Genomic DNA, 70,860 nt, shown 5'->3' on the forward strand with positions numbered 1-70,860 from the left:
TCAAATCATCTTTGAGTGACAGTCATACCATCCATTTCTAAAACATGTTAATTACTCCTCAAATTCAGCTTTAATCCCAACTGATTATTCATTTGAGCCTGTCATTTCCTCTCTACATGCACTCTAGGGCATTCAGAAGGATTCATCCCACACCATAGTCCTTGTAGTCCTTATTAGTGCCCTAAGACCCAGTGAAACAGCCACTCTGTCAAATAGCCCTTTCAATAGGCACTTCATCACAATCAACCACAGGTGAAAATTTGATCCATCATGAAGTCACTGCATACCATGGATTCCTAGTATTTCCCATCGTCAAGGAGGTCAGCACTGAGTTCAACTCCAAGAACACAACCAAAGCATTGTCAAAAAATTCCTCTTCTGGTACCAATTTCTCAATCAACTAGGGTCCGATGGGGAGGCAGAACCCCACCAGTTATTTGAACAGAGAGAACTGATTATAAATCATTGCAAACTAGGTTTAGAGTTGTAAATGAGGTAAGTAAAAGAGCAATAAAAAATACACCAATTTATCATAGACATAGCAATTGGAGGAAGCAGCTACCACCCCCAGGGCTGAAGGAACTAAGAGAAGAAGTGTGAATAATCAAAACGCTTGAGCATAGAGGAGGGGCACTGCAGAGCTGAAACTCAGACCCCTAAGGATGAGTCACTGCTTAGATGATGTTGGTGTCTCTGAACCTGGAAGAGGGTTCCACGGGGCTGAGACCCAGACATCTCGGGGACAGGGCACTGGCCAGCTCATGCTGATATCTCAGAGAAGAGCACCATGGAGCTGCCTCTGCAAGTGATGGACATTGTGACTGGATGCAGCTGCTGCTACAGGAAGGAACTGCTGTTACCAGGGGTTAGAAGCATCCCTGGGGTGATACTCAGAAAGTGTAAGCCATCAGAGAGCCCATAGGAAACCAAAAAGCAAGTTTCTTCTGCTACCACTGTCCTTGCATGTTCTCTCTCCCTGTGTATTAATCATGCCTTTTAATTTCCTGTTATTTGATGCTTGGGCATTCTGGGGCCTTACTGACCTTGGAGGGATTGCTTCTTCTAAGGCTAGCTAACATCCCCTTTAGAGATGACAAACAACTTGCCTTAGAGTGTTCTTTTCACATGCAAACCAACTGATCCAGAGCCCATGATCCCAACCATCTCCTCTGTTGAATTCTCACACTCTGGGCCACTATCCATCCACCCTAATCACTCCAAGGCCGGGTACCAGACAACTAAGGACAGTCCCTATACCTCAGAGACCACTGAAATTATTCAAACTAGCCAACCCTAAGCCTGCTTACCCTGCCTTGCCTGTTCCTTCCAGTGAAAACCACAATAAAAACTCTTGCCCATGTTTTTTCCTCACCCCTTTTGCCCCCTGACCCACCCTGGTGCTTCGCCATGTGACCCTGAGTGGTGTGCCATGCCTCCTGTTTCTAGGGAACTGAGCAAACTTCTTCCTTCATGATGGTCAATTCCATATCTGTGTGTCACACAGATTAATCAAATCCCAGGTACCCTTACAACACCCTGTAGCATCCCCTCATGACAGAGCCTAACAGAAAACCAGTTCACAAAGGAGAAATGTGGGTGTCAGAGTCCCAGCTCCAGCCTCACAAGGGAGAGTACAGAAAGGAGAGTTTGAAGCAGAGAGATAACAGCGGACACTCTGGCTAGTGTACAAGTTAAATAAGGTCTGTTTACGAAGGAGCTTCTAGTCTATGACAAAATTGTTTTTGACTGGACTGTAACAGTAGAAAATTGCACCTTTGAGACATACCTCACCTGAGATCACCACATAGGGAAGGCCAGCAGAGAAGGCCTGCGAGAGCTAGGGCCAGAGGAGGGCTTGTAACCTAAGATGGGGCTATCAAAGAAGGCTTCCAGAAGTGACATTGAGCAAAATCCAAAGGAAGGGAGGGAATGAGCTATGGGGTTGTCTAGGAGCCATGTGGATATCTGGGAGCAGATCATTTGGGTAGTGAAAATAGTAAGGGCAAAGGCCCTGAGAAAGGATGACCCTGTCTTCAAGAAATGACAAAGGGGCCATGTGATGTTCTTTTTTTTTTTTTTTTTTTTTTTTAATTTATTTGGTTGCACTGGGTCTTAGTTGCAGCAGGCAGGCTCCTTAGTTGTGGACTCTTAGTTGCAGCATGCATGTGGGATCTAGTTCCCTGACCAGGGATCGAACCCAGGCCTCCTGCATTGGGAGCACGGAGTCTTAACCACTGTGCCACCAGGAAAGTCCCGTGATGTTCATTTTATGTGTTGACTTGGCTAGGTCATGGTGCCCAGTTCTTTGATCAAACACCAGTCTAGCTGTTGCTATGAAGACATTTTTGGGGATGTGATGAACACTTAAATCAGTCAACTTTGAGTAGAGCACATGACCCTCTATAATGTGGGGGGACCTCATTCAACCAGCTGAAGCCCTTAAGAGCAAAAGTTGAGTTGCCCCTGAGAAAGAGGGAATTCTGCCCCCAGACTACACAGAGATTCTGCTTGAATTTTCAGCCCTCAGACTCAAGATTACAACATCAGCTCTTGCCTGAATTTCCAGCCTGCTGGCCTGCCCTGTAGATTATAGACTTGGCCAGCCCCTACAACAGTGTGAGCCAATTACTTAAAATCCATCTCTCTCACCATAGCTATAATATGCATCCTCTTGGTTCTGTTTCTCTGAAGTACTCTGACGAATACAGACCAGGGTAGCAGAAGAGAGTGAACAGTGGGGTGAGTCCTATGAAATGGGGCCAGAGGTGAGGAGTGGGAGGGAGGAGTCCATGGTGTAGGGGCTCGTAGCCAACAGGAGGGCTTTGGCCTTTACGTGGCCTGGGAAGTCACTGGAGGGTTCTGAGCAAAAGGGTGACATCATCTGACTTGTTTGTTCAAAGCTTCTCCTGGCTGCTGTGAGGAGAATAGACTGCGGTGCAAGGCCAGAGGCAGGGAGGTCACTGCAGGGATGGACAGTGGTGAGGACGTGGAGGAGTCAGGGGAGAAAGGGAGGTGGCAGTGCAGGTGGTGAGAAGTGGAGAGATGCCTCTGAGACATTTGGCTGTTGGGTTTCCGGATCTGGACTTCAGAGGTCTGGGCTGGAGATGTAACTCTGGCAGCTTTGAGCCGGCCCTACCCATGACCACACAGGGAGGCCGCGGAGCTCTGCCCAGGACCAGGGCCTGAGTTCTCCACTCTGCACCTCAAGCATGGCCTGTGTCCTAGGGAGGCTGCTGCAGCGCCCCCAGCTCCCCACACGGGGGCTCCCAACAGAAGCACCGACCTCCATGCCCGAGGCGGGGTGGGTAACACCCAGGCCTCCTCCCCGCTGTTCACAGGTCAGTGCACTGCAGGCCACGGTTACTCACAGAAAATAGGAACAAGGCTGGAAAACCCCAAACCCAGTTTTCTATTAACCCAGTCCTGAGTGAGGACCAAGCAGACAGGCCTGGTTTTCTCAGCAGAGCTGGTTTCTGTTAGTCCAGGGAAGGCAAACAGGTTTCATCTCATGTGTCAATCTTGATTAGTTAAGCTTGGCTCTAGATAGACCTGTCTTAAGCAGAGGGAAGGGGTGTGGTCATCCATCAGGGGGTGGGTTGGGGGCAGGAGAAAGGAAGAGCTGCTCTTCAAATACCTGTGACACAAGTGTGACATTTAGCTCTGTCTTTCCCTCAAAGCAGCCTAGGTGGGGTATCTGAGGATTGGACTGGGGGTGGTAGAGACAGCTGAAGCAGTGGTGCAAGTAGGGAGACGCTTGTGTGCAGCCCATTTATTTATTCAGCAAATAATTTTTACCTGCCTACACGTAGCTGTTACTATGCTAAGTGTAGGGGATGAAAAAGTAGAAACAAGCCTACTCTGTAAGCCTGCTGTTTTAGTCAGCTCAGGCTGCCATGACAAAATAGCACAGACTGGGTGGCGTAAGCAGCAGACATTTATTTATCACAGTTCTGGAGGGTGGAAGTCCAGTTCAGTTCCTGGGGAAGCCTCCCTTCCTGGCTTTTGGACAGCCACCTTCTCTGTGTTCTCTTCTTCTGTGTTCTTGCGTGGACTTTCTTCTGTGTGTACATTTTGTGGCGGAGGGGGGAGATAGAGAGAGATCCCTCTGTTCCTTTTCTTTTCTTTTCTTTTCCTTGGCCATGCAACTTGCAGGATCTTAGTTCCCCGACCAGGGATTGAACCTGGGCCCTCAGCAGTGAAAGTGCGGAATCCTAACCGCTGGGTCGCCAGGGAATTCCCTCTCTCTTCCTTTTCTTAGGTCACCAGACCTATCAAAGGATTAGAGTCCCACCCTTATGACTTTATTTAATCTTAATTACTTTCTAAAGACCCTGTCTCCAAATACAGTCATATTGGGCGTTAGGATTTCAGCTTATCAATTTTGTGAGGATAAAATTCAGTCCACGGCACCTGCCCTCATGGAGATTACGGTCTCATGAAGATTGACAACTTAACAATATAAACAAGTAAACAAAAATATAATTACAAGTCCTATTAAAAAGTAAACAGGGTGCTATGATAGAGAATAGTAGAGAGGGAGAACCTAATTTCTACAGGGAGATAAGTGCTCTCTGAGGATGTGACATTTAGATCTGGACCTGAAGGTTTAGAAATAGCCAGCCGTTCAACAAGCAGGTGAAGCATGTTCCAGGAAGAGACACCCACAAGTGCAAAGGCCCTGAGGCAGGCAAGAACTTGGTATGTTAAGGGAAGTGAAAGCACAATTTTGGCTTTTAAAAGATCACTCTCATTTCTGTGTGGAGAATAGACAATATAGGAACAAGAGTATAGGAAAGCAAACCAATTCCAAGGCTATTGCCATCATCCATGTAAAAGATGATGCTTGTTGGAACTAGAGTAGTAAAAGCAGAGATGGAGAGAAATCGATTGATTCTAATATATATCAGTTGAAGGTAGACTTGATAGGATTTGTTGATTGATTAGAGTTTGGAGGTATTAGAGGGAAGTGAAAAGAATGATTCCTAGGTGGCTGGCCTGAGCCACCAGATAAATAGTGGTGCCACGTATTTATATGGGGATGTCTGTGGGAGGCATGGACGTGGCAGGATTAATCAAGAGTTCTAATATGGATGTGTGTGATTTGAGATTCCTATTAGATACCTAACTGAAGAGTCCGCAAACAGGGCCAAGTTGAGGCCAGTGAGTTACAGGAAAGGTGTGTTACAGAAGGCGATGAGGAAAGTTTTTCAAGAAGGAGTTTGTTCGACTACATTGAAGGTTGTTGAAGGGATTAAGAGGGACAAGAATATAAAATTGCTATTGGATTTGGTAGAGTGGAGGGCTTTTGTACCCTGGACTGCCTTTAGATAGGAGATGAACACTTTTCATTTTCATGGGGGCAGAAGAGATGGATCCAGACATGAATGGTTTGTAAACTTGGTGATAGAAAGACAATGGAATTCCTCTTTTTTCCTAACAAAATGCCAATATAATGACCTCATGAGCTGTGACCATTAGTCAAAAAAGGCATATGTGATCACTAAAATGCCATCAAACACATTTTAAGTAATACAAGCTACAAGACCAACCTGTGACTATAAACAGGGCTTACGTAACAGTTGTGATGGTGAGAAAAACCACCATGGATGTTCCCAACACCAGATCTCACCAGCTGAACATCTCCAGTCATTCAGAACTTCAATAAATGATCGGAGATGGGGGCCTCCCTGGTGGCGCAGTGGTTGAGAGTCCGCCTGCCGATGCAGGGGATACGGGTTCGTGCCCCGGTCTGGGAGGATCCCATATGCCGCGGAGCGGCTGGGCCCGTGAGCCATGGCCGCTGGGCCTGCGCGTCCGGAGCCTGTGCTCCGCAACGGGAGAGGCCACAGCAGTGAGAGGCCCACATACCGCAAAAAGAAAAAAATAAAATAAAATAAAATGATCGGAGATGGTTATTAGTTAGGGTGAGTAACCTTAGCTGCTGGAACAAACATCTCCAGATGTAAATGGCTGAACTTAATAGAAAGATATTTCTCATTCATGTCACCATCCGATGTAAGATGGTGAGGTCTTTGCTCTATACAGTCATTCAGAGACCCAGACTTCTCCCATCTTAGGGTTCTGCCTTCTTCTAGGTCCTTGAAATCCTCTCCATTCATCTGATAGATGGAGAGGAGAAAGAGTCATGCCTGGGAGGTCTGTATGAGGAAGCAAGGCATATCACTTCCAGTTCTCAGTCGCATGTCCACCCCCAGCAGCCCCGGCTGAGATCCCCATCAACACCGGCATCAAGTACCCAACGTGAGTGTGAAGATGTCTGCAGATCACTTTAGCCCTCGGCTGTCAAAATTTCCCAACTGAGGCCCCAGACACTGAGGAACAGAGATACACTTTCCCCCACTCTGCCCTGAACAAATCCCAACAATTGAATAAATTCTAATTCCTTAATAAATTCCTTTTCCTATATTAGTCATCGTGTTTCCATTTGTATGATCCAACCACGATCAATATCAACACTGGATTTGAACTGAACATAATTGCCATTTTTGAATGGTACAAGTGCCACACTAGTTGGTTCTGGATCTTTTTTTTTTTTTGCGGTACGAGGGCCTCTCACTGTTGTGGCCTCTCCCGTTGCAGAGCACAGGCTCCAGACGTGCAGGCTCAGCGGCCATGGCTCACGGGCCCAGCCGCTCCGCGGCATGTGGGATCCTCCCAGACCAGGGCACGAACCCGTGTCCCCTGCATCGGCAGGCGGACTCCCAACCACTGCGCCACCAGGGAAGCCCGGTTCTGGATCTTTTAAGAAAACAAAACCCTGCTGACTTATTACTTATACCAGTGTTAGAACACACCCACAATAAAACCAAAGTAAAGGGTAAACTATTTAGAATCACTAACAAGTGAGTAATTTGAGGATAAAGATAAACTGATAATTCCTCTAAAGCACAGAGCAGAGTTCTTCCTAAAGAATGAGCAATGTGGTGTGTGCTGTGGACAGGGACGTGAGTGAAGCAGCAGAATGCCATCAGTGTTTCTCAGAAGTGGCTATTTAAGAGGCCCATTTATCAATGGTCATGATGGTATCCAATGAATGGATGAGCTTATATTATAACATATTTATAAATAATTAATTGTACTATTTATTGCAGTTGCTGTATACCATTTGCTAACTGGTATCTTAGTATTTCAATATTTCATCCACTGTCACAGGCTTCACAGTGCATACCTGTCCCGTAGCCCCATTAGTGCTCGCCATCGTGGGGGGCGGATGGCAGGGCGAACTGGTGATTTAGTTGGAGGTCTTCCCACCTGCAAATTCTCCTTTCAAAATTCAAATTGTAGAAGCATTTCATTTGTTCTTTTTAAATGGGAAAAACACTTCCTGGATGCAGGCAAACCCTGTGTCCTCACCCCATGCACAGCTGGTTTATTCTGGGGCCCTTTCTTTCCCATCCAATGCTCCTCACCCAAGGACACCAACTACCCTGCTTTTATTTCTCCTCCTTTGGCCTCCAGTTTCCCTGAACTGAAAATAAATAAGATGGACAAGTCAGCAATTCTCAAATTTTATGATACACAAATGCAGATTCCTAGGAGTCACCCCTGAGTTTCCAATTTTGAGACAGTAAGACATTCTCCAGGTCACTCCGAGCCCTGCCCTTCTCTGGCCCTAGGCTACCGCTCTGCCTTCCAGATCTGGTGATTCTTTACCCCCATTTGGGAGGGTTGGATGGCCCAAAGTATCCAGGCTCTGTCTGCAAATAAGAGAGGGTGACTGAGGCTGCAGACCCATCCCAGATCACACAGCCCCAGATTGATCATCCCCTAGTCTCAACCAGAAACTAGAACTTTCTTTAGGCACTGGGAAGCAACCTCCACCTGTGGAGCCCCTGCTATGTACCTGATACCATGCTGTATTTTTTCATGTATCACCTCACTTAATCCTGACAACAAATCTTATGAGTCTGGGATTATTTAAAATTTTATTTTATTGAACTATAGTTGATTTACAATGTTGTGTTAATTTCTACTGTGCAGCAAAGTGATTCAGTTATATATATATATATACATTCTTTTTCATATTCTTTTCCATTGTGGTTTATCACAGGATATTGAATATAGTTCCCTGTGCTATACAGTAGGATCTTGTTGTTTATCCATCCTGTATATAACAGTTTGCATCCACTAATCCCAAACTCCCAGTCCTTCCCTCCTCTCCCCTTGGCAACCACAAGTCTGTTCTCTATGATTGTGAGTCTAGTTCTGCTTCATACATAAGTTCATCTGTGTCATATTTTAGATTCCCCATATAGGTGATCTCATATGGTATTTGTCTTTCTCTTTCTGATTTACTTCACTTAGTATGATAATCTCTACATCCATCCATGTTGCTGCAAATGGTATTATTTCATTCTTTTTTATGGCTGAGTATTATTCCATTGTGTGTGTGTGTGCCACATCTTCTTTATCCATTCATCTGCTGATGGACATTTAGGTTGTTTCCATGTCTTGACTATTGCAAACAGTGCTTCTATGAACGTAGGGGTGCATAGATCTTTTCAAATTATAGTTTTGTCTGGGTATATGCCCAGGAGTGGGATTGCAGGACCATATGGAAACGTTATTTTTAGTTTTTTTTTTTTTTTTTTTTGCAGTACGCGGGCCTCTCACTGTTGTGGCCTCTCCCATTGTGGAGCACAGGCTCCGGACGCACAGGCTCAGCAGCCATGGCTCATGGGCCCAGCCGCTCTGCAGCATGTGAGATCCTCCCGGACCGGGGCACAAGCCCATGTCCCCTGCATTGGCAGGCGGACTTTCAACCACTGCACCACCAGGGAATCTCTATTTTTAGTTTTTTGAGGAACCTCCATAGCGTTTTCCATAGTGGCTACACCAATTTACATTTCAACCAACAGTGTAGGAGGGTCTTGGGACAATGATTAATCCTGCTTCTGAGAGGAGGACACCAGGCATCAGTGAAACCCCGGTAGAGAGTATAGAGCAGAGTTGGGATTCCATTCAGACCTGTCCTGAAGCCTCCTGAAGCCTGCTCTTTCCCTTCCTACATGCTCACCCAAAGAGCAGGAGCTGGAACTCAGATCCAGAAGTGACCTTGAAACACAGTCTAGCTACCTGTTGTCTACCAGGAAGAGAGGAATGAGCTTAGCACTTCACTCTCCATGGATTGGCTCCCCTCAGGCTTCACCATTCACCCCCAGAGCCCTAACGCACAGGCACCTTCCCTGCACCCAGCACCCAGAAGCCCCCAATATCTGGAATGATGGGCCAGGCTCCCGATCACCTCCCATGTTCTAGGTGTGGGAGGTCGTGAGAGTGGGTCTGCAGACTCTTCTCCCGGCAGCTCTTATCTGCTTACCCATCTCCATCGGGTGCCAGCACTTCCGGTCCAGACTTCCATCCCCTCAGCCACTCCAGCCCTCAGGCCCCCAACCCACTCGACACCTAGAAGCCCAAGTAATCCTTAAAAGTGTGACTCAGGCTGTTCATGTTACTCACCCCCAGCCACAAAACAGTCTGACGGCACTTGGGATAAAATCCAAACTCCTGACCATGGTCTTCTCTCAGCAAAGACACTTCTCTCCAGCCATAAATGTCTCCCCTGAGCTCATGTGAGAAGTCACTCTTCCTCACCTCAAGGTCTCTGCCCATGCAGTCCCTCTGCCTGGCACACTCTTCCTCTTCTCTCATGCAGCTGGCCACTTCCAGTCCTTTAGATGCCATCTTAGTGGAGGTGCTTCCCCACACCTCCAGTCTGGCACTGAATTCCGCTCCGCCTTACTCGGTCAAGCATCCTGTCATTTCTCTCATGGCATATTGTGACAACAATGTGTAATTACATGATTATTGGTTACTTTATGTCTGTTTGGCTGTAAACTCCATGAGAGGGGTTGCCATGTTGGTCTTCATGATGGTAAATTTCATGTGTCAACTTTACAGGGCCATAGGGTGTGTCTGCAAAGGTGTTTCTGGATGAGGTTAGCATTTGACGTAATGGACTCAGTAAAGCAGATTGCCGTCCCCATAGTGGTGGGCCTCAGCCAATCCACTAAGGTTTGAATAGAAAAAAAAGCTGAGGGAGAATTTGCTCTCTCCTGACTAACTCTGAGCTGGGACATTGGTCTGCTTCTGCCTTCAGACTCAGACTAGGACTGGGACTTACACCATAGGCTCTTTTGGGTCCCCAGCTTGCTGGCTGCAGATCTTGGGATTTCTCAGCCTGCATAAAGGTAGGAGCCATTCCTTCTCCCTTTCTCTCTCTCTCTCTCTCTCTCTCTCTCTCTCTGTAGGTAGGTAGGTAGATAGATAGGTAGATAGATAAATGCTTTTATTTCTGTCTCTCTCAAGAACCCTGGCTAATACAGTCTGGTTCACATTTGTATACCCAGAGCTTAGTACTTAGTATTACTACATTTAATCCAAAAATATGTATTAAATGAATGAATAAATGATGCAAGTTAAGAGAAGAATGACCTAGGACTCACATGAAAAAGGAGGCCCAGGCTTGTGAATGTGGAGGAGCTGAACCTTCCTCATCCAGCCCCTCATTGAGCAGATGGGCTGCTTCACAAAGACTGGAGGCCTGTGTGAGGGGAGGAAGTCTCTTGACTTACACACCTACCTGCAATTTTTCCAGTGTTTGTCCTAATTGCCCTTCCCATCACCTCAAAGGAGAAGGTGTCCCCATTTCCCTTTTCCAGATTGTTCCACCAAACTTTGACCTCAGAATCTTCCACCTCTTCCCATCCTCCTCCTCTGCACCAAGCCTCCTGCCCCCATAACATCTCTGTTATACATAGGAAAGTGCTAAATTCCTTAACTTGGGATATCTGGTTCTCTTTAATTAACAATAATCTTTTTTTTCTTTTTTACTTAATATATCCTGGTTATCTTTGTTTAATGTTTTTTTATTGTGGTAAAAGTCACATAATATAAAACATACTATTTTAACCATATTTAACTGTACAGTTCAGTGGCACTAAGTACATTCACACTGTTGTGTAACTCTCACCACCATCCATCTCCCGAATTTTTCACCTTCCTAAATTGAAACACTGTCCCCATTAAACACTAACTCCCCTTTCCCACTCCCCACCCCCCCACACCCCCCAGCATTTCCCAATGTACTTTCTGACTCTATGAATTTGACTATTCTAGGTAACTCATATAAGTGGAATCAAACAGTATTTGTCTGCTCCCAATGTATATTGAAATGCATTTTTAAGGTTAACTCAATATATGTCCTGAAAACAGATTGTATCTTCTTTTTTTTTTCCCCTGTGCTATACAGTAGGCCCTCACCAGCCATCTACTTCATACATAGTAGTGTACATACGTCAATGTCAATCTCCCAATCCATCCCACCCATCCCCTCCCCCTTGGTGTCCATACATTTGTTGTCTACGTCTGTGTCTCTATGTCTGTTTTGCAAATAGCTTCATCTGTACCATTTTTCTAAATTCCACATATGTGTTAATATATGATATTTGTTTTACTATTTATGACTTACTTCACTCTGTATGACAGTCTCTAGGTCCATTCACGTCGCTGCAAATGGCACAGTTTTGTTGCTTTTTATGGCTGAGTAGTATTCCATTGTATATATGTACCACATCTTCTTTATCCATTCCTCTGTTGATGGACATTTAGGTTGCTTCCATGTCCTGGCTAAATACATGTCCTGGTAAATAGTGCTGCAATGAACATTGGGGTGAATGTATCTTTTGGAATTATGGTTTTCTCTGGGTATATGCCCAGGAGTGGGATTGCTGGGTCATATGGTAGTACTATTTTTAGTTTTTTAAGGAACCTCCATACTGTTCTCCATAGTGGTTATATCAATTTACATACCCACCAATAGTGTAAGAGGGTTCCCTTTTCTCCACACCCTCTCCAGCATTTATTGTTTGTAGACTTTTTGATGAAGGCCGTTCTGACCTGTGTGAGGTGGTACCTCATTTTAGTTTTGGTTTGCATTTCTCTAATAATTAGTGATGTTGAGCATCTTTTCATGTGCCTCTTGGATATCTGTATGTCTTCTTTAGAGAAAAGTCTATTTGGGTCTTCCATCTGTTTTTTGATTGGGGCGTTTGTTTTTTGATATTGAGCTGCATGAGCTGCTTGTATATTTTGGAGATTAATCCTTTGTCAGTTGCTTCGTTTGCAAATATTTTCTCCCATTTTGAGGGTTGTCTTTTCGTCTTGTTTATGGTTTCCTTTCCTGTGCAAAAGCTTTTAAGTTTCATTAGGTCCCATTTGTTTATTTTTGTTCTTATTTCCATTTCTCCAGGAGGTGGGTCAAAAAGTATCTTGCTGGGCTTCCCTCGTGGCGCAGTGGTTGAGAGTCCACCTGCCGATGCAGGGGACGCGGGTTTGTGCCCCAGTCTGGGAAGATCCCACATGCCGCGGAGTGGCTGGGCCCGTGAGCCATGGCCGCTGGGCCTGCGCGTCCGGAGCCTATGCTCCACAGCAGGAGAGACCACAACAGCGAGAGGCCCGCGTACCGCTAAAAAAAAAAAAAAAGACTTTGAGAAGGATGGGTGTTAGCTCTTCTATAAATGTTTGATAGAATTCACCTGTGAAGCCATCTAGTCCTGGACTTTTGTTTGTTGGAAGATTTTTTATTACAGTTTCAATTTCATTACTTGTGATTGGTCTGTTCAGATTTTCTGTTTCTTCCTGGTTCAGTCTTGGAAGGTTGTACCTTTCTAAGAATTTGTCCATTTCTTCCAGGTTATCCATTTCATTGGCATGTAGCTGCTTGTAGTAGTCTCTTATAATCCTTTGTATTTCTGTGGTGTCAGTTGTAATTTCTCCTTTTTCACTTCTAATTTTATTTGTTTGAGTTCTGTCCCTCTTTTTCTTGATCAGTCTGGCTAAAGGTTTATCAATTTCTTTTATCTTCTCAAAGCACCAGATTTTAGTTTCATTGATCTTTGCTGTTGTTTTCTTTGTTTCTATTTCATTTATTTCTGCTCTGATTTTTTTTTTTTTTGCGGTACGCGGGCCTCTCACTGTTGTGGCCTCTCCCGTTGCGGAGCACAGGCTCCGGAAGCGCAGGCTCAGTGGCCATGGCTCACGGGCCCAGCTGCTCCACGGCATGTGGGATCTTCCCGGCCTGGGGCACGAACCTGTGTCCCCTGCATCGGCAGGCGGACTCCCAACCACTGCGTCACCAGGGAAGCCCTCTGCTCTGATTTTTATGATTTCTTTCCTTCTACTAACTTTGGGTTTTGTTTGTTCTTCTTTCTCTAGTTGTTTTAGGTGTAAGGTTAGGTTGTTTATTTGAGATTTTTCTTGTTTCTTGAGGTTCTTGCTATAAACTTCCCTCTTAGAGCCGCTTTTGCTGCATCCCATAGGTTTTGGGTTGTCGTGTTTTTGTTGTCATTTGTTTCTAGGTATTTTTTGATTTCCACTTTGATTTCTTCAGTGACTTCTTGGTTATTTAGTAGTATACTGTTTAGCCTCCATGTGTTTGTGTCTTTTACGGTTTGTTTCCCTGTAATTGATTTCTAATCTCATAGCATTGTGGTTGGAAAAGATGCTTGATCTGATTTCAATTTTCTTAAATTTGCCGAGGCTTGATTTGTGACCCAAGATATGATCTGTCCTGGAGAATGTTCCATGTGCACTTTAGAAGAAAGTGTTTTCTGCTGTTTTTGGATGGAATGTCCTATAAATATCAATTAAGCCTATCCGGTCTAATGTGTCATTTAAAGCTTGTGTTATTTTATTTTATTAATTTTATGTCTGGATGGTCTGTCCATTGGTGTAAGTGGAGTGTTAAAGTCCCCCACTATTATTGTGTTACTGTCGATTTCCCCTTTTATGGCTGTTAGCATTTGCCTTATGTATTGAGGTGCTCCTATGTTGTGTGCATATATATTTATAATTGTTATATCTTCTTCTTGGATTGATCCCTTGATGATTATGTAGTGTCCTTCCTTATATGTTGTAAGAGTCTTTATTTAAAGTCTATTTTGTCTGATATGAGTATTGCTACTCCAGCTTTCTTTTGATTTCCATTTGATGGAATATCTTTTTCCACCCCCTCACTTTCAGTCTGTATGTGTCCCTAGGTCTGAAGTGGATCTCTTGTAGACAGCATATATACAGGTCTTGTTTTTGTATCCATTCGGCCCGTCTGTGTCTTTTGGTTGGAGCATTTAATCCATTTACATTTAAGGTAATTATCGATATGAATGTTCCTATTACCATTTTCTTAATGGTTCTGGGTTTGTTTTTGTAGGTCTTTTTCTTCTCTTGTGTTTCCCACCTAAAGAAGTTCCTTTAGCATTTGTTGTAAAGGTGGTTTGGTGGTGCTGAATTCTCTTAGCTTTTGCTTGTCTGTAAAGCTTTAGATTTCTCCATCGAATCTGAATGATATCCTTGCTGGGTAGAGTAATCTTGGTTGTAGGTTTTTCCCTTTCATCACTTTAAATATATCCTGCTGCTCTCTTCTGACCTGCTGAGTTTCTGCTGAAAAATCAGCTGATAACCTTATGGGGATTCCCTTGTATGTTATTTGTTGCTTTCTCTTGCTGCTTTTAATATTTTTCTTTGAATTTAATTTTTGTTAGTTTGATTAATATGTGTCTTGTCATGTTTCTCCTTGGGTTTTTCCTGTATGGGACTCTCTGTGCTTCCTGGACTTGGGTGGCTATTTCCTTTCCCATGTTAGGGAAGTTTTCGACTATAATCTCTTCAAATATTTTCTCAGACCCTTTATATTTCTCTTCTTCTTCTGGGACCCCTATAATTTGAATGTTGATGTGTTTAATGTTGTCCCAGAGGTCTCTGAGACTGTCCTCATTTCTTTTCATTCTTTTTTTCTTTATTCTGCTCTTCAGCAGTTATTTCCACCATTCTATCTTCCAGCTCACTTATTTGTTCTTCTGCCTCAGTAATTCTGGTATTGAGTCCTTCTAGTGTATTTTTCATTGCAGTTATTGTGTTGTTCATCACTGTTTGTTTGTTCTTTAGTTCTTCTAGGTCCTTGTTAAACATTTATTGTATTTTCTCCATCTGTGCCTCCATTCTATTTCTGAGGTCTTGGATCATCTTTCCTATCATTACTCTGAGTTCTTTTTCAGGTAGATTGCCTATTTCCTCTTCCTTTATTTGGTCCTGTAGGTTTTTACCTTTCTCCTTCGTCTGTAACATATTTCTCTGTCATCTCTTTTTTCTTGATGGATGGAGCTGTGTTCTTGTCTTGCTGGTTGTTTGGTCTGAGGTGTCCAGCCCTGGAGTTTGCAGGCAGCTGGGTGGAGCCAGGTCTTGGTGCCAAGATGAGGACCTCTGGGAGAGCTCACACCTATTAATATTCCCTGGGGCCTGAAGTATTCTGTTATTACAGCAGCTTGGACTCAGCACTCCCACCACAGGGGCTCAGGCCCAACCCCTGGCCTGGGAACCAAGACCCCGCAAGCCATGCAGCGGGGAAAAAAAAAACCCAAAAAACAGAACAGACAACAACAAAAAAGAGCATAACAATAACAAAGCATAAAAAATAAAATAAAATTAGAAAAATAAAATTGAAACAACAAAACACAACAGCAAAAAAAAATTGGAAAAAAATTAAAATAAATTAAAAATTAAAATTCCCTGGTGCCTTTGCTATTAGTGTACTTGCCCCCGTGGTGAGCTACATCCAACCCCTGCCTCCCCAGGACGGCCTCCAAGACCTCTAGGTAGGTCTCTGAACCTGCTGTGTCAGCACCACCTCTGTGTGTGTTCCTTTCACCAGTGTCTGTCCCTGAAGCTGGCCTGGAGCACGTGTGCCCACACAGGCTGGCTGGGGCGTTGGCTTCCATGGGTGTGTCTGCAGGGGCCGGCACAGCTGGAGGAGGCTTTGGAGGTGGGTGGTGCTCGGTCTGCCTGGACCCGTGTGGCCCATGGAGGCTATGGGGGGGTGGCAGTGCTCAGGTCCACTGGGACCCACATGGCCAGAGGAGGCCTTGGCAGTGGTGGGGTTCGGGCCTGGGACCTGTGCAGACAGAGGAGGCTTTGGCGGGGGTGGGTAAAAATAATCTTTTGATGTTCCCTACTCCTGCCCTTTGTTGCAAAACTCCAATATATCCCAGCTCCCCCCTCACCTCCTCGGAGCAGTTCTATCATGGCTACTTGAGATGCTGCCTCCTGGGTTTAAAGTCCTAAAAATTCCCACTGAATTCTTAGCACAAGTTCATGTGCCCGATGCACAGTGAAGCCAAACAAACTGAAACATCGGAGTTTGGAGCAGAGAAAGGTTTATTGCAGGGCCATGCAAGGAGACAGGTGTCTCATTCCCTAAAAAGCCCCGAGCTCCCGGAAGGGTTTTGGCAAAGCATTTTTAAAAACAGGTGAAGGGGGCTTCCCTGGTGGCTCAGTGGTTAAGAATCCGCCTGCCAATGCAGGGGACGTGGGTTTGATCCCTGGTCTGGGAAGATCCCACATGCCGCAGAACAACTAAACCCCTGTGCTACAACTATCAAGCCTGCATTCTAGAGCCCAAGAGCCACACCTACTGAAGCCTGCGTGCTTAGAGCCTGTGCTCCACCACAAGAGAAGCCACCTCAATGAGAAGTCCGCGCACAACAACAAAGAGTAGCCCCCACTCGCCGCAACTAGAGAAAAGCCTGTGCGCAGCAACAAAGACCCAACGCAGCCAAAAAATAATAATAATAAAAGCCAGGTGAGGGAGGTGGGTCAAAGGGTAAGTGATCAGCTCATGCACAATTCTCTGATTGACTGATGGTGAGGTAATAGGGTGGTGTCACAGGGGTTAACATTATCAGTCCTTAGGCTCCAGGAGGCCTGGGCCCATGTGCTCATGGTCATCAAGTAGTTAACATCTTCCGTTTGGTGGGGGGTTTTCACATCTGTAAAACAACTCAGGAAATGTGCATCAAATACTGTTATCTAGCTACTTCAGAGAGGAGTTAAAGCAGAGGATATGGGGGAAGGCCTGTCCCAGGAAGGCCCCATAGGGTCCTGCTCGGTTACAGAACAAAAGGTAACTCTCAACTTTTAGAAACTCTCAACTTTTAGACTGTGAATAATTTTTTAGTCGACAGCGTGTTCTGGTTGAATTTCAACCTCGCCACCACTAATCCAATTCATGGTCTGTAGACTCAAGAGCCAGCAGTGAGCTCCCTACAGGCTCTGCTGGAGAGAGATTTGATCCTAAACCATTCTCTTAGATAGGGGTGGGCTCTTGAAACATAGTCACATTTGTCTGCTGACTCTCAGCTGGCAGCACGTGGGGTTCCTCTGCAATGGTCCCAGCAAGCCTGCAGCTCCCAATCTTATGTAGTCTCTTTATCTCCAACTTCAAGTTCGGCAGCTGGTACTGTCCGATCTAATAAGCACAACCTATATGTGATTATTTAAATTAAAATTGATTAAAGTTAAATAAAAATTTTAAATTCTGTTTCTTCATTCACAACAGCCACATTTCAAGTGCTAGTCACGAGTGGCTAATAGCTACCATATCGGATAAGCGATAAGCATGGAGGTAGAACTTTCCCATTGTCGCAAAAAGTTCAGTGGATCAGTGCTGGACTGTGAGATCTGTCTTCCGTAACTCTCAGGAACTGACCACTCCAGGGCACGATCTTTTCTCTCTCCAATTGGCACTGTCACTACATCATCTCTCCCCGATACCTTTTCCTACATCATCCTACCCTTGCCGTTGCAGCACTGAGGCAGATGATATTATGCGTCAGCTGAGAGAGAACTGACAAATGAGTCAATTCCCCTTCCTGAGTGTGATATTGTGAATTATAACAAGAAATACATATTTGGTCTTCATTGACAGCACAGTTTCTAAAACCCTTGGAATTTCCTAAATGGATAGAGAATGGTGTCTTTTGTCATGTTAATGAGGTGACTTCAGGCATGCCCTCGGGTCACCTAAGGATGGGGCTGGTTGCCAGGGGAACCAACCCTTTGGTTGTAGGGTTGGAACTTTCTTTCCCATCCCTTGACATCCTGGAAGGGGAGAGGGGCTGTGAGGCAGGAGGAGATGGGCCCCCCAAGGAAAGCAATTGGAGATTCGTTCCCTGTGGACAGACACTCCAAGAGGAGAATGGCAGGACATTTGAGAGAGGAGGCTGGGCCCTGCCCAGATAAAAGATAAGAGACCACATATTTCTCATTCCCGAAAATCAAGAACTGACTACACATGCGCAGAAAGGCTCCCTGGAGGTCAAAAAGGGAGGGGGTGCCACCCCATAGTAAGTGATGTCAACTACCCATAGTCCTCTTGGGTGGAATCCATCTTGGCTGAGAGATGCACACACACACATTGGAGGATCCTGAGATATACCAAATACAGACTCTGAACCAGGCAAATCAAAATGATTGGCCAAAGGAAACCTGCAAGAAATGTCCCATATAAATGATTTAAACTACCACGAGGGCACGACTTTCTCTCTCTCTGAGTCCACCTGTGTGTCTATCCACATACTGTACTCTTTTTTTTTTTTTTTCTTTTTGCGGTATGCGGGCCTCTCACTGTTGTGGCCTCTCCCGTTGCGGAGCACAGGCTCCGGACGCGCAGGCCCAGCGGCCATGGCTCACGGGCCCAGCCGCTCCGCGGCATATGGGATCCTCCCAGACCGGGGCACGAACCCGTATCCCCTGCATCGTCAGGCGGACTCTCAACCACTGCGCCACCAGGGAGGCCCATACTGTACTCTTTTTCCTCCTAATAAATACTTCACTTGTTTCACTACTTTCCATCTTTGTGGGAATTCTTTTCTGCAAAGCTGAAGGGCCAGGGCCTTGTCACTGACCACTGGTCAGTGCTAGGATCTGGTGCTCTGACTGACGAGACCCGACCTCAGTCTCTGGCCAGGAACTGAAACCCTGCTTCAAGTCGCTGCAGGGCGAGGCCACCACGATCAGCTGGAGGTTGAATTGATCACCAATTACATAGTCAATCATGCCTATGTAAGGAAGCCTCCATAAAAACCCCAAAATGAGAGGGTTTGGAGAGCTTCCAGGTTGGTGAACACCTGGAGGTGCTGGGAGAGTGATGCTTCTGGAAAGGACACGGAAGTTCTGCGCCCTTCCCACATACCTTGCCCCATGCACCTCTTCATCTGGCTGTTCATCTGTATCCTTTATCATATCCTTTAATAAAGTGGTAAACGTAAGTATTTCCCTGAGTTCTGCATGTGGCTCTAGCAAATTAATCAACCCCAAGGAGGGGGTCATGGAAACCCATGATTTGTAGCCAAGTGGGAGAGAAATTTTGGGTGACGTGGGGACCTACTACTTGTGATTGGCATCTGAATGGGAGATTCATATGGGAACAGTTTGTAAGACTGAGCCCTTAACCGTGGGATCTTACAGGTTCTATCTCCAGGTAGATAGCATCAGAATTGAGTTAAATTTTAAGACACCCAGCTTGTGTCCCAGAGAATTGTTTTGGTGTGGGGACCAGAAGGGTCAAAAGTGAAGTGTTCTGTGTGAGTGTGGTAGTGGTGTGAGAGTCAAGGAGACACACAGGAAAGAAAGACGCAGGAAGCAGAAAACAGGTTTTTCCTTTATATTGAGGATACCCCAAAACTTCATGAGCTAATTTCTGGGATCCCCCTCCAAGAGCTATCAGGAAGGGAACCAGATGAATACACTCACAAGGAATGAGGGGCGAGGACAGTCTGTCTCCCTTTACAATCATAATCTCCTCCAGTTTCCGTCCTCTTTGTAGAAATCTATTGGGAGGGTAGAGAGATTCTTGGGCTAGTTTTGAAGTTGAGCATCTCTCAGTAAACACTGCAGGAAGGTGGCTGAAACTACAGTCCTCAGTACTCTGAATTTATAATACCAGCCACTTATCTGCTTGCTCTAACTCTGTTCTCGTCCTACACTGCCCTCCTCTGTGTAGCCTGGAGCTGGAAGCCTGTAATCTACATTTCTTAGACTCCTTTTTCAGCTGCCTTCCCCTTAGGTTTTGCCAGTCAGAGGCACTGGTGGGAGTTTGGAAGACAGAAGGGAGAAGCTTTTTTTTTCTTTCTCCAGCAGTTTTAAGTGCAGCAAAAACAATGAGTGGCTGCAGGCTCCTGGGTTCCTGCTCAAGCAGCACTCTTCCAGACGTGGTAGGTGGCTGGCACTCCAGCAGCCTCAGCAGCATGGTGCTCTTGAACTCTAAGTCTGGCAGTGTCAACAGCAGCAGCAAGTGACTTCAGCAAGGGTGTGAGCTCCTGGCTTCCTGCAGGGCAGCAGTGGTGGTGGTTCTAGTAGTGACAGCAGCAGGTGCACCAGCTGCCTTCGCAATGCAATGAACATGGGCTCCGGAGAGCATCGTCTTCCTTTTTACCCCTCCAGCCCACTGGTGGTAATGGCGTCCCCTAATTAGACATCTCTGGGTAACCTCACTGTCTGTGTTTTGTTCCTAGAGCCCTTCTAACATTTTTGTGTCCAATCTCTTGTATTAAATGCACTCTTGGAAATACTAGAATCATTTTTGTTTTCCCTGGTACATGAAAGGAAGCGATATGAGCCATTTCCAGCTTCCTCCATTCTCTTTCCCTTTTCACTGGCTGGAGACCTTAGGAAATGGTAGAATCACAATGTAAAAGGAGCCTCAGTCCCAAATTCCTATAAGAAGGAGAGCTATTCACCAACCTGACACTGACCCTAGACTGTACATAAACAAGAAAAAATTTCTATTGCGTTTGAGTTATGGTATGGTTGGATCTATTTGTTACAGCAGCTTAGCCTCTGCCCCAGCAAATATAGCACCTTAACTGTGGCTTATATATTTATGTGAACATAGTGCTTACTTGTGCCAGGCACTCTGCTAAGCAATTTATCCTCCTTGGATGCCTCATATAACAAGTCATTCTTCTTATTATGCCCAATCCCACACGAGGAAAAAGAATTGCAGAGAAGTTAAGTAACTTGTCCAAGGGCTGCCTAACTTGAAAGTCAATGCACTTAAAAGTCTATATATAGAGAGCTACTTAGTATACATATATATGTGTGTGTATCCATACCTATATCATCTATTTATTTCCCCCATTAGGTTTGTTCTCTGCTTGCCTCCACTTTCTACCCTCTCTGTGCTGCCCCAGGAGACTGACTTGTGAACTTGTATCAACTGGGCTACTTTGCCCTCTGGCTTCTTGTTGTGTTTGGCCAATGGAAGACATGAGTATGAGAATGGCACATGGGAATAGAAGGGGGTCAGTGTATTTATTCCACCGACCCTCAGTCTCTCTGTACCAGGCCAGGTGTTGGCAGTGACTCTGTTCCTTTACCAAAGGTCATGGATCCCACTGGAAGACTCTCCTAAAGTAACAGCTCTGTTCCCTTTCTCACCACGTGAGGCCTAGAAATAGTCATGACTCTCCACTGGCGCTAGCCCCAGGATGCTTGACAATACCTTGCTGATTTCTTAACCCTGCCCATATCTGTGTAAATAGTTCTCCCATTGACCTATCTTAGTTATCTCTTTGAGTACCATCTGTTTCCTGTCAGTACTCTGATAGTATAACTTGTATGTGTTTTTATAATTTAGGAACTTCTGTTGTCCTTGGTAGGAACACCCTCTTTCCCTACTCTGGATACACATCTTTTGGGAGGAGTTGACCTTACCTCCCAGTTCTAGGGGTAGACAAGTGACTCAGCCCTAGCCAATGAAAGCACTGCATCCCCCTGTTTTCAGCAATTGATTCTGAACTTAGCCTGTCCCAAATCAGGCCAATGAGAACCAGCCCAGGATGTTGACTAGCTGCCCTGGGGAAGAGAAACTCTTCTTTTCTGTGGGACTCCACCTGAAAGGATGTTGGCTAGAGATGATGGCAGATATCTTGCCTTTATATGGATCCCAAGAACAAAATTGACATTGACACAAGTGAGTAAAGCCAAGCCCTAGGAAGAGGTCAGATATTAATCACATTGTTTAAGCCCCTGAATCAAGCCACCCCTGAAGTCCAATCTACTCTTGGGGTTTTCCCTTACTGGAGCCACTACATCCTTTTTTTGCTTAGCCCATTGTGGGCTGGATTTCCTGTCATTTGCAACCAAGAGTCATTACCGATAGAGAAATATGACAAACTCATATGAACTTTCTGCAAGCAAACAGAAGTCACCTCTAGATAGCTTAAGTTTAAAAAAAAGAAAGAAAATAAATTTGGGGGGAGAGATGTGAAATGGCTCACAGAGACAAAGGAAAAGCAGGTCTTGGAAGAGATGTGTACCAAAGTGATCCCTGGGGATTCAGATAGCAGGAATGAACATACAGTGTCATCAGGGCACTGCTCTGGAATAAACCAGAGCTAATTATCTACCACCTTTGAGTCACCTTACTCAAGATTCAGATTAGCTTGGGAGAGAGAGAGAGAGAGAGACTATTTAGCCTTACCTGAGTCTCATGCCCAACACTTGCCCATGGGAAGGCAGGACACCGGATTGATAGTCCCACCAAGACTGTATACAATGGGGGCTAATTCCCCAAAGCAAAATCGGTTCTAAGCGCTTTGCATATATTAACTCATTTTAATCCTTAGAGTAGCACTTTGAAATAGGTACTGGTCTTACTATCCCTATTTTACAGATGAGGAAATTGAGACATAGAGAGATAAAGTAAACTGCCTGTGGTCATACCGCTGGAAAGTGATAGAGCTGGGATGCAAACCCAGGCAGCCTGGCCCCAGGGTCTATACATTTAACCCACTACACTATAGGGCTTCTCCAGCAGAAAGTGAGTGAGGGCAGGGCCAGCCAAAGCACAAGGTCCCCTGCAGGTAATTCTCAAGGGAGAGAGCATGGGGAACTTCCAACCTCTCTATTATTTTCTTAGCCACTATGCATTAACAGGAAAAAAAAAATAGATTTCTATTTTGGAAGTTAAAAAAAAAAAATCCTGCTGAGCCAATAGAGAAAGGGAAAGAGCCCAAAGCTGGTGATCTTACTCTCTCCCAGCCACTAAGAAGACTATGAAATATCTAGAACCAAGGTGAATTCCAGCTGTCACCAGGCTGCACTAGCCAAGGCTGAGGAAAGCCAGGGAGTCAGGAAGGCATTATCCATCATAAAGGCACAGTTTGGGACCAACAAGGGGAGGAATGCTAGCATTCTGGTGAAGCAAATTGAAGTGGCCACAGCCTGCAAACTTCTGCCCTCACTGAAACCCTATGGGCTCAGTGCCTTCTGTGCCTCCTTTTTGGGGTCTCCCACACAGACACACCGTTCCTTATTCCTTGCAGCCTGCTCCACCCTCCTTATTCTGCAGAGCCCACTCCCTCAACATACGTAGTAGGTATTGCCAAGCCTGAGAACAGAGAGGCCACAACAAAGTTTTAGAACTTAAACCTCATTCCTCTGGCTCAGCCTTTAGCCGCCGAACAGTGGAAACAACTCTTGTTCTGGACACTCTCCTTTCCCAGGAACACAGGTCAGTTAGTGGTTAAGACTGTGCTCTGGAGTCAGACTTAGGTTGGAATCCCAGTTCTGTCACTAGTGGGCTGTGTTACAGTGGGCAAGTTGTCTAACATCTCTGAGCTGCCATCCACTGCCATGAAATAAAGTAATGATACCAGCACTGAAATTCAGTCCCTACATACTGGTACAGCTGGTTGTTAAAACATCAAAATATCTGCAAATTGATTGGTAGATAGCCATAGCCTTGGGTCCCTACCTCCCTAGCTTCTCTGCTGCCTGCTCCCCTTGATCCAGTAACTAAAGTGTTCACTCTTGGCAGAACAGAGTCCTTGATCTAGCACTAAGGCCAGCATCTGTTCTGATTGGTAACGCCTGTGCCTCAACAGGAATGACCCCTGGCAGAGGTCATTTCTGGGATGATGCAGATAAAGGACTGGGCAGAGTTGTTGCGGGAAGGGGGACCCCTTCCCGGGCCCGAGAGTGGGCTCTTATCTCACACTCGGAAATGAACTGTCCGAGGAGACACACGTGCTGACACAGCAAGAGACTTTATTGGGAAGGGGTGCCCGGGCAGAGAGCAGGAGGGTAAAGGAACCCAGGAGGACTGCTCTGCCATGTGGCTCATAGTCTCAGGTTTTAGGGTGATGGGATTAGTTTCTGGGTTGTCTCTGGCCAATCATTCTGACTCAGGGTGCTTTCTGGTGGCACGCACAACCGCTCAGCCAAGATGGATTCCAGCGAGGAGGAGTCTGAGATGTTGGTAGGACATGTGGACTGGCGTCTCCTCTCTCCTTTTGACCTTTCCCATATTCTTCCAGTTGGTGGTGGCTTATTAGTTCCATGTTCCTTACCAGGATCTCCTGTCGTAAAATAAGTCATGCAAATTGTTACTGTCTTTGCCTGGCCAGGGCGGGCAGTTTCAGTCAGTGTTTCCCCTAACAGTGTGTCTGGTACATAGTGAAGCAACTCAGTCAATGTCAGTTGCTATTGCTTTAAACATCGAACCTAAAGGGCAGAGGCAGGATCAAGTTCAGGGTCTCAAGTATTATAAGCTGGTGAAGATGGGTTATGACTGGCAGTTCAGGAACAGTCACAGGGCCTGGGAAGAGTCAAGGGCAAAGCTGTGTGGGTGGTCCTGCCTGACTTAAAGAGCCAGAGCAGGACCACTATATCCTGCTGGGCTTTGTCTTTTTAATGCCTTGGGGGATCAGAAAAGAATATTCCAATCCAAGGCCCCTCCCGTTGAGGACTTGAATGATCTTAAAGAGAGGCGGTATTGTGTACTGGCAACAAGTCTGGGCTCTGGAGCCAGACTGCTTGGATTCAAATCCCAGCTCTGCAGCTTTACTAGCTATGTGAACTTGGGCTAGTCCCTTAACTGTTCTGTGCCTCAATGTCCTCATCTGTTAAATGGGAGTGATAAAAGTACCTGCCTCGAAGAGTTCTTATGAGAAATAAGTTAGGCAATACATATACAGTGTTAGAAGAGCATTTGGCACAAAGTAAGCTATCTGTATGTTACCTATTGTTAAGAATCTCACAGGTGTAGTGGAGCAGTCAGATTCATGCCCACATAATTCTGTCCAGGGTGACAAACAACCTTTCTTCACCCTCCTAGTTGAAACTCTTCCCCTGCTCTCCTGGGCTTCCTGTACCAGCTCCCACATTTTACAGACTGGGAGGCACAGAGAGAGTAGGGTCTTGCCCATGGTCACATGTGGGGTCATTGGCAAAGATGGGATATTATTTTAGAGTTCCAGAGACCACTTCCAGCATCTCATCCTGCCTCTCCCCACTTCCTCATGCCTTAGATTATGGTATCTGTGAGCAGGGATGAGCTTTTGCCTGTCTCTGGGTCCCCAGGGCCAGGTGCTCAGAACGTGACAGAGTCAGGGCTTTCAAACACCTGTCTCTCGTAAATCACCAAACAAAGGGGCCAGGGACGTGCCTGCTAATTGGTGCCCCAGGTATGCTCTCATCCTGCTAGGACCCTAGAGAGAAGACATAGCCTGCAGCTGGGAGGATGGATAGCAAAACAGTTTTCACGGAACCGGACGATCCCTAAAGAAAAAGAGAGAACTCCACTGGCTCCTCCCCAGCGAGCCTGGCCCTGAAGTTTCTGGGATCAGCCAGAGAAACCTAGCCTCCCCTCTTGGCAAGCTGGTCCTCAGCCCCTATCGCGCAGCCCACCTCAACACTCACTCAATTGGCAGAAGCCCCGCCTCCCCTCCCCCACTCTTCAACATCCGGGCTCAGATTCAACCAATCCCCAGATGCCCCGCCCTACTTTTATCAGATGCCTAGAAGTGCCTCCCCCGCACGTGGCCCAACCCGAGGCTATCTGCTTCCCCTTCGCCCCTAGTTTGGAGTAAAAGGATTCCTTCTCATTGCCTTGGGTCAGGAGCTCTCAGCTGCCACTGCAGCTGGGGCTGCTGGGCCCGGCTTTGGGGAGACCCCCAAGTGCGGGGAGGAGGTGTTCCCAGGGCCCTGAAACCTTCCAGACCCACACAGTGTAAACCGCCTCTGGCTTGTGTCAACATCAGAGGCCGGAGACTGGCGGCTGGGGACAGGCTTCGTCTACGGGACGGGAAGACGGGAGTGTGGGGAATGGAGGGGTTCATGAGGTAGGCAGATCCTTCTGGGGGAGATTCCGGGAGGCCTCTGGGACTCCGTGAGAAACAAGGAAGGGACGGATTGGAGTTAGAGGCTGTGGGGGGCCCACGGCTAGCATGGGGCTAGGTAGAGGCTGGGTACTTCGCCATCCTCGCCCACCCGCCATGGCTTGAGGGGAGTGTATGTGTTGGGGGAGGGGATGATGCGAAGGCGTGGGCTGCTGACCACCTCATCTCTTCCCTCCCCAACTCAGCTCCTCGTTGCCCTCCTCCGATTTTGGGTGGGATATGGGGTGTGTGTGGGGGGTCACATCTTGTGACTCATCCTCTTTTCCATCCCCACCCCCGCTGGGGCCCAAGAAGGAAAGGCTTAGAGACTCAGCTTTGGCTCTTCCGTTTCCATAGCAACCATGCGGTTGTTTTTGCGAATCCAATTCAATCGTGGACACTTTTAACCTCAGACGATGGCCCGGGGTCTGAGCCTCAGGACGGGGTACAGATGGGGGTACAGCTCTCCGCTCTTTCCTCGCTACTCTGGGAAGCTCAGGGCAGGTGGGCGGAGCGCTCCCCTGCCTCCGGGCCTCACTGGGAACCAGGTCCCCACCTGAAACCCCGCCTGCCACTCCGCCTCAGCCGACCCAATCAACGCCCAAGCTGCCCGAGATGAGGCGGGGCTTATGCAAATCGTGTCGCCTCTGAGAGACACATAGTGATACAAGAGCTGGGAGGCGACTCGGGCGCGGACCTTGGAGAACCTGGCCGCCGGCCCGCGAGCCAGTCTCGGTCTCCGCGGCTCGCCGAGGCTCAGAGTCATCCAGCGACCCGGCGAACGGCCTCAGGTAACGTGGGCAGGGCCGGGTGGAGGCCCTTGTCCCTTCCCCCTCCACTCTTCATTCCCATTCCCTCGTCTCCTGCCCCCTCTGATTCATCTCCCTGACCCCTGGTTCCAGCATAGGCGGCAGCATGTGGAGGGCTCGCCCCTGGCCAGGGGACCCCCCACTCCAGTCCACGCCCCACAGGTCCCAGGCAAGGAGGCAGAGCTGCCTCCTTACCCCCCGAGCAACCACTGCTCTGGCCCCCAATACACAGTCACACGCGCACACACACGGGGGTGTGGTGTTGCCGGTGCTAGAGAGGAACCCATCACCCTCCCTCCTTTGCAGGTGGGTAGCCCGCTCAGCCCCATGGCAACCTCCCACCTCCACAGATAGCCCCTACCCACACCCTACCCAGCCCCACCGGCAGCTCACTGCACTTCACATCGCAATGTCCCTGCCCCAAAAGACAGCCTCCACCTCCAAAGAGAGCCCACTCCCACTTCACACTGTCCCCTCAGACTGTCCCCACCTCCACCCCTCAAGGTGACAGAGCTCACAGCATACCTGGGGGTGGGAAGAGGCTCACCACCCAGTTCTCCTCCTTGTGACGCTCTCTCAACAGGTCCCCCTGCCCATGGTCTCAGTGCAAGGCAGAGGCCCCATGTTTGGCCTCTTTCACCTGGCTTCAAGATAAATCAGGGACACCATTCCCCAGCAGACCATCCATACCTGTCAGTCACCACTGCCAAGGTCCCAACCTCCTCTGTTCCCCTGACTTCTCACGGCCAAAGCACCAAGTTTTCTCATTCCACCTCTCAAATATCTTTCTAATTCGTACCCTCTCTAGCCTTCTTGCTCCCAGCCACTCCCTCTCTCCTATCTTCCTGTCTCAGTAGGGATCGTGCCAAAGCTCCGTGTGGACTGTATTGCTCCTTCCCTAAGGCAGCCTGAACCTGGAGGGCAGAAGAGCTGGGTTCAAATCTTGCCTTTGCCTCAGTTGCTGTTTGACTTTGGCCAAGTCACTTCCCTCTCTCATCCTTCGTGAGATGGGGAACAGGGGGCAGGGTGGGCAGGACAGAGAGTGGACTTGATGAGATGATATCAGACAGCCTTCCAACACTGACGCACTCTGGTTCTGTGATTGATTATGAGAGAACAGGACCTTTTCTCTCTTACCCTGAACCATTAAGACATTTCAGAGAGGAGGCTTTAGTCTTCACCAAAAGGACATTGCTTCTTACCCAGGCCTGGGTACGAGCCAACCCCTTCCCACATACTCTCCAGGCCCAGGCTCCTCCTCAGCAGTTCGGAGTCCCTCCTAGACCATCAGCCCACATGGCATGGGCAGCTCCAAGGTGGAGGTGCTCAACAGAGCCCACCTTTTGTTTATCACTCCCTGTCTTTCACTAATAAGGAGAGGGAGAAGACCTGGCTTTTGCTGCTATGGCCACTGCTTGGAGAAGAGCAAAGGGAGGAGAGGAAAGAGAAAAATCTCCTGACCAGGGAGCTGTTGTCACCATGGCAACAGTCTCAGCACCAGCTCCTCTGAAGCTGGGTGAGGGTGTGGGATTATTGCCTCCCTCAGTCCCTCCCACCCTCCCTGCCACCTCCCCATTTGGAGCCCACAACCCTGAGTCCTGCCCTCTGAAAGAAGCCTCTGAGCCCAGAAGGGCAGCGGCTTTGTGTATGGGGCAGTGCCAGCACCTTCACAGCTGGAGGGCAGCTCTCAAGAGGAGCCTGCCCACATGCAGCCAGGCCACAGCTCCAACATAACATGCCCCCAGTGGGTTCTGGCCTTCGCCTTTCTGCTGATAGGCTCTACTTGACCTTGGGTGAACTCTTCCTTTCCTAGGGTCTGGGTTCCATTGTCTCTAAGTGGGAGCAATGGCAGGAGAACACAGATAAACAAAACAGCCTGATGCCATTCCAAGGAGAAAGAAGGGGGTTCTGCCCCTTGCATATAATCCACAAAGGGACATTCACTGAACATCTCTGTGTTCCAGATGTGGCCTTTAGGTCTCTGCAGAGCGGTTTTGTGTTGCCACAGAGGGCAGAGTGGCAACCTGTGTGGGGCAGCTACAAGAGGGCAAGTAGGAACAAGGGGAGAAGTACTTTCCTCACTGTCCAAGCTGCTCCCAAACAGATTGGGTTATATCGGGAGGGAATAAGCTCTTTGCCATGGAGCAAAATTCCTGGAGAACTTTTTCTGGCTCAGACAAGAGTGTAATGGAAAAGTCTCTCCCAAATCAGGCTCCATTGTGGAATTCTAGAGCAGCAGGTGAGGGTCAGAGAGCTCTGGAGTCTACACACCTGTGGGGCTCAACTCCATGGGCTCACAGGTTCTACTCATGCCCAGAATGCCAAGTCCATGCTGCTGACTGTCCACTCTCCAGGCTGGGAGAGGCCGATCATAAGGAAGTGGGCTTCAGTCAGGCCTGAAGGCTGATTAAAGCTGCATCAGCCCCGAAGAGAAGAGAGGATATTAAGGAAGACGGAAACAGCTAAGCAATAGTTGAAGTAGGTTCTGGCTATGAGAAGACTAACTTGAAAGTATGTAATTGTGAGGTGAGCAGTGGGAGGTGAGGCAAGACAGGTGGACACCTTGACACCAGATTCTAGAGGATTCTGGAGTTTCAGGGGCCCATGGGCATGGCCACCCCTAGCCTATATTGTACTTCTGGGCAAAACTAGAAAAGACATTCTCGTGGAACAGAGGAATCAGAAGGAAACACACTCCCTCCGAGGCAGTTGAGCCCATAGGATGGCTTGGCAAGCAGTGCCCCAGCTGGGTTTCAGCCCCCTTGGCTGTGCCCCTGGCCCTGACTATGTGGGGAAAGAGGACATGGTGAAGGTTTCAGGAACACTTCAAAAGAAGGAACAATAGGACTTGGTAGCAAGTTGAACCTAGGGAAAAGGGAGGGGGGAAACTAAGGGTAACTATGATCGCATTTCCCCACTGGGATGAGGGAGGGAAGGAAGGAACGGCAATGGAGAGAGAAGGACCATCACGGGTTGAGGGTGAGTCTGGTTGTAGATGTGCTGAGTCAGAGGCGCTGGTGGGCCACCCCAAATGGTCGATATTTCCTGGGTATCAGATACTGTGGCCTGGAGCCACCAAGATGGTCCCACTGAGGCCAAGGGGGAGATCAGAGCTATGATTTTCCTGGAAGGCAGGTAGGAGTCTGTACTAGACAAGAGTAGCCATGATTTGGAGAGGGTGGTCCAGGCAGGTGGCATGGATTCAGCCTGGGTGTAACTCAGCCAGTTTTCTCCTCTCTCTGGGTTCTAGTTTTCACTAAAATGAGAGGATGATCTTAAAGGGCATCACCAGCTTTGGCCTGCTGACCTAAGAGCACTAGAAGGAATGAAGAGAGATGAAGGAGGAGTCATAGTCCTTGGTGGGCCTGGGATCAAATGGGCACTGAGAACAGGTATGGCCCCAGGAGACAGAAAATGGTAGGAAGGCAGCACAGGGAAGGAGGAGAAAAGGGGCAGGAAGTGAGAACCACACAGACGCCATCTCACACACACACACAGACGTGTGCACTCTGGCAGATTTGCAGTCTCATACGCTGATGTGCTCCCACCCACTCCCAGCCCTTTACGCAGACACTCAGGCACACCCCACAGGAGCAGAGGGAGAGGCTCTGCCTTCCCCGTCAGATACTTCCACCCCTGGGTTCTTGAGCTTTCTTGACTATACCCTGAGCCCTCAGTGTGCTCTGGGCTGGAGGAGGGGGCAGCTGAGGATGGAGCCTGCCTCCTTCTGCCCATGTGTGTTCCACATGTACCCTTGACTCTGGCCCCAGGGCAGCCGTTTTGGACCCCACAGTTCTAGGTTCCTGAAGATGGCACACCTCCCCCTCCCTGCCTTCTTCTGGGAGCATATAGGAGTCCTCATTCTCTGGGGTTGGTAAGTGGGAGAGGATGTTGCTACCCCTGCTGCTCCTTGATCTGCCTCATGGCCCAGTAGAGGAATCTGAGGCCCAGAGCTATCCTGTAACTCACTGAGGTCACATAGCAAGGGAAGGGGCACGGACCTGACCGATCTCAGATCTAGTTGTCTAGGGCACTCCCAGCAGTAAGGATTAGAAGCCACACTGGCATGCACTGGGCTGTGGAAGTAGAATTCCTTCTGCCAGCCTGAGGGCTTCCTTTTCCACAGTGTCTACATGACAAGCTACCCTGCAGTTGGAGTCTAGCACCCTTCCAAAGAGACTCCAGGCAGGTCAAATTCACTTCCCAGGCCATGTCCTGGGAAACTGGGGCTCTAGTGGACATTCCTGAATGTCCACTCAGCCTTCCGGGTCTGGTGGGGGCCTCACTCTAGCCAGGCTTCATGGGGAGGGCCTGTACCTCCCTCTGCAAAAAATTCCTTGGGCACAGGCTCCTTGAGGGGCTCATGTTCCCACTGGGGACTGACTCTTCATCCTCCCCAAACCTGTTTCTCAGCAACACCACCTCTATCTATTCAGCCCCCAATCTGAGCATTTGCCGCAATTCCTCTGTCCCTCTCACCCCCGCATCCAGTCAGTCCCCAAGTCCTCCTAAGGCCCCCTCCTAACATCTCTCAGTCCATCCACATCCCTCCACCACCCCTACCCTCATGTCATCGTCTCTCACCTGAACTCTGCAGCAGGACCTCTCTGCTCTCCCTCCTTCCCCCACCCAGGTCATCTTGCACACTGTAGCCAAAGGAAACATCCTAAAACACATTCCTTCTCTCTGGGTCCCCAGCACCATATTGTAAGCAATCTATAAGTGTCTGTGGAACGAATGTGGTCCTCTTAACCCTTGCTTTAAAACCCCAGGAGCTTCTGTCCCCCACGGGTAAGGGCCAAACTCTTTGGCGTGGATTGAAGGCCCTTTACAGTCAGCCATCTACCTCTTTGACCCAATTATGAGTTAGTGAAGGTGGGCTCATGTCGACTTTATCCCCATCACCGGCACAGGGCCTAGCACGCAGTCAGCCCCAATAAATGCTCAGGGAATGAACGAATGAAAAGGAGAATGCAATCAGCGTCATCAGTGCTACCAGCTAGGACTTCTATTTGTACAGAGGAAGGAGGGAGAGAAGTTTCTTGCTGGGGTGGCCTGGAAGGCCTTGAGGAAGAACTTGGGAGACATGCAGGGGGAGCATGTGAGGAGCCTGCCTGGCAGGAGAGGAGCCTGCAGAGGTGGGAAGGGGCTGAGTGCGGAAGCTCTGAATAGCAAGGGGAGGATTCAGGCTCTCTTCTATGGGTGTAGGGAGCTATGGAAGGTGTAAAGAGGAGAGGAGAGGATGAAGATTGTAGCATGCAGACTGGGCAGTGAGAAGGAAGAGTGCTGAGATCCTGGTTTCCAGGGGAGGAACCCTGCTGTGAGGAGAGGGGCGGGGCCTGCTGTAGACCGAGGAGGCCCTGTAATGAGGGGAAGCCCCAGCCCAGTTGTGTGTAGGGGCGGGGGTGGGGGGGGAGGAGCTCCTATGGGAAGAGGTGTGGTGAAAGGACACCGCCCAGCTGTAGGAGTTGGGGGTTGTCCAGGGTGGTGGTGAGGGGAGGGGGACCCACCCTGCTATGGAAGGAGGGGTCCTGGCTGTGGGGATGTGGAGTTTGTTATGGGAGGGCGCTGTGGTGGAGAAAGGGAGCCTTGTCCTACAGAGACCTGGGGGAAGGCTGCTGAGGTGAGGGCCTTGCCCTGGACCAAACTGAGGGAGCTCCCTGTCCCCTCAGGCCCTGCCATGGGGAAGACCAACAGCAAGCTGGCCCCAGAGGTGCTGGACGACCTGGTTCAAAACACCGAGTTCAGTGAGCAGGAGCTGAAGCAGTGGTACAAGGGCTTCCTGAAGGACTGCCCCAGCGGCATCCTCAACCTGGAGGAGTTCCAGCAGCTCTACATCAAGGTAGGCGGGGCCAGGCACTCCGGGGGGGCGGGCTGGACGGGCGGGGGCGGGGCCAGGCACTCTGCGGGGCGGGGGCGGACTGGGAGCGCCAGGCTGTTGCGGTGCCGCAATTCCAGTGTCCCCGCCTCAGTTCTTCCCCTACGGCGACGCCTCCAAGTTTGCGCAGCACGCTTTCCGCACCTTCGACAAGAACGGCGACGGCACCATCGACTTCCGGGAGTTCATCTGCGCCCTTTCGGTCACCTCCCGCGGCAGCTTCGAGCAGAAACTCAACTGGGCCTTTGAGATGTACGACCTGGACGGCGACGGGCGCATCACGCGCCTCGAGATGCTGGAGATCATCGAGGTGCGCTGGGGTGGATCCCAGAGACCGGGGTGTGCTGGGGTGACACGCCTGTCTTCGCTGCGGGGCCCTTCTCTGGCACCGCCCTCTCCAGCCACCCTCCACCCAGGCCTCGGGAGCCACCTCGGGACACCCCACCACTCCCCTCCTCCCTCCTCCCTCCTCCCAGGATCCAGTGGGTAGCATTGGTTGGGTGCTCAATGTGGGACAGGTCTTGTGCTATAGTGCTTTACCCAACAACTCCAGGGGGTAGGTACTGTTAGAAATCCCATTTTACGGATGAGGAGATGAATCAAGTGGCGGTTCATGATTCCAGTCGAAGGAGTCTGACTCCAGAGTCTAAGTTAACTCATTATTATTTCAACAAATGTATACTGAGTGCCTGCCACGTGCCAGGCACTGTTCAAAGTTCTTGGTTTGGGCTTCCCTGGTGGCGCAGTGGTTGAGAGTCCGCTTCGTGCCCCGGTCTGGGAAGATCCCACATGCCACGGAGCGGCTAGGCCTGTGAGCCATGGCCGCTGAGCCTGCGCGTCTGGAGCCTGTGCTCCGCAACGGGAGAGGCCCGCGAACTGCAAAAAAAAAAAAAAGTTCTTGGTTTCATGAGGCATTCCTTCTAGTGAGAAAATTTAACAGCAACAAAACTTAGGCTGTGTCAGGCAGTAAGTGTTATGAAGAAGGTAAGCAAAGCAATGTGAGGGGAGAGAGCGATGGAGGAAAAGCAATTTTGTGTGAGGTGAAAGGTGAGCAGCGACCTGGATAAGGTGAGGGAGCTCACCACGTAGGTTAGGTGTCTGGGGGAAGAGTGATCTGTGCATGGGGAACAATAAGTGCAAAGACCCTGAGGTTAGACTGTGTTTTCAGTGTTCAAGGAGTGGCCAGGAGGCCAGGGTGGTGGGAGAGAAGTCAGCAAGGGGAGAATGGTAGGAAGAGGGTCAGATAGGTAGCCAGGAGTCCATCTCTTAGCATCATAGTCTGGGGTAGAGACTTGACTTTCTTCTGAGTGAGATGGGAGGCCCTTAAGGGCTGTCTCTCTTCTCTGTGTGGAATAGGGGGTGGGAGGGCAGCAGAATTAGGGAGACCAGCTGGGAGACTTCCACAGCAGTCTGGTCAGGAGGGGTTGGAGGCAACAACCATGGAGCAGTGGAGGTAGTAGGCAGTGGCTGGTTATTGGACCTATTACAAAATTAAGGCTGACAAGATTTGCTGAAAGATTGGATATGGGTGTGAAAAAAGGAGAGTCGAGAATGGCATCAAGGTTTTTGGTCTGAACATCTAGAAGAATGAATTTGCTGTTCACCGAGACAGGGCATGCTGGGGCCTGAGCAGGTTGGAGGTGAAGAGTTGGGTAGTAGACATGTTTGATGTGAGATGCTCATTAAATATCCAGTCTTTTTTTTTTTTTAATAAATTTATTTATTTATTTATGTTTGGCTGTGTTGGGTCTTCGTTTCTGTGTGAGGGCTTTCTCTAGTTGTGGCAAGCGGGGGCCGCTCTTCATCGCGGTGCACGGGCCTCTCACTATCGCGGCCTCTCTTGTTGCAGAGCACAGGCTCCAGACGCGCAAGCTCAGTAGTTGTGGCTCACGGGCCTAGTTGCTCCGTGGCATGTGGGATCCTCCCAGACCAGGACTCGAACCCGTGTCCCCTGCATTGGCAGGCAGATTCTCAACCACTGCGCCACCAGGGAAGCCCCAAATATCCAGTCTTAATGACCATTTGTCACCTTCCAGTATCCTCACATCTCCCAGTGTTCTCCATGCCCACCCCCAGGCCCTTTCGTTCACCCCCAATCCTCCCTTCCCATTGTGAGTGTTCACACCTCCCTCCTTGCCCCACCAGGCTATCTACAAGATGGTGGGCACTGTGATCATGATGCGCATGAACCAGGATGGGCTCACGCCCCAGCAGCGTGTGGACAAGATCTTTAAGAAGATGGACCAGGATAAGGACGACCAGATTACACTGGAGGAGTTCAAGGAGGCGGCCAAGAGTGACCCGTCTATTGTGCTGCTGCTGCAGTGTGACATGCAGAAGTAGAGGCTGGTGAGGGGCAGGGCCCCTGGCCAGGAGGGGCGTGGCCACCTCCCAACCCAGTGACCTCTGGCTGGCCGTTCCCCAGCGGGAGGGGGACTCCAGCCTCACTCTCTGGCCCACCCACCCCTCTGCCCAAGTCCTTGCTCCCCTCAACCGAGATCCTTGAGGGACCACCTAACTCTGGAATAGAGACAGATCCTCAGGTATCCTATGGTCTAGCCCCAGCCCCAGTCTTGGCCCAGAATCAACATCCACTGGGCATAGGGGAGTTGGTTTTTGCATCAAGGTGCAGGGTGAAGGAGGGGGGCTGGGTTCTTCTTTGAAATTCTGTTCTTCCTGGGATTGTGCTTTATAGGATGTGGTCCCACAGACCCCGGTTAAAGGGCCAAATTGGGTCTGTCCTGTGCTGAGGACCCAGATCCCTTAAAGGTGGTCTGTGTCCTGCCCCCATGACTCTACCTGGCCCCACTGGCCCCAGCCTTTGGAATGTTCATTCAGTCCTTTCTTCAGCTAACATTTATTGAGCACCTGTTGAGTGCCAGGCACCTCTAGGTGCTAAGGCTATGGTAGTTTACAAGACTCATTCTGTGCCCTCCGGCAGCTCGTAGGGTAGTTAGAGGTCAGGGTCTCAGACAGGGATGTTGAGCACAGGTGGGCAGAGGGTGCGGTAAGGCTGGTTAGTTTGAGAGGAACTATTAAATCTTTCTGCTCAGCTCCACACAGAGCTGCAGAAGGATGAAATGAAAAGTGTTTGGATGTCTAGGAACCATGTCAGGGGGAATTTTAAGAAAAATTGAAATTTATGTAATACTTATATTTTTAGTACCCTTTAAAAGAGCTAAAATCATTTTATTAGTTGAGGATATTAAAACATACTTTATATTACTTGGTTTCTTGTAAAATGACTAAATGAATACAGAAAATGCTCATTTTCAGGGGGAAAAAAGAACTGAGAAAAAAGAGAAAATATCACCCAACTTACCAGATGACAGTTTTTCTTATCAGGCTAAGTCCTGAGCTGTCACAGTCAGCAGTTTCTGCTGCTTCCTTTTTAATGATCTTTTTCAATTCAGTGAGCAAGTCTCTGCTGTGCATTTATTCTGATTAGGTGCTGACTTCAGAAACAGAGAACACAGTGTTTGCCAAGAGTGAGACAAGTGTAGTTCCCACATCTGGATTTGGTGTAGTTTAAGGATGGGCTTATTCTTTCACTGCTACAGAAGCAGACGGAGCTAGAAGAAGAGGACCAGCCGGCCGCTGTTTTGGCTGCCAGGCTGCATTTATGGACCAAATGCCTAAAAATGTGCTGGGCATGCTCCATTGAAAGGCTTTTTCTAACCCCAAATCCTAAGTCCACCAGGTAATTCATCATCTTCCAAGTGCACTGGCTTTGCTTTCCCAATGTCTGCTTTCCAATTTAGGATCCGTGAGCTATACAGCTGCATGCTTTGACTGCCAGAAAATTAATCTTGCTTCTTCATCAAGTCTTTCACTTTACTTTCTCCTGTGCTTGTAATCAGAAATTAGCTTCAATGTGCAGTGACAGTGGATTTTCTCTTGAACTGCTGGTGAAAATAGTCTAGTACACAGGTGCTGTCAGCCCAGGGTGGGAGCAGGGAATGATTGCTGGGTTGGGGGGTGCGGGATTGTATCTTCAGGAAAGAGATGCAGCATACCTCTTACTTTTGAGTGCTCACCTGTCCTCCCTCTCTGCAGGTGGAAACTCTTGGGGATGCTGACCTGTGGTCTCAAATTCTATTAGACTTTCCTTCTTGCTGCCCTTAGGGGTGGCAAGTCCGCTGGGTTGCCACCCTCTTTTTATCCTGCCAATGACCAGCCACATGGTAAGACTGGGGAATTCACATCCTTGGGCAGTAACTAGCAAGTTTTTATCCAGTAATGTCTCAAGGAATGTTTCATTGCTCTCAGGAGCTGGCCATTAAGTGTGTCTTGTGCTCTCAGTCAACACCAGAGATACATAGGGACTCAACAGCCCAGCTCAGCTGAGACTTCCAGTGGAAGGCTTTTATAAAGTGGGGTTCCTATCCCCCCAACGTTGACTCTAACCTAACTCACAGTCACACAGAACTTCATGGCTTGCACTGACCCCTCTCATTCTATCCTCACAGCCTAGGGAAATAGGATTTTTCATTCCATTTCTCCAGATGTGGAAGCTGAGGCACAGAGTAGAGTTCCTTGTGCCAGAGCACAGTCAGGAGGTGGCACAGTGCCAAGACTTGAACCCAGGGCTCTACAAGGGTTTCTTCCCTTCAGAGCGTCTTCCCTGCTCATTCCTCTGACTCTGAGTTGTACAGAGGTTGACTGTAGGACAAGCTAAGTTGGTTTTGGTCTCCTACAAGCTTCCTGCTAAGAAGTTTCTGAGGCTGTGGTCTTCCATAAAGAAATAGGAGCTTGATTGAAGTCCCCACATTTTCAAGCATCTTATTTTCTATTTCTGGGCAGCTCTGCTAACAGGTCAATGCTCTCCTAGGAGGCCTCTGACTCAACCCGGGAAGCATCTTTCACTGTCTTTATTATCTTCCTCCCTGAGAGAACTGTTCTGTTTTTTCCTAGATGGTGGGCAAGTCCTACCCATGAAGGCATGTTTGATCACTCCAAGCTTCTGGACATATACCCATGGGTGATGTTTGATAGTCAGGCCAAAGATTCTCAGACATCCCAGCAGTGTGAACACATAATGTCAGGCTGGGAACTGGGACCACCATCTTGCTGATGGGAAGAGCCACAGGCGGGCCAGATCTTGCTCCCACTTGCTCCTGGATGTCCCCAGGGACTGTGTGCTTGGGAATTCCTGTGGTAGAGCACCGGCCCTGCCTTGAGAAGAGAGGCAGGCCTCCCATCCCTGCCCCAGCTAAGAGGGACTTGCCACAGGGCACAGGGTTAGCAGAGACTGAAGTATGACACACCTAGACACAAAAATATACACAGTTAAAATGCTGAACTATCCAAACTCTCTTTTGAAGTTCTGTATCTTCTTGCAGCAACTCTGTGAATTACAAGGTCCCCAAATCTGCCTTCTTACTGAATTCTGTCTTCATTCATCCTTTTGGGCTAATTGAAGGGGGGCCCTTATTTCTTATCTGTAAAAGTCACTACCAAGGGCAACTTCAGATGGCCACTCTAGTCTTTTGAGCTGTACTCAAGATTATATGACTTACGTTTAAATCAAAAGTTAAGAAGAAGGAAGCCCATAAGCAAAGGCACTGAATCTTTTCCTGATAATGGCAGAGTCCCCAGAGGTAGAAATTCATCCTGCTGCAAAGAGAGAGAAGGAGGAGAGGGGAGAGAAGGGAAAGAGAGAGAAGAAGAGAAGAAGCTGGGCAGGGTAGAAAGCTGACACTAAATATTTTTACACAAAAATTTACTAAAGCAACAAATATTTCCTGAAGATCCACCCTGGGTGAGGCTTTGTGCTGACTTTAGAGATCACTGTGGGGGCATGAATACATTTCTTACATATTTTATTCATCAGTTTTGAAAAAAAAAACAATTCAAATATGCAATTGAAAAGTCTCAGAAAAATATGGAATTTTTTTTTCTGAACTTTTCAGCGTTTTCTTTTACCTTTGCCAGAGTGTTGGGGGCAGGACTGGACCTCCAGGGTGTATGGCCCTTCCTGCTTTGGTGGAGGCTGCAGGAGGGTGGAGGCCTGGAGAAAAGCGGGGGGTGGGGTGGGGGGTGGGGGGCTGGGTGGCCTCCCAACTCATTCTCCAGCGTGGCCCCCTGTCCCCTTCAGATGTGCTGCTCCAGGCTGTGCCTGCAGTGAATGTCCTCAGTGTTTGACCCTGTGCTGTGTGGTGTATTTTTTTTTCCACTGACAGTGAATAAAAGATGTGACCGTACCAAGGGCTCCTTCTCTTCCCTAAGCTGAGATAGGGCTGGGGTGAGGGGAAAGGGGGAGAAGAGGCCTGAGGAAGCTCACACAGTGGGGGAACCTCAGCATCCTCCTTGGGGCTGAGGTCCTTGTTCTAGGTTACGTGGAACAGAGACCCACACGAGCTAGTTCAAAGAAGGGTGAGCAGATTACAAGGGACCCTAAAGATGGAAATTCAAGAATGTCTGGGCCTCAGGAGAACTGGAACTGTCAGTGGGGCCTCTGTCCTCTCATCTCTGGGCCTGCGGGTTCTCATTCCTTTGGCAACATTCACATCTGTGCTTTTTTTTTTTTTTTTTTTTTTTTTTTGCGGTACGCGGGCCTCTCACTGTTGCGGCCTCTCCCGTTGCGGAGCACAGGCTCCGGACGCGCAGGCTCAGCGGCCATGGCTCACGGGCCCAGCCACTCCGCGGCATGTGGGATCTTCCCAGACCGGGGCACAAACCCGTGTCCCCTGCATCGGCAGGCGGACTCTCAACCACTGCGCCACCAGGGAAGCCCTGTGCCCTCTCCTTTAATTTCTCTTCAGACATCCATGGTTTCCCAACACAAAGTGGCTGCATCTCCAACTCTGTATCCAGACTCACCAGCGACTGACAATTCCCTTCTGTGTCTCTTCATCCAGTTCTCAAGAGAAAGAATCTGATTAGCTTTTGGTGGGAGGCCACGGTCCATTCATCGATGGCCAGACCAGAACTGATTTGCGGGGTCTGTGGGCAGAGCTAGTGGCAGGAGACCTTGGACTCAGTTTCTCCTTGTGTCCAGTGGAAGGCATTGTGAGAGCCCAGATGAGTTGGTAGTGAGCAGCGGGGAGAAAGGCTGAGAGCCAGGATTACAAGTAGTCCATCTGGGGCTCTTTGCACGAATTAGGAAAAGGTGCCCCTTTGAGTGTAACAGTCCCATAAGCATTCAGCTCGGCCAATGGATGGCACCTTTGGGCTAATGAGAAAAATATACCCCTTTTCTGAACAAATACAGCCTTGTCATGCCACGATGCACAGCTTGTCAAGTGGCAGCCAGCCTGGATCTCAGCCTCTACCTGCCCTCCTGGTCAAGGGTGTTGTGTAGTGCAGACACTGTTCCACCATCCTCAGGAGTCCAGAGCCCTGAGACACCCTACACTGACCCAAATGTAGTGGGGTGGGGATAGGAATTGGTGGTGAAGTGTTTTTCTCAGAACGCCCCCCCTAAAGCCAGAGAAGAGCTGTTCTCTGCAGGGAGCCCGGGGCAGGGCGGGGGTGGGGGGGGCGGCAGGTGCAGTGGCAGCTGGAGGTGCCTGCTTCCTCCTGAAACGCTCAATTACTTTTGCAAGGGTTTTCTCAAGGACGCTTGGAGGGGGCCAGCTCCCTTGACAGGAAGCAATTAGGACAGAGGAATGAGGCTGACCTGGCCTCAGGGCAACCATGAACCTAAGGAGGTGACTCAGAAGCCTGAGAACTGGTGGGGGGGTGCTGCTGCTTGCAGCTGAAACCACACTGAGGGGAAAGGGAGTCTAGTTCCTGCCTGTCTTGAGGTCACAGGTCAGTCCAGCTTCTGCTTTCAAGTTTGCCCTCTGGACCATCTGCCCCTAAGGAACCAGAGTGATCTTCCTAAAGCAGCAATCTGACCATGTCAACTCTCCAATGCCCCCCTTCTTCCCTCAGTATCATAAGTTCCTTCGAAGTCCCTCACAGCCCTGCATGATCTGTCCCCTGCTGACCTCAGAAGTCTGCTCTAAGCCCCATCTCCCCCTCCTGCACTTGAGTCACCCTGAATTGCCCTCTGTTTCCCTAAGGGATCTCTTAGGCCTCTGTGCCTGTGCGCAAGCCATTGCCCCTCCCTGGGCCACCCGTGCCCCTGTCTCAATGATCTCCTCCTCTGTGAAGCCCTCGCAGACCTCAAACAATTGGCCCCTCATGTGTACACAGTCCATCATAGTAACCAAAGAGCTTCCCATGTGATTCCCTGTCAGCTGAGCTGAACACACATTTAAGTCTCTGTTTAAAAAAGAAAAAAAAAAAAAAAGACAGGAAATGAAGGCTTAGAGAATGGATGGTAAGGCTGGGACCTGAACTCAGGTCTCCTAACTTCAAGGCCACTGCTTATAGTGCTTTCTCATCCACAGGAGGGAATCCAAATCAAGATGTGAAAAGGGAGGTAACAAAGCTTGAGCTCTGGGCATCAGAGGAGGGGAGGGTCTTGCGGGGGGGGGGCAGGAGGTAGGGGAGGAGAAGGGGAGGGGGACAGGTAAAGGATGAAGGGAGGCTTCATGGAGGAGGTGGCTTCCACCCCTGGTCTTGCTGAAGACCAGCCCACAGGGGGAGCAGTTCAGATGCGGGGATCCTGAGTCCTCTTCAGATGGGCTTCTCCCACCACAGGGAAAGATGGGTCTCAGCTCACATTGTCCCCGATTAATAACCCCAGAGAAGACAGAGCCAAAATCTCCCAGCATCCCTGTACAAGAGCCCGGCGCAGCTGAGGTCACATCCCCACTGTGGCTCAATCACTGTGTCCAGGGAAATAGAGTTATACGACTGGGCAGCATCGTATGCCTATTCCTGTGACCAGGGAGGCAGGGCCTGTTACTAGGAGGAGAGGGTGGGAAAATTTGCTAGTCAAGCAAATCCAATAGCCACCACCTTTCTGAGGGGCATTTGTTGAAGCAATGTGGAGAATCTCATGGAAATTTAGAGATGGGCATTATAGCCAGGCTTCAGCTAGGACTTGGGAAACGATCAGGACCAGAAGCAGCTCCCTCTCAGGGCAGCACGGTTTCTCTTTCATGGGGTCTCTGCTGCCCTCTGCAGAAACCCTTTTCCATCTTTATGCTGATGGGCTCATTCTGCTCACAGAGTTTCTGCTCCCTCTTAGATTTATGTTGCATGTAACTGCAGCTGGCTAAGGCCCATCCAGGCCTCTCGGAAGCCAGCTGTATTTCGCAGCATCCTTGGCTTCTGTTCTTACAGTTGACTATCCAGCCCCTGTTTCCCAATTCTAAATTCCTGAGAAAGAGGAATCTGGTTGGCCCAGGTCATCTTTTCAACCCAGGCTACTACCCAGGTCAAAGGTCACTGCACAGCATGGGGATGGTTCACCTTTGGGTCAGGTGCTCACTGCCATCCAAATAACTCTATACATTCTCCCTGATGACCTCCTCCTCCTCCTCCTCCTCCTCCTCCATGAGGCACCTGAGAATAATAGACCCCTTCCTAGAGTTTCATTATTTATTGCTGTGTAACAAGCCACCCCAAAATGTAATGCTTAAAACGATAAAAACGTATCATTTTTCATGATTCTTTGGGTTGGCTGGGCTCAGCTGGGAGGTTTTGCTACTTTATGTGCTGTTGGTGGAGGTCACTTCTCCTGCTGCACCCCACTAGGAGCTGGGCTGGGGCTGGAACAGTAAGATGACCTCACTCATATGTCTGGCAATTGATGCTGACAGTTGCCTGGGAAACCACCGTCCTCCACTGGCTTCTTATCCTCCAGGGCCTCTCTGCCTCTCCATGTGGCCTTTCCAGACTCCTTTACATAGTAGCCGGCTCTCAAGAAGGCAAAAATGGAAGCTGCAAGGCCTCTTAAGGCTTAAGCTTAGAAATCACACAGCATCACTTCTACAGCATTCTATTAGTCAAAGCAAGTCAAAGCAAGACGCTGGGTCAACTCAGATTCAGCTCCACCTCTGGATGCGAGAAGTGTCCAAGTCACATTGCCAAAGAGCAAGCAGGATGGGAGAGAGTTTGAGGCCATCTATGGAAACAATCTACCAAGCCTGGAGAAGGACAAGTCTAAACATACTTCCCCCAATCCTAAAACTTTCTGTTATGATTATTTCTCCTTTTCTCCCATGCAAGGTTTGGTTGGTTCCTCCCAAGTCATGATGGAGGCTGGGCAGACCCCTCCATTCTGTACCGCATCCCAGTCAGACGTCCACCAGGCTAAGCCAGTATTTTCTCCTGCTGCTCCCAGCCATCTTTGCACACTTCTAGACACAAGCAGAGATGCCCCTTGTCTGCTTCCTAGCCTGTGCCTTGGAATGAGGGGCATTAATGTCTGCACCTCGGGGTCTGCACCAAGGAGGGCAATGCCCTAGAACTCCAGGATGTTGGTCTAAGACTCTTGGGTTCCTAGGCTCCTTTTCTTTCCTCTTTCCATCCAGCCACTTCATGGCGTGTAACTAACCAAGCTCAGCAGGTGGTACCTGGTAGTGCGCTCCCCCTGCTGGCCATCAAGGGGCCAGCAGGAACCGGGGGCCCCGGGAGACTCTCTGGTCTGGGGCCCCCGCCAGGCCAAGGGGAGCCTGGTCTCGCCACCGGCTTCAAGGGCACCTCTGCTTTGGTGGGGAAGAGCTGCCCGGCTGGGCCCTCCGCTGTGCCCCCAGCTAGGAGCAGGCTCCTGCTCGTGGATGGAGCTGTCCATCCACCACCTCCTCCCCCTCCGCGGAATGGACTAGGGTTTGAGGGAAGAGGACGCCGCTCAGGGTCCCACTGTCCTGGCATCAGAGGGGAAAGACGGGGGCTAGCTTTTGTTTTGTGGGGGCGGCTAGCTTTGCATTTTCTCCTTTGTGGATCCCCACCCCGGGGGAAAAAAGTTGGCAGGCCTCCCCTTCTCTCGGTACCGAATAGCTCCTGCGAAGAACACGATCCCCGCAATCCCGAACCCGCAGCAGCCCGCAGGCCCGGCTTAGGCCCCCTCCTCCTGCGAGCCCGAGGGTCCAACCGCCCCTCCCCACCCAATTTCGGGCGTGGGGCGGTCGGGGAAGGAGAGCGCAGCTGTCCTGAAATACACATCCACCAGCAACAGCAGCAACGCACCGGCTGCCGACAGGGCGAGCTGAGCACCCCAGCGGCCCCCCCCCCCGCCCCATCCCGCCCTCCGGCCGGCCCGCACGCGCACTCTACACCGCTGCCCGCCCCCTTCTCACGCCCGGGACGCGCCTCCCTCCCTCAGCCCACCCCTCCGGCTCCGCTCTCCGCAGCCGCCTGCTCTGGCTGGGCCGGGTCAGAGCCGAGCATGGAGCCTGGGGAGCCCCGGGAGTCCCGCGAGCCCGGGCCGGGGGCAGAGACCGCCGCGGCCCCGCGCTGGGAGGAAGCCAAGACTTTCCACGACAACCTCGCGCCCAAGAAGAAACCCAAATCGGTAAAAGCAAGGCATGGTATGGGGGAGGGCAGGGGGCGGGTCACCGGAGGGGGGGTCGTCAGCCCTCTGGAGAGGGACCCGTGGTGCCCCTCCGAGAAGGGACGCAGCTCCTCAGCACCAGAATGCGCCAGGCCGTTGGCAGGGGCTCGGGTTTATTTTTGGAGCTCTGCTCCGGTGTTTTTTTTATCCCGGGGCTCGGGTTCCACGCCAGGATCCCCCTCCCTCATGTGTCATCAGGGCCCAGCTCCAGGCCGCGGCCCAGCCCCTCCCCTTGCGGGCAGCCTGGGGCTAGCGGACAGCATTTGTTGGCAAAGCCGGTCAGCGGCACCTGCGGAAACGCCCCGGGCTCAGGTAACCCGACTCTGAAAACCCGGCTCCTTGCTGTGCGCTCCGGTTTCTGCCATCTGGGCACCGGGCTCCGGACCCGAACCTCTGCGTTTGGGGTCTGAGTCAAGGTCCTGCGCCCTGGGCTCGGGGTGCCGGGTTCCCCGCGTCTTAAGAGAAGGGAGCTGCACTGGAATCTGCTCTCTGTACTTAGGGCTCTGCGTCCCTGGTTCTGGGATCCCAACGCTGGACTCTGCTCCCCAGCTCCGGGTTCTGCTCGCCTCACAGGGGAGCCCTCGCTGGCATCGACATCTCTGCGACCTCAGTGGTCGTCTCATCCCTTGGGGATTCACACAGAGGAGGCAGCTCGTCTCCCCATTGGACAGATTCATGATGCCCTGGTTGGTCCCTGGGCCTTGCTCACTCCAGCCTCCCAGATCTCAGAGCTTGGGAAGGGGATAGAGGATCGAAGCTGGCTCAGAGCATCCTCCAAAGAGCTCCAGCCTGAGACCCTTCCCATAAGCCCCACCCTGTCAACAGTCATTCCCCCAGAGCACCTCCAGGCCTGCCCAGCAGTGGGGATTGAGAATGAATTAGACTGAGTCCCCGCCTCAGGAGCTCACAGAGACCCTGGACATGGTGAGTGCTCAGGTGAAAGACCCTAGCACTGGGAGCATAGAGGCGGGAGTGACTGCCAACTCAGGAAGTCTTTTAGAGGTGGCATTTGAGCTGATTTTAAAGCCTGAGTAGGTGGGCTTTCCCAGGCAGAGAGGGAAACAGGCTGGGCAAAAAGCATGACTGATGTCTTTGAAACTGAGAGGATGCAGGATCTGAAGGAGAAGAGTTGAAGTGATGCCAGAGACCCACAGAGGGCCTTGAATGCCACATTAAGGAGTCTGAACCTTATTCAGTGGGGTTAGGGGTCTTAAAACTAGGTTCCATGAAGCCCCATGTTTCAGGAGGTCTACTCACATGTGAAGCCAATTCATTTTCTTTCTTTCTCAAACTATGTTTTACACAAGTAAAAATAGGTGATAAAACTCAACTTACTCAAATGTGTTATGGGACATTTTAGCACCTTGGAGACTGCCAACATATTAACTTATGCTACAGGTTGATTACCTTTTTAGCAAATCTCAGAGTAAAGCTTTTCCTGTGATCTGTTTTAATAGAAGAGTATCTTGAGATTGCTGACAATCGTTGCTGAGTCTCCTGAGGGTTGTAGTTTAAAACAGAACAAAACAAAAAAGGCTTGTACCTGGGGCTTCCCTGGTGGCGCAGTGGTTAAGAATCCGCCTGCCAATGCAGGGGACATGGGTTCGAGCCCTGGCCCAGGAAGATCCCACATGCCACGGAGCAACTAAGCCCGTGCCCAGCAACTACTGAGCCTGTGCTCTAGAGCCCACGTGCCACAACTTCTGAGCCCACGTGCTGCAACTACTGAAGCCCGTGCACCTAGAGCCCATGCTCCACAACAAGAGAAGCCACCGCAATGAGAAGCCCGTGCACTGCAACTAAGAGTAGCCCCCGCTCGCCGCAACTAGAGAAAGCCCGCGCACAGCAATGAAGACCCAATGCAGCCAAAAATAAATAAATAAAATAATTTTTTAAAAAAAACAAACCAAACCTTAAAAAAAAAGGCTTTTACCGTTTGCAACCACTTATTGGTGTGAATCAGGGCTTTCTCAATGCTGCGCAAAAACAGACAAACTGGAACAGAAACAAACTGACTAGATGATGAAGCTTAAATCCACACTGGTCTCCTGTATTCACGGGTTGACATGATAATAAATATAGCGTGAATATGTAATACATTTGAATTTATAGTATAAATTTATGCCAATAAAATATGGTACTCTATGGTTTACATATTGGGGCTCCTCCCAAGAGTTCATTTGCATAAAATGTCAACCTACTTTTTTAAAAAGTATGAAAACCATTATGGAGCTATCGCAGGACTTTTCAGCAAGGGATTAACTCGGTCCATTTTCAGTTTAGAAAGGTCACTCTGAGGCTGTGTTGGTGGATGGATTGGAGAGGGTGTGTCTGGTAGCAGGCAGATTGGTGAGGAGGCTGGTCCCTGCCTGGGGAGGAAGCTGGACTAATGTCATGGTCTGGGGGGTGGAAAGGAAGGGATGGACACTGGGAACTAGGGTGGTGAGTGAGTGGAGCACACCAGTCTGTTTCCTCCCCAAGCACCAAGGAACCCGGGAGCTCAGGCCCAGTCGGTTATGACCTCTCGGTCAGCCCCTGGCCCTCACTGTTCTCTGGGAGGCAAGGAGACTGATGGCTTCCTGGGCCCTAATCCTTCCTGCAGAAACCCCTCCCCCTACAAGCTATTCTGGGGGCTTTGGGCCTCCTGGGCCCCATCAGGGCCTGGCCTAGGCTTATTATCATCCCCAGGAGCCTGAGTGAAATATTTAACCCCCAAAGGCCTATAGGAGGCCCTCACTGCATGAGGTCAGAGGACTTCCTCCGTCCAAACCTGTTTTGTTTCTCTCTCCTCCGGCAGCCCTTCTCACTCTAAGTCCTTCTAGAAATAACAGCTTTTGGCTATGCTCCTATCTTGGGCCCAACAGGCAAAACCACTTTGGCCTCAGTGAGAGCTCCTCAGGCAGGCTGGGTGGGGCTGGACTGCCCTCCTTTATCCCTCCATTCCTGTCCCCGAAGCAGGAGTAATCAGCTGGACCCCCCAATCGCCGCCCCACCCACCCAGTGAAAGACAGGGAGAGCTGGCAGGACCTTGGCTCCCTGGAGCCCAGTGTTCCCAAGCTGAGCTCCTGGTCTGGGGTAGGGGGTCTTTCTGACCCAAGCTTCAGTCTGGCATCTGGACTTCTTTCTGATTTCTGGAAGAACTGTCTCTAGATGCACCTGACATCACGTGACAGGGTGGCCTCCCTCTGCAGTGAGGTCCAAGGGGGTGTCTAAATGCTTGGCTTCTCCCCAGCTCCAACCAGCCCCTTTCACTTGTTCCTTCAGCTCCACCTGGAGCCCAGACAGACTGCTTCTCTCTCCCAACTGGGATTCCATATTTCCCACAGCAGCTCATGACCACTAGGCCCTTAGACTTCTCCTCACTTGTACAGAGTCAGAGCAGGCTGAGCAGGGAAGCAGGGTCCTTGCCCTGGGGCCCTCCATTCTGGGGGTAAAGAGAGCCCTGCCCTGAGAAACCTCGCTCTGAGGGCATGGTGCCCCTCACCAATTCTCCCAGATCTGGAAAGGGAGGGCCGGGGTGTGGGGAGTGTCCCAGGGAAGTGCCTGAAGTAGCAGGGGTTGGGGTCTTCTGGGAGTGATTGAGGAGGGGCATATGGGGGTAGGGTGCTGCTGTGTGGACAGAGGCCAGGCTGGAGACCAGAGACTTGGGATCTTATCCTGGCTCTGCCTTGACTTTGCTAGATGACCAAGAGTAATAGTCTGCCCCTCTCTGGGCCTATTTCCCCATCTGTAAAAAAGGAAGTGGAGACTCCTGGGACCAAGGCAGCTGGGGTATTTTTTTTGCAGTGGCCAGAGGTGGGATGGGATGGGGTCTGGGCCGGTCAGCCGGAGGAGACCCAGAGCATAGCAGTTTGGCAGGGACTGTGGGACAGAAAGTGACGAGCAAGACCTTGGCTGGCTGCCTGAGCTGGAGCCGCCGGCTTGGGAACCTGCCTGAACAAGCTGGAGGGTAGCTGGTTCCCTGTCCTTGAAGGGGTGTTGGGCATGGCCCTGGGGCAGTAAGCCCAGGGGGCGAGACAGTCTCAGCCCTTGCCCTGAAGGCCAACAGGCTTCCTGGGTTTATGAGAGTGGGCCTCCCCACGCCCCCAACCATACCCTTCCCATCCCTGGCCATCCCTCTATCACCCCTTTTCTTTCATTTTTACCTTCCTTCCTTGAAGGTTCATGGTGGCTGAGGGGTTTGGGAGGTACCCAGCCCAAGAACACACAGACACTTGGGGGCGGTTGGCAGCTGGGAGAGTTACTGGGCTGGGCCCCAGAGGACAGGCACCTGTGCTGCCAATGCCTTATACTCACCCTGCTGGGCCCACACACCATCTTGGTTGGGATAAAAGTCAAATGCAAACTGAGGTCCTCCTCCTGAGTTTGGGGACTCTGGTCTTTTATTCCTACTTTGAGGTTCTAAAGCTTCATTAGCCACTAGCCATTCATGGCTACTTAAATTTAAATTGATTAAACTTAAAATTCAATACAATTAAACATTCAGTCCCTCTGTCTCACTGGCCATATTTCAAGTGGCTCCCTAGCCACATGCAGCCACACGGAGAGCACTGGACATTTCCATTATCACAGAAAGGTCTATTGGACAGTGCTCTTCTAAAGCATGCACAAATCTCTGCTTTGGGGATAGATCATAAGCTCCATGGGGGCAGGGATCACAACTGTGTGATCCCTGCCATGTCTCCAGCACAGTGCCTGTCACATGGTCATCATCACTCAGTGTTGTCAACTGATTGGGATCCAGGCTTGACTCCAGAGAGGAGAAATGGGGTTGAGTGCATGACCTGCGGGCTATAAGAAGCAGGCCAGAATGCAAGGTCCATTTATGAGTCTTGCCCCCAACTTGAGTCCCTGTTTCCTCATCTGTAAAGTGGGAATCATAGTCCCAGGTTTGCTCAAGTCTCAGAGATGTGGTGGGACTCTCTGGGTGTCTGTGAGTCCCTTGGGGACCCCAGGGATTATGAAGGGTCCAGCTGCTGCCTGTGGTGACATTCCTCTCTCCCCATTCTGCTGGAGACGCCAAAGGAGTTCTGAGGCCCTCCCGAGCCCCTGAAAGAAGGGCTTCTGCAATCTAGCACCTGCCTACTCTTCTGGGCTCAACTACACTCTGCTCCCATGCACAGGGCTCTGTTCACCTTTGTGAAGTCACGGCGTATGTGCACACCTCCTCATGCCTTCCTTCACCCCACTCCTCCTTCAAGGCTTTGCTGAAACGCCTCCTGTCCTATAACAACTTGCTCTGAACACTTGTCATCGAGACTTTGCTTTCACCTGGTTCTAGCACTCATTTCAGTCCCCTTTGCTTCTCTGTTTACCTGTCTTTCTCCCCTGCCAGCCTGTGACTCTGAGGGCAGGAGCCAAATCTCTCAGTATCATTCCCAGGCAGAGCCCAGGTGCTTGGCACAAAGAACCAGTAAATGTTTGTCAAATTAGCATCAACCAAAACAATATTCTCTGAGCATTTACTATATTTCAAGCAATTTGAACAGATGAGGGCACTGCACTGGAGTTTCTAGTTCATGTTAAATTTGTCATGGCAAATACTGTCTCTCATTAAACTATATTGCTTAAAAGTTCAGAGACATTAAATATTTACTGAGCACCTACTATGTGCTAAGCACAGTTCTGAGCACTACAGATACAATAAATGAACAGGATAGTCCTGGTTCCTGCTCCCTGAGAACTTAAGCATGGTTCCTGCTTCTAGAGCTCTGTCTAGAAATAGAAATAGTTAAATAAGTAATTATAATTTAGTGCTAAATTTTACCACAAAGGAAATCCTTAGGAGAGGTAGCAAGCCCATGACTAGGGGTAAGGGAAGGCTTCCTAGAGGTGACTTGTAGTTTGAAACCTGAAGGCTGGATAGAAGTTAGCAGAGCACATCAGGCAAAGGAAACATCATGTGCGAAGGCTCAGAGAAGGTGGAGGTGGGTGTGCTCAGACATGAGAAAGGTCAGATTGAGCAAAACGGGGTAATGGGAAGGTAACAGTGGAGACAGAGGTAGGGTCTGTCGTGAAGGGCTTCCTACTCCATACTCAAGGCTGCCGATCCGAGTGTGAGAAGAGTGGGTACCACTGAAGGGGAAGGCGGGGCATGATCAGATCTGAATTTGGGAACAATCCCCTGACAACAGTATGGACCACATATTGGAGGGAATAAGAGATGGTGATGGGCCGGACCATGGTAGGGAAGACAGAAAGAAGTGGATGAATTCTAGTAGAGTTGGCAGGTTTTGGTGACTGATTGATGGGGGAAGGGGGTGGAGGAAGAGGGAAGACTTGCAGTTGACTTCCGGGCTTCTGGTCTAGGTGATGAGTGGTTGGTGGTGCCAAGCATTGAGATGAGGAAAGCGGGGAGGGGACCAGGTTTGGCGGTGGAGAGAATGCTGGGAATTCAGCCATGGGCATGATGAGTTTGAGTGTCTAATAGTCAACTGGGGCAGATAGATATATGAGTCTGGAGCTCAGGAGAAAGATTTGGGCTGGAGATAGATGTTCTTATATAATTGTCATGTTTCTGGGCACCACTTCTTCCTAAGGGCATGTAGCTCCCATTTTGTAATGGAAACCATCTGGAGACCGTCTTGAGCATCAGTCATACTTTGGCTACATACGCTGTATTCATTTTTCTGTCGAGTCCAGATGGCTGGCTAGATTGCACACTCCCTGAGGGCTTGTGCCTCCCATCAGATTGTCCTCCTCCGTGGGGAGCCATCAACTCCCTCAGTCCCCAGTTGGGTCCTGCCCAGAGGGGGTCCTGATCTAGGTCTGCCCCTGCCCAAGGCTGAGCTCCTTAGGGCAGAGGCTGGACCTGTGTCTTCTCCCTGTCCCCGGTCCCCGGAGGGGCTGACACATGAGACCTGCCTCAAGAGAATCTGAGAGTCAGCCCCTTCTCCTGCGCCCCTGCAGCCCAAGCCTCAGAATGCAGTCACCATTGCTGTGTCTTCCCGAGCCCTGTTCCGCATGGACGAGGAGCAGCGGATCTACACGGAGCAGGGTGTGGAGGAGTATGTGCACTACCAGCTGGAACACGAGAACGAGCCCTTCAGCCCTGGGCCGGCCTTCCCCTTCGTCAAGGTGAGGGGCAGTTCCACCACTGGCCATACAGAGCCTTCATGGGCGTTAGAGAAAGGCACTCCCATGGGTGTATGAGTGAGGAAAAGGGGTCCCCTCTGGGCAGATGCCACCGCACAGGAGCATAGTTTGGCAAGTGGACAGCGTTGTGGGAAGAAGAGGCCACCCCATCCTCTGGACTAGTGCAACCCCACTCCAGGTAACCAGCTTAGTGCATGGAACCTGAGCTGGATTTCGACTCCCACTCACCCTTTTAGTGAGGCACCCCTGGGCAATAATCAACGCGCACAATGGCAGAGACTAGGAGGAGATAGCCCGCGTCCACTGGCCTCACCCCGAGCCTGGCCCCGGACCTCCCCTCTGCTCCCCGTGTTGGATCCCAACTCACCCCTCCTCCCCAACCCTGGCTACCAACTCCAGGCATCAGTCCCTGGGGGTCTGAGCCCAAGGGTCCACTCTCCCATCCAGGCTCTGGAGGCTGTGAACAGGCGGCTGCGGGAGCTGTATCCTGAGAGCGAGGACATCTTCGACATTGTCCTCGTGACCAACAACCACGCTCAAGTGGGCGTCCGTCTCATCAACAGCATTAACCACTATGGTGAGCATGAGGGCTTTGGCTTGACATGACCCCTACCGGACACCCGGGGTTGGGGTCACACCTCTGCAGGGTGCAGGTAAACCCACTGGAACCTCGAGCTCAGAGGGGTGTTGGTAAACAGGCCCTTTCAAGAAACAAAACAAACCCCCAAAACCCTGCTTGTGTAGCATTGCCATATTCAGGGTTTAAGTATTCCCACCATGGCTGATGTCAAGCTACCAACAGTTGAACAATCTAACTGGCTCCAAAAGTCCCTGGATGTTTAACGTTCGGCTCTTGCAAGCTGGTACAAGCCGGCTCCAGCACATCGCTGCACAGGCCCCACTCCCTATGTGGTTGGGCAGGGCACTTGCTACCCCTGTGCCTCAGTTTCTTTCTCTGCAAGGGGGCTGACAGGCCTTAAAGTCTGCTGGCAGAGGCAGGTGCAGTCGTCAGAGTGAAGGGACTTTGTGTCTTAGTCCAAACTCTTGTATGAAAGTAATAGACCTTCCAGATCCAGCCTAAGCTGAAGAAAATAATTTTTTTTTTTTTTTGGCTGTGCCGCATGGCATGCGGGATCTTAGTTCCCTGACCAGGGGTTGAACCTGTGCCCCCTGCGTGGAAGTGTGGAGTCTTAACCACTAGACTGCCAGGGAATTCCCGAAAATGATTTCTTATTAGGTTACAGGTGTGCCTCTTGGAACCACAGGGAAGGAAGTGAAATTGGGCCCACAAAGGCCTGAATCCAAGTACTGGCAATCTCTCCAGGGCTTTTTTTTCTCTCTGGACCACATGAGCCCTTATTTATGCTTCTCTCAGCAAATCTGTTCCTTTTTTTTTTTTTTTTTTTCTTTTTTTTCTGTCTCTTTTTCTCTTTCCTCAAACTAGGTTTCTCTGCTTTTCATGAATATGGCCAAAATTGACAAGTTTACAAGTCCTTGTTCCTTGTTTTCAGCAACCAAGAGAGGCCAGTTGGCATTTTTAAATCCTAATTTCAAATTGTTAGGAGCAGGGGTGATATTCAAAATATTTAACCACCTTGTGACATAAGTACCGAGGAATCAGTACCGACACCACCTATGGTACTGGGGCAGAGTCCTGAAGGACCCCAGCTGTGCCCTTCCACTGTGGACCCTCCTGTGTGAGGGGCTGGGGTAGTGATGGGGTAACTCAGTGGGCTCAGAGCAGCAGCCATTTATCAACAAGCAAAGTTTTACAACCTGCACAGACATAGGTACTAGGTGACTCTCAGCCCAGGCTGGGAGGGAATCTAATTGGCCCAGCTTAAGTCAGGTGCCTACCCCTATCCAGTCAGCTATGACCAGGTGGGACCACGAGCCACAAGGCTGGGACCTACTTTTGTAGTACTGTGATCCCCTGAAAGGGGATATTACTGTGAGCCAAGCAACCCCTCCAGAGATGTGATCATCCCCATTTCATGGTCGAAGAATGGAGGATCTCAGAGAGGGGGAACGCTGGCCTAAAATCACTCAGAGAATCACTCTGCTGCCCCACCACCACTCAGAGCCAAGACGGCGTCCATTGAACACGGAGGGACCACTCTGAGGTCCTGAGGGTTGACCCAGGCATCACCCGGGTACTCTCTACCTCCTCTCCAGACCTGTCCATTGAGAGGTTCTGCATGACGGGCGGGAACAGCCCCATCTGCTACCTCAAGGCCTATCACACCAATCTCTATTTGTCGGCTGATGCAGAAAAAGTGCAGGAAGCCATCGATGAAGGTGAGTCAAACTGGGGAAGGAGAGTGTGGGGAGTCTGGCTAAGGGGTCTCAGAGATGGGAAGCCTGGTCCTAAAGCTCTGAGCAGGCTGTAGGGGTTGCCATGGTAACTGGAAGGGGAGTACCTTCCTTAATTCCTATGACCTGTCCTGTAAACTCTGAGAACAAGGCCTCACCTATTTCACTTATTGCCCATCTATTCCACTGTCCCACCTCCTGCCCTACCATGTTAAGGATGCCTTTACTCATCAGCATCACCCAGCCTTCCGTTTCCATGGGAACCCTCCTTACAGTCCAGAAAGCTACTCCCTTCCAAGAATCTTCCAGGTCAGTAGGATTTCTAATTCCTGTGTGACCATGGGCAGCCTCTGTCCTTCTCTGGGCCAATGAGGAGGGAAATCAGTACCTAGTCCAGCCTGAGCAGTAGAGTCTTGGAAATGGCCAGCATTCCAGCACCTGGGCCGGTCAGTGCTGAGGTGAGGTTAGAGACACAGCTGCAAGTGCTGACAAAGAGAATTTCCCTCCACATGTCTCTTTCAAGGGGCAGTTTTGGGGATGGTATCCATAGTCTCCTGACAAGGTGTGTTTCCCTATTGTTCACGGAAGAAGACAGGCTCACAGGGGAGGAGGAACTGCCCCACTGCCTGAGAGGGCTCCTCAGACTGAAAGCTACTGTTATTTATTTATTTATTTATTTTGACATTTTATTGGAGTATGGTTGATTTACAATGTTGTGTTAGTTTCAGGTGTACAGGAAAGTGATTCAGTTATATATATATATATATATATATATATATATATATATATATTCATTCTTTTTCAGATTCTTTTCTCATATAGGTTATCACAGAATATTGAGTAGAGTTCCCTGTGCTATACAGTAGGTCCTTGTTGGTTATCTATCTTATATATAGTAGTGTGTGTATGTTCATCCCAAGCTCCTGATTTATCCTTCCCCCCAGTGTTTCCCCGTTGGTAACCATAAGTTTGTTTATCAACCAACGATACGTTTACTTTCCTCTTCCTCTTTCATGCTGTCTCCTGCCTGGAAGCCTGGCCTCTCTCCCGCTGATGCCTCACTCCCCTGAGCTGCTTGGGGTTCCAAGAGACTTTCTTTAACCAGGAAGCGGAAGCCATTTCCCTAGACAGATGTCACTCCCTCTGGTTGGGGTCTTGGCATTGGTCCGCCTGTGTGCGTCTATATGTCTATAATTTGAGCCCAGGCTAGGGAGCAGGGGATGGTCAGGAGGCAGGCCTGCCCCAGGTCCAGTGGTTCTGGTTCATCTTGGTTCCAGCACTGGCAAAGCTGAGAAGGTGCCTGGCCTGATGTCCAGGGCCTGGGCTTACTTACACATCCTCAGGCTAGTGAAGTTGTGGAGAGGCTGGCATTGCTCTTTCCTCCCAAAGCTCTGCCTCTGTCCAGGCCTGCGACCGTAGATTCCCAAAAAGCAGGGCTGACATGGCCTTTGGAGAGGTGAAGAATCGGGGATGGGCTGAGCCCACTGCCTGGGTCTCCAGTCTCCTGGTACTGCTCTTTGTTGTCCAGTGAGTTCTCGTTGGAGCCAGGGTTCCCAACAGGCATACTGGGCCCTCTGGAGAAGCCCAGAGTCTGTGCCATTGTGGCAGCAGACTGAGGGGGTGCCCACACCCACCTCACCACAGACTGCAGCCTAGAATCTCAGCCCCAGACAGAGCTGAGCACCCTTAATTTTATCTTGGTCCAGAGAGGGTGAGGGACTTGCCAGAATCAACAGCAAGAGAGTAACTGAGGCCCAGCCAGGGTCGGGGCTCCTTCCCAGCCCCCCTGTAGATCTACATCAGGGGCCTGTGAGGAACTCCAGCAAGGACAGTGGTGGCCTGGGAGACCCTCCCTTCCATCCAGGACTGATGTTTGTCTGGTCCATACCAGCATGAACTTACTAGATATTAAAGTGTTGAAATTCCCCCATGCAGATTGATAAATAGCTCCTGCCCTGAGTCCTCTGAGTGCCCCCTGTTCCCTGGGACACCTCCCAGACCTTCCATCAAAGCAGCAACTAAAAGGGAAACCCTGGCGTAGGCTGGGGCCTTCAGAGCCCTACTCAGAGCAACAGCCACTATCCATTCTTACTGGCCCATTTTGAAATATTCTGAATATTAGCCCTCGTTAGCCGGCCCCTGTGTCCTAGGTGAGGCAAGCAGGGCAAGGATAGCCTGAGATAGCCCTCTCCTGGCCCCCAGGCAGCTGAGGCAGGTGTCAGGGCCCTATTACCTAGACGAAAGCAGACAATGCTTGCCTTTCTCTGCCCAGGGATCGCAGCCGCCACCATCTTCAGCCCCAGCAGGGATGTGGCTGTATCCCAGAGTCAGCTGCGGGTGGCCTTCGATGGGGATGCTGTGCTCTTCTCAGATGAGTCGGAACGCATCGTGAAGGCCCACGGGCTGGACAGGTTCTTCGAGCATGAGAAGGCCCACGAGAACAAACCTTTGGCCCAGGTGCTCCACACACTCCCTGGAACCCTTGAGTGGAGCAAGGAAGCTCCCCGGAACCTGCCCTTGGCTGGAACCTCCAGCCCAGAACCAAACCCCAAGCTCAGCCCAGAATCCAGCCGGGTCCCTTCCCGAGGCCTCCAGCCTTCCTCCCTCTCACCCGATCCCTGGGTCCCCTCAGTGAGCTTCTACCTCTTCTTTGAGCTCCCATCTCGCTCACTGCATTCCCATCCCCCCTTTGAAGCCCACATTCTCTCTCTAAGCCCCTCTCTGAAGCCCCTACCTCTTCTTTGCAGCTCCGTTATGAGGTCTCCATCCCCATCGCTTCTCAGCCTATTGGCTAAAATCAAGTGTAGGTCTCTATCCCCTTCCTGAAACCCCCATCCTCCCTCTAAGCTCCCAGCTCCTCTCTGAAGCCTCCATCCTCTTTCTGAGGTCTCCATCCCATCTCTAAAGTCCCCATCCCACTCTGAAGGCCTCATGCTCTCTCTCTGAAGCTGCCATCCTCTCTCTGGAACGCTTGTCCCCTCTGAGAGATTCCCCCACCACTCTGAGAGGGATCCCATCCTCCCAAGAAGTCCCTGCTTCCCTCACTGGAGGAAAGGAAGAGCTGGGCTGGTGCTCTTCATTGGGGCAAGGAGATCCAGCTAGTGTGGGGTCTGGGCAGCCCATCTGCTTTGGGCCACTCCAGCCCTTCACACCTTCTGCCATCCATCCCTTGGCCAGGGGCTCAGAGACCCTCACTCACCCTTAAACTGCTCAGGGTGTCACTGAGAGCCCAATACGCCCTAGAGCTGGTGGAAATTCCCTGGGGTTGGAGCTAGTGGCATTCTCCAGCCCTCCAGGGAGCTCCTATCTGTGCTTTTAACAAAAATCTTGGTGCTCAATAACCCCAAAGCCTCTCTCTCCAAGAGCTCAGCAGGCCTCAGCTATGACTCCAGAGTAATCATTTCACTTTCTCTCTTGTTGGTTCCCTCTGAAATCCTTGGGAATCCAGAGCAGGACAGTTTTTCCAGTAAGTGGTAGGCAGAGCCCCAGGAGGAGCACTGCTTGCCCCAGGTCACCCAGCAAGTGAGGGGTCTCCAAGATCAGAAACCCACCTTTCCTGATTTCCAGCTGCATTACAGTTTTCTTCTTCATCATCCTCTGGTTCTTTAGTCACACCTCCTCATGAAGCTTCATTGCTCCAGGCACTGTAAAGAGTAAATCCTTTCCCTGACCCTACAGAGCTGGAGCACGACACCCTGAGCCACTCACCTGCCCCAGGGGCAGGGTTGATATTGGGCAGTGACACATTGGTCTGTCTGTCCCAGCTAGAGTCCATTCTGATTGAAGGGTGCCCATGCCATAGTTACTAAATATTCTTAATATCCTCCCTGCTGATGAGCACAAAGGCCACACTTGACGGAGTTGCAGGACAGACACCCATGTACCTGGTGGGCTGCTATAGTAACAGCCCTGGTATGGTTTTTCTGATGCAGACATCCCCAATCACAGCAGTATGGACACCTAGACTGCCATAGGGACCTACAGTCCAACTGATGCATGCAGTGGCCTGAGCAGGCATAGCAGAACTGAGAGATTTAGAGATCCTGAGAAGCTTTCCCACCCCAAACAGCAAGATCCTAGTGTTATAGGTAGGAGCCCAGCAGGGGAGGGGGCAAATGTTTGGGAGATGGGTGAGCTCACAGTGTTCCTTTGCCTTCTCATAGGGCCCCTTAAAGGGTTTTCTGGAGGCTCTGGGTAGGCTGCAGAAGAAGTTCTACTCCAAGGGCCTGCGGCTGGAGTGTCCAATCCGTACCTACTTGGTGACGGCACGCAGTGCAGCCAGTTCTGGAGCCCGGGCTCTCAAGACCCTGCGCAGCTGGGGCCTGGAGACGGATGAGGCCCTGTTCCTTGCGGGAGCGCCCAAGGGCCCCCTCCTGGAGAAGATCCGCCCACATATTTTCTTTGATGACCAGATGTTCCATGTGGCTGGGGCTCAGGAGATGGGCACAGTGGCCGCCCACGTGCCTTACGGTGTGGCGCAGACACCCCGACGGGCCACACCCACGAAGCAAGCCACATCTGCCCTGTAGCTGAACCACCAGCTTTGCTGACCCACATTGCTCCAGGCATGGCTCCATGTCATACACGTCACCCAATGGAGCCTTCTAGTTCCTCACCTCTCTGCCCTTCTGCATGTCCGCCCTCATCCCTATGAGTGAGGTACTTGTAGGAAATTATGCAGACTGGTCCGGCATTCTTACCAGCTCCCCTTTTGGGCAAACACTGTGCCATGATCCTGGCTCAGAAAGTAAGACTGTGCAGTAAAGCTGGGTTTCAGGGGGAAGTTGATGGGACAAAGGGTGAGAGGGTCAGAGCAGCAGGGTGCCTCAAGAGGAGCTTATGAAACTAGCTCAGTGTGGCACAAAGAACACTGCTTTGAGAGAGATGGGATCTGGCTTCTAAGCTTTGTCCTGGCATTGTGCATGACTTTAAGTTCCCTTGCAAGGGACTCTAGGATGAGGTGACTTCCCCCTGTGGTGCACTGGTGAACTCTCCAGCCTTGCAGGAGCCCCTGCAGCCCCTTTGTCACCACTTCCAGGAGAGAACTCTCACTGCGTGATGAGTCAGTTTCCCCATCTTTTAGGGGGTTTTCAAACTCTCCTTTAGCTAAAGAAGCTTGGTTTTATAAGATTGCCCTCTTTGAAGGAAGGATTCTGAGCCAGGGCTTCTCCTGATATATGTAGCACCTTTGTACAAATTATAGAAGGACGCTGTCTCTAGAATTAATTGTGAAAGACGGCCCTTCCTCTGGGCTGACCCAGACCACGCTGGGGCACACAGCTTGGTTAGCAGGATATAGGCTGGATTTTGGCCCCTACCGGCTCCTCGGCCCAGAGGCCTTTGTCAAATGGGCAAGGCACACAATCATCCACAGCAACCTTCCCTATAATTTTACACGTTTCGAAACCACTGGATGAGATGACCTGTCTACTTCCTGCGATGCCTTAATCTGAGTCATCAAGGGTCAGCTGCCAGGTGCAGGGTTTGTGGAAGGAGGGAGGGAGTGAATTTAACCTGCATGCAGACTCTCCTCCAGCCAGCAGGGGGCACTGCAGGCCCTCCCTGGGAAGGCGCTTTACTAGGCCTGCTCAGTGCTTCCTTTGCTTTTGCTTTTTAGCCAAAGTTAATTTGTTCCTGCCTATCAACCCCCTCACCTCAACCCTCACTCCCTCAATGACTGTGTCCTACTCTGCTTGCCAAGCAGCCCTGCTGGGGGGAAGAGGTGGAGAATTGGTGTTTACTGTTGTGAGCTCAAATGCAAGGGGAGAAACCTTAGAGGCTGAAGTGGGAGGTGGTCCAGGCTGAGCCCAAGGGAAGGCCTGCCTGGAGTGGTATAGGAAGTGTGAGGAGGTCAGATCTGATGCACTGACTGGTTAGAGAGGAAGGAGCTGCAATGTGCATTAGCAAGATTCTCCAGCTATGGGACTGTGATTGGAGGTAGTGAGCTCTTTGTCACTAGGATGCTGTCAAAGGGACTCCAGGATGAGGTGACCTCCCCCTGCGGTGCACTGGTGAACTCTCCATCCTTGCAAGAGCCCCTGCAGCCTCTTTGTCACCACTTCCAGGGAAGAACTCTCACTGCTTGATGAGTCAGCCTCCTCCTTTGCTGACCAGCTTGGCTTTCTCCAGAGAGAGGGTGGGACCTCCAAAGGCTGGTCCCTCAGGAAGACCCAGAAGGGGTGAGGAGACGTCAGTGGCGGGGACTGATTGCCCAGCTTCCTGGGCGAATCCCAGCCGTGAGCAAGCACTTTATGAAGAAAGCCAAAGGTGTCATCGGAGGTGTGTGAGCTGGAACACTTCTGGGGGCAGGAAAAGGGGTGACAGGCCACATGAGGCCTGACCTTTATCCCTTTGAGGACTCAGCCCAGGGTCTGAATGGGCACAGGTTCTGGGCAGTGGAGGGCAGGATCGTAATGTCAGAAAGATAACGCAGGAGGGAGAACAAAGTCAGAAGACTGAGGTGGTTCTGGAAATGAGCAACAGATGGGGTGAGAAGAGAGTCCTGGGCTGGGCTTGTCCTGTTAGTGCTGGAGCGGCTGAGAGGCTGGCCGTGGGGAGGAAGGGCAAGGCTGTGCTGGGTGGCTGGGCACCGCCAGGGGACGGGCAGGTGACGAGGATGTCCTTGCACAGGGTCATCCCATCAACAGCCAGGATCCTTCTGGCCAACAGAGGAGGCCTCGGGGCAGAGGATCTGGTTTGGAGCTCTTTCCTCTGCAGAAGCTCCCAGCCCAGCTAGAGGTACTGTGAGACCTAAGGACAGCCTCCAGGAAACCAGAAGGAAGTGAGAGAAGGAACTCAATCCCAGTCAGTCTTGGTCTTGGCCGAACCACACGAAGGCCTGCTTCTCCTTCCTCTGGGGTCAGAATCACCCCTTGGGTGAGCCTCCGGGACCCACAGAGCCAGCTGGTAGCCATGAGAAGCCTGCAAGCCTGGGCACAGCCAAGGCTCACTGCATGGCACTAGGCTGTGTGACCAGGGTGGACACATGCACTGCAAGGGCAGCACCAGATGTCACCTAATTAAGATGCACCGAGGGATGCTGAGACCAAGAGGTCCTGCCCCCAGGGCCTCGTGATAAACACTCCTGATTCTTCCAGGTCTCTCAGGAAGCAGGAAAACATGATGTGGGAAGCAGCAAGATAAGGCGCCGTAAAAGCTGTGTATTTCACTGGAGCACTGTTAATAGACTTGGACAGCCCTCAGCAATGAGAGACACTAGGGTCCAAATTCTATTATTGAAACCATAAATGAGCATTTCAGGCCTGGAAAAAAGCTTTCAGTGTCTGGAATAAAAGGCCAGAAGTCCTGGGGGCAGGCTTAGACAGCTGCCAGACACACCTTCTGACTGTTTCAAGTGATGAGGCGTTCTGGGGAGAACATCGCTTATTTTATCAGCAGGCAAATTAAAAAGCCATGTGAGCACCAAAGCCCCAGGCCCAGCCATGGACTGCAGCACTGGGCCAGAGGAGCCACAGCTCCTGACATGCAGAGCCCCTGGAGCCCAAAGCACGGCACCCCGACAGCACCTGCAGAGCACGTCCCAGGAAATTCTTGCCAGCCAAGTCCCAGACCCAATGGAAACTGCCACTTAGAAAAACAGAAGCCCTGTTACTGTGCCCTGAGATTGCCAAGGTCACTGCAAAATAGCCCTCTCCACTTTCTGAGAGCCCAATCAGAATGACGGGGATGTAGCAGAAGAAGTTGAAACCAGCAAGAAGTGTAAATCCAAGCTGGATCCAGCATTATAATGATACTCAACTGGTGTGCACCAGTCCAGCTAAACTGGTGATTAAAATATTGAAATGCCTCCGTAACGGTTGTAAATAGCGCTGGCCTGAGCCCCTGACTTCCCCCTCCCCATGGCCTCAGCTGCCCTCGCCCCTTCGTCTTCCCACGATCCAGAAAAAAGGGGCTCCGGGAGTCTGTGCCAGCATGATGGCCAGTGTCCACTCTGTTTGGGGGTCCCCTGGCCATGCTGGCTTGGAGAGGTTAAGTAAGTTGCCCAAAGTCACACAGCTGGTGAGTGACAGTGGGAAGACTCAAGCTCATGTCTGTCTGATGCTGGGACTCAGGCCCTGAACTCTTTTGCCATACGGCCCATACGTGCATAGACGTAGCAAGAGAAGCTTCATAGCAATGGCGTTCCCTTGACAGTCTGTTAATGTGTTGACCCCCTGCATGTTAAGATACTATAATAGACTTGAGAGGGTACATTTTTGTTATAGCTTTCTAAATGGCTAAGAGGAATTTAAACTAGGGCCAAACATTTGCAGATCTTCTGAAGCACCTCCAGACAACCCCAAGTTCTGTAGAACCCAGTTCTTATTGGGCTAATGCTGGGTTTGGCAAACGCAGCTCCTTGGCCAAATATAGCCCACCACGTTTTTGCAAAGAAACTTCTATTGGAATACAGTCATGCCCATTTGTTTACATCTGTCTTCAGCTTTCAAACTATAGCAATGGAGTCGAAATGTTTCAACAGAGACCAAGGAGCTGAAAATATTGGGTCAGCCAGAAAGTTCGTTCAGGTTTTTCATTTCCATCCTATGAAAAAACTGAACGAACGTTTTGGCCGACCCAATATTTCTCTGGCTGTTTGCAGAAAGAGGTTGCTGACCCCTGGGTTAAGGCAAACCTCCCTGGCCCGCTCCTCAGTGGGAGAGTCCAGCTGACATCCACCTAAGCATTCGGAGGTAGAGGCTGGCTCATTTGCAGAGGGGGCAGCACGAGGCATCTCTGTGCCCATCTGCAGGCATCGTCAGGGAGGGCAGGCACTAACTGAGAACCTTAATGCTAAACCCAGCAGACCCTTGGCATCTGAGGACTGAAGATTTCAAAGTCTGACTATTTTCAAGTGACCCATGGCCTGTTGTAATTTGGAATGTTGATGCACACATTTGACTTTAGTGTGCTCTCCCAAGCTGCTGGGTGAGGGGCAGGGAGCGGGACCCCTGGCTAGGGCTGAGCCCAGCTGGCTGGCCTCTGCTCAGCACGGCTATGTTGTTCTCAGCTCATCATTGCCTTTGAGGGGCCTCTTGAGAAGTAATAAGTGCTGGTCGATGGATGGGCCTTAGGTAAATATTAATTGTGGGTAAAGTGAAGTGCCCCATGTTGACTTAAGGACCCAGATCCAACAAGTCATCCATATGCTCTCTATGGAAGCAAGAATAAGGTCTTCACGAAGATGGTCCCAGTGAGGACTTTAGCTGGCTCAGAAGTTACTGATCAAGTGAGAGAGAAAACTCCAGTGAAAGTTGGAATGACAGTTTCCTTGTGGTATTAGGGAGGGAGCAACAAACACGCATACCCTGATGATGGAGTTGTGAATCAGGAGAAATCTGCCGATGTAGGGAATGGCAAGGGTAGAAGTGGCCCTACCTACCTCCATGGTGGCTGGCACTGTTCCATCGGGATACTCTTCTACGCTAAGCCCAGACTCGACCTCAGAATCCGTCTCAACCCAGCATTCCAGGCAGCTACCACCAGTGGGTTGGAGTTGGCATGAAAGATGAAAAACCTATGTTGCCATCCCTACTGGTGTTGGATATTGCTTTCCTGGGGGGCGTGCAAGGCCCTGAATGTTCATTCCCCAAAGTTGTGCTGCAACTCTGAGGATGCCAGGGTCTCACCCCACTCAGGCAGAACACAAAAAGGAGGAAGAATGGCATCCTGTGTGGGTGGCTTCCTTAGAGGAGGTGCCTGAGAAGCAGTGTCCCAGGTTTCATGGTCTTCAAGCAAAGGACAAATACCCCTCCTACCAGTAGGTGGCACTGCAAGCCAATGCTCCGCTGCTGGCCATAGTTCATGGTTTGCTTCCCTGGTTACTTTTCTCTCCTTCCATGTTACTTGGTACTGTGCTGGACTCCCGCAAGTAGCTTAGCCAAAAAGGACTTTAGGTGCTGCTAAACATAACTGTGATGAGCTGACAGCTCTTGCCAACAGCCACTGTGATTGCATGTATGGACACACTCATATGAGTGTGTGCAACAGGATTAAAACTGCATGTATGCATGCTTTTGTGGGTGTATGTAATGGGGCAGATATCTCTGCTGATGACTGAGGTGTGTGTGTGTGTACAGGTTGGTTATCTCTGTTAACTAAGGGTCCTGGGCCCCACATACTGATGGCCAGCCCTGCTTCCTGGGACTAGTTCTGGCTCTTCCTATCATCTCATGGGCGTTTGCACCTATGCAGTGTGGGGTTCTCTGAGGCCCTTATCTATCTCTCCAGCTTCTAGCCTCTGGCCAACAAGGTCTTGGCTCCTAACGCTCTGCCTCCCCCCCTTATCCCTGCAGCCTTGGGGACAAAGTGGTAGAATCACTTTTGGCTGCACCTGCCTCACCATCTACATTTATTTCTTCCCTCCCCTTGACAGTCCTGAGTCCAACATGTACAGTTGGGCAGATTGTGCACTGAACAAAGGCAGATGGAGCCATTCACACCAGGAGTGGTACCTCCTAGGCATCTATAAAAGCTGCCAACTGTACCCACCTGCCTTGGTCATCTCATGGCCATGGCTAAGAAAGCTGCCTTCTTCCCTTCCCTCCTGGCCCAGCCCAGCCTAGGCTGGGATTCCTTCCTCAGCTTGGGTGTTCTAGTCTGGCCCAGAAGTGACTTAGCCTTGGCCTTGATCAGGAAGTATCTCCCTGATGGGCCATCCCCAAGAGGCCTTTGGGTTCAATTTATGAAAATGAAATACGGCTGGCAACTTTTCAGTTACTGTAAGACAAACCAAAACTCTGCAGATGAGGTCGCTGATTCCCACACTCCTGGCCTGCAGGTGAGTACGACTTCACGGGCCACCTGTTAAGATGGCTCTGCTATGGAATTAGGGTAGAAGCCTCAAGTCTAGGTTTATAGCTGCACCAGGTAGAAAATCGTGAGGTTGCCATAGACTGGACACCTGTGCCAGGTCACAAACTCTGATGCCTCCAAGGGCTGGGCGGGAAGCATCAATGATCAAAGAGGATTAGGCAAGGACTGTAGCAAAATGCGGAACACATATGCTGTAGTCTGACACGGTTGCTGCCGTGTGGGAATGTGGCCTGCTGGTGCCAGATATTCCTCCCCATTTTCCAAGAGAAGCTAGAAATCTGGACTTTTAAATGTTGGCAACTGAATTCTGAATTTAGAAAACACTGTGCATGCCAGATAAACCACATCTTACAGGCAAAATCTGGCCTTTGAATTTCCAGTGTGCACCCTCTGACCCAGGCCCAGTGAATGGGGTTTTTCAGAACTGAGTAATTGAGTATGAGGATATTACACTCAGACTCACAGAGCTTTGGATCTTTAAGAAAACTTAAAGATAACCTAGTTCATTCCTTATGTGTTTTAAACTGTGTACATACAAACTTTTTTATTGACAGCACACATATCCTTAAGTTCTAGTTTCTACCTAAAAACATCTCTGTACCCCCAATTTAGCACAAGATTTAAAATGAAGTCTCTACACATAGTAGGCTTGTATCTACCTGTCAGAAGCCCTATTTTATACCATTTGGTTTATGATAGATCTACTTCTGTCTTTTGCAAACATGGGCTGCCCTGGTCTTCCTTATAACCTAACTTCTCTGGGTTGCTTTCCATGGTAAAACTATAAGTGCCTCCTTAAACAGTTGGGGCCTGTGTTTCTTCATCTGTGGGACTTCTCTTGCCTGGGGGTGAGACTGCTCACACTTTTCCCAGCTTGGTCCCTCCGTGGTCTGCCCTCAACCTCCAAAGGCCCCAGCTCTGTCTGGCTCTGTGGCATTTACCAACTCACACAATACAGGGTGCTACGTGCTGGTCAGTGTGGATCCCTCTCACTACTCATGCTGGTCCCATACCTAATGTTACAACCTGGCCTTCTGCTTCTTAAAAGCCATTCAAATAAATAGAAGACTTTTTAAAATAAACTTAGGTTGCCTTCTTGTCCCCCCTCACAATTGTATTCACAAACTGCCCTAGGGTCCCTTTAAGAAATGCCAATGGGAAGAGTGGATATATGTATATGTATAACTGATTCACTTTGCTGTACACCTGAAACTAACACTACATTGTAAATCAACTATAATCGAATAAAAAAAATTTTTTAAAAGAAAACAAAAAGAAATGCCACTGGGGATGCAAGGAGTGAGCAGGCCTGGGATTGGTTCCATCCGTGGGTGCCAGTGTCTCTCCGTAGACCCTCCCCACCCACACGAAGACCACCCTGAGGGGGATTCTGTGATAGACGGCAGCCTGAGCCCATCAGAAGGCAAGCTTCCTCCAGTAGAGCTCTTGGTGTGGACTCAACGTCCCCATCTGGAACTACCAAGGTTGAGGGGCAGGGGGATGGAGTGGGAGGAAGAAGAAGCGCTGAGAAAGAAGCCTCTTGGAGGAGGAAGGGGCTGACTCAGACTCCAGCCTCAGCCCTCACATCATCCTTCCTCCTGCACCTCAGCCCCCTCCACAGCAAACCCAACCTAGGGCCGATACCTCTCTTCCATTCTGTCCACCACCCTCATTTCTCCCACACTTCCCTTCACCTCCATCCGCTGAGGCCCTGTCAAGGCTCATCTCACACACAACTTCCTCAACTAGGCTCCCTCAAAACTATCACGAGGGACAGATCACTTCCTCCCTTGAACAATATTGAGGTCTGCGGTTCTTTCTCCCACAGCCCAAAAAAGTATTAGTTATGGGAGCCAGACTAAGTGGCTGTGAATCAACCTGCCTATAACTGAATGATTGAATTCAGAGCTGATAGGACTGGGCCAGCTGTTTGCAGCCAATGTCGTTTCTGAACTGGTTGTAAAGTATTTTGAATATCTCTCTAAAAAGTAAACCAAAAGCATGGGAGTCTTACAGTGGATTAGTTTTCTGTTGCTATGTAACAAATTAGTCCAACGCTTAACTGCTCAAAACAACAAACATTTATTATCTCACAGTCTTATGGGGAAGGAATCCAGAAGCAGCTTAGCTGGGTGATTCTTGCTCAGAGTGTCTCACGAGGTTGTCATCAAGCTGTCAGCGGGGCTGCAGTCATCTGAAGACTTGACTGGGGACGGAGGATCTGCTTCCAAGATGGTTCACTCGCATGGCTATTGGCAGGTGGCCTCAGTTCCTTGCCACAGGATGGCCTGAGTGTCCTCACAACATAGCTGTCGGCTTCTCCCAGAATAATCCAAGACAGAGCAAGGCAAACTTGCTTTAAAAAACTGTCTTTTGTGGTACATATATACTATGGAATATTACTCAGCCATAAAAAAGAATGAGATTGTGTCATTTGCAGAGACGTCAATGGACTTAGAACTCTCATACAGAGTGAAGTCAGAAAGAGAAAAACAAATATCGTATATTAAATGCATATTTGTGGAATCTAGAAAAATGGTATTGATGATCTCATTTGCAAAACAGAAATAGAGACTCGGATGTACAGAACAAATGTATGGATACCAAGGGGAAAAGGGGTGTGTGTGTGGGATGAATTGGGAGATTGGGATTGACATATATACACTACTATGTATAAAATAGATAACTAGGGCTTCCCTGGTGGCACAGTGGTTGAGAGTCCGCCTGCCAATGCAGGGGACACGGGTTTGTGCCCCGGTCCGGGAGGATCCCACATGCCGCGGAGCGGCTGGGCCCGTGAGCCATGGCCACTGAGCCTGCGCGTCTGGAGCCTGTGCTCCACAACGGGAGAGGCCACAACATTGAGAGGCCCGCGTGCCACAAAAAAAAAAAAAAAAAAGATAACTAATGAGAACCTGCTGTATAGCACAGGGAACTCTACTCAGTGCTCTGTGGTGACCTAAATGGGAAGGAAATCCAAAAAAAGAGGAGATATATGTATATGTATGGCTGATTTACTTTGCTGTACAGCAGAAACTGACGGCAGTATAAAGCAACTATATACTCCAATAAAAAAAAATAAAAGTTTCAAAAAGGCAAAAAAACAAAAAAAATTCTTTTATGACCTAGCCTCAGAAGTGACATATTATCATGTCTACCATATTCTATTGATCACAAAGAGCAACCTGATCCAGTGCGAGAGGGGATGACACAAGGGTATGAAATGCCAGGGAGTGGAGATAATCAGGGGCTGTCTTGGAGGCTGGCTCCCATGTATTATTATATCCCCATCAGCCTGGTATAACTAGGGGCCTCTACATTTATCTTCATCATTTCCTTTCCGCTGGTTAAGACTAGACCCAAATGCAAAAAATAAAATAAAATTTTAAAAAATATTAAAAAAAAAAAAGACTAGACCAAAAAGTGCCTCCTTGATTCTCCAACCTGAAGTTCCCCACTTCCCACCCAGTCACCAGGGATAAGGAGAAATGTGACGCCTCATCTTCTTCCTTCCTGATACCTCCCATCCAACATACTCTTTCAGGAGCCCTTGGGTCACCCACTTGGGAACGTCATGGAAACTTTGTGTTCTGAGACGTCTTGGTCTCACTGTGAAGTTTTTATAATGTCCGTAAGGCCGGTGGTTACACTGGTTTGCAGCCAATGGACCATGTTTAAGGTGAGGGGGAGGGCAGGGGTGGAGGGAGGGGAGGAGAGAGGGGTGGTGGCCTAACACCCTTTCCTAACCAGACCTCGGATGAACAGACTCAACTCTCTGGTGCCAGAACTAAATCTTCTATTTTCTGACATGATCTTGGACCAGATTTGGGAGCAAAACCCCCATAATATGGTAGAGATGTGGCAGTGGCTTAGAACAGAAAAAGAAGGAGCAATGGGACGGAGAAATTGGGGACAAAAGTCCTTCTCCTCCTCTGTGTGCCCCCTTTTCCACTTGCAAAGCTCTTCCAAGACTTGAGAACTACATGTTTTCTTTCTGTCTTTTTTTTTTTCTTATTGGTGGTCAGTTTTACTTGCCCATGAGTCATTTAAAAAAAAAACCAATTTTGGGGCTTCCCTGGTGGCGCAGTAGTTGAGGGTCCGCCTGCCGATGCAGGGGACATGGGTTCGTGCCTCGGTCCGGGAAGATCCCACATTCCGTGGAGCGGCTGGGCCCGTGAGCCATGGCTGCTGAGCCTGCGCGTCCGGAGCCTGTGCTCCGCAACGGGAGAGGCCACAACAGTGAGAGGCCCGCGTACCGCAAAAAGAAAAAAAAAAAAAAAAAAAAAAAAAAAAAAACAACCCAATTTTTAATAAACAGGTCACTCAAGAAATAAAACTACAAATTCATGTCTTACAGTGAACAGAATAGACTCTGTCTTAAACACTTAATCCAAACCATTCATTTCATCCTCACAATAATGCTATGAAGCAGTTACTACTGTTATCCTCATTTTACAGATGAGGAAACTGAGGCTCAGAGAGGTGAGGTAACTCACTCAAGGTCCATAGCTAGTTCATTGCAGAGCTTAATTTAAACTCAAGCTGTCTGGCTCCAGACTGTGTATCTTAAGTGCTACACTATACTGACTCTCATGTACATTTTAAGATTAAACACACATAAGAAAATCTGAGCTTACATTGTTTTTTGTTTGTTTTTTGTTTGTTTGTTTTTGTCCGTGCCTCGAGGCTTGTATGTGGGATCTTAGTTCCCTGACCAGGGATTGAACCCAGGTCCTCGGCAGTGAAAGCATGGAGTCCTAACCACTGGACCGCCAGGGAATTCCCAGAGCTTACATCGCTAGTTTGAGATATGCCACCCTGAATCTTAGAGGTAGTACAAATAATTTTCTGCCATTTGGGCTACTCCAGGGGAAAAGTTTGAGAATTGGTCTTTCATGGGTACCTGTGTAAGAAGCTGAGCCATCTTTTCCAAGATAAAGCTATTGGTTCCCCTTGCCCCATTGTTTCTGGATCTGGGCAGGAGAAGCATGGGTGAGCTATTTCCAGCCACATCAAGAAAAAAGTGAAAACCCAGTCTTAAGAGACAGGAGGAGCATGGGTGAGCTATTTCCAACCACATCAAGAAAAAAGTGAAAACCCAGTCTTAAGAGACAGGAAGCAACTTGTCTGAGGGCACATATCAGTAAATGCAAAAAGGAAATTTAATGCCAGTCTGTTATTCCAAATTCAGTGCTATTCTCTGAAACACCATAATTTCACCCAACTTCACCCAAATCTTCATTCTTTCATTTGTCTGACAAAGTCCCCCTTAGAAACCCTGTGAAGATCCAAGTGGCTTAAAGCTCACCCCTGTGTCAGGATAGTGCAACCACAGCCCAGGCATGAGAACTTGTCACCTGCTTGCTGGGCTGGGTGACCTTGCAAAGCACGTACCCTCTGCAGCTACCAGGAGGGTACATCACTCGTACCTGCCTTCAAGAGGACTGGCTGCAAAGAGTGTCATTAACTCCTTCAGCTGCTGTCTCTGTGGATCTGCATATAGTTTGCATTCCCTGGGCTGCTCTGGGTCAGTGACTGGGGCTACTTCTTCCCTACATGAGGCTCCTCTAATGCACCGTTTTTACCCTGGGCCTGACCAAGACTTTCTCAGAGCTGCATTGCAGTCTGGGGCTCTTCCTACTCAATCCTCCTGCTTCTCCCTCCCCTTCACAGGTGTCAGGCCTCCATCATGGTCAGAAGCCTCTTCCTGCTTCCTCCTGTTCTTTCCCTCTATCCTTACAAGCCATTTCCTCAATAAATCTCTTGCACCTCTAATTCACCTTAGCATCTGTCTTCTAGAAGACCTAAATGACACACCCTCTCTGGGCCGTAAGCCCTACACCCATCTGCCCCTCAGGATAGCTTGTCTGATGGTCTTACAAGTCTCCATCATTACTGAGTGGCGGAATAGAAGTGTGGTTTCCCTGTCACCACCAGGGGACATGGTGGAATCCAATTCCAGCCATAGCCAGAGGTGAGGGACAGCTGCTTTCCAAGCCTGGGGCTCCCACCCAACCCATGCCCTGCCTCGACCCCATCATCACTTCCCAGCCTCCAGATCCTCTGTCCAGGAGGGAGGTTCACGGTAGAGAAAAGGGCCTCGGGGCTTTGGACTGGGGTAAGAGCCCTCAGTTCTAATTCTGTCCCTGTTGCTAAGATCCCTTCTCTGGGCTTCAGTTTTCCCCATCTGTACAGTGGGACTTTGGCTTGGCTGGCCTGGGTGGGGAAAGGGGGATTTAAGGGCTCTGGGTTTAAGAAATGCCTTGGCAGCTGGTGAGGACTAAGCTATTTCTTCTGCTTGTTAAGACGAGACCAGAGGGTACACGTAGGAAGTTCTACCCGGCAGCATTAGGGCCGAGGCCAGGCCTAAAGCCATGTCCAGATTATGGTCTGACACTGCAGGTTGCAGAGTGCTGTGCCTGGGCTCCTGAGAGCCCACCCCAGGAAGGACAGCTCTCTGAGGAGCCACAGTCAGGGGAGGTAAGCAGACAGCAGCGGAATGGGGAGGGAAACACAGAAGTATAAGGAGGCAGTACCAGTGCC

At 49.9% G+C, this 70,860-nt stretch overlaps 2 protein-coding genes across 3 annotated transcripts; both read left to right on the top strand.

Moving 5' to 3' along the window:
- Positions 1-32,504: 32,504 nt before the first annotated feature.
- Positions 32,505-35,045, top strand: HPCAL4 (hippocalcin like 4; the record flags this gene model as incomplete). 2 transcript variants are annotated; one of them, XM_081224002.1, is made up of 3 exons in its annotated part: positions 32,505-32,666; positions 32,797-33,012; positions 34,848-35,045. In XM_081224002.1, the coding sequence occupies 3 exons, from the start codon at positions 32,505-32,507 to the stop codon at positions 35,043-35,045; spliced, it is 576 nt and encodes a 191-aa protein (XP_081080128.1). The 2 variants fall into 2 exon arrangements, with proteins under 2 accessions (XP_081080128.1, XP_081080129.1); XM_081224003.1 differs by lacking the exon at positions 32,797-33,012.
- Positions 35,046-43,929: 8,884 nt separating this feature from the next.
- On the top strand, positions 43,930-58,031 carry NT5C1A (5'-nucleotidase, cytosolic IA; the record flags this gene model as incomplete). The annotated part of the gene is made up of 6 exons (XM_081215045.1): positions 43,930-44,055; positions 51,004-51,171; positions 51,637-51,766; positions 53,365-53,487; positions 55,775-55,959; positions 57,666-58,031. 6 exons carry the CDS (start codon positions 43,930-43,932, stop codon positions 58,029-58,031), a joined length of 1,098 nt encoding a protein of 365 aa, XP_081071171.1.
- Between the last annotated feature and the right edge of the window lie 12,829 nt (positions 58,032-70,860).

The sequence above is a fragment of the Mesoplodon bidens genome (assembly GCF_964165515.1).
Source record: "Mesoplodon bidens genome assembly, chromosome: 2".
NCBI classification, from domain to species: Eukaryota; Metazoa; Chordata; class Mammalia; order Artiodactyla; family Ziphiidae; genus Mesoplodon; species Mesoplodon bidens.